The sequence below is a fragment of the Loxodonta africana genome, chromosome X, assembly GCF_030014295.1.
Source record: "Loxodonta africana isolate mLoxAfr1 chromosome X, mLoxAfr1.hap2, whole genome shotgun sequence".
Lineage (NCBI taxonomy): Eukaryota > Metazoa > Chordata > Mammalia > Proboscidea > Elephantidae > Loxodonta > Loxodonta africana.
Genome location: NC_087369.1, coordinates 124,470,438 through 124,542,526, shown reverse-complemented (window position 1 = coordinate 124,542,526; position 72,089 = coordinate 124,470,438). Strand labels below are relative to the sequence as shown.

The 72,089-nt window shown below is 39.0% G+C and overlaps 1 protein-coding gene, 2 non-coding genes and 1 pseudogene across 3 annotated transcripts; 2 read left to right on the top strand and 2 right to left on the bottom strand.

Annotated features, from left to right (window-relative positions):
* Positions 1–1,339: 1,339 nt before the first annotated feature.
* Positions 1,340–1,442, bottom strand: LOC135228983 (U6 spliceosomal RNA). Its single transcript, XR_010319846.1, has one exon. It is a non-coding gene; the product is annotated as a U6 spliceosomal RNA (small nuclear RNA).
* A 9,395-nt stretch (positions 1,443–10,837) lies between these two features.
* LOC100674825 (E3 ubiquitin-protein ligase Mdm2-like) lies at positions 10,838–12,469 on the top strand (annotated as a pseudogene).
* Positions 12,470–28,435: 15,966 nt separating this feature from the next.
* LOC111751891 (U6 spliceosomal RNA) lies at positions 28,436–28,542 on the top strand. Its single transcript, XR_002786964.1, has one exon. It is a non-coding gene; the product is annotated as a U6 spliceosomal RNA (small nuclear RNA).
* Positions 28,543–42,012: 13,470 nt separating this feature from the next.
* FAM199X (family with sequence similarity 199, X-linked) lies at positions 42,013–71,723 on the bottom strand. Its single transcript, XM_003414821.4, has 6 exons — positions 71,285–71,723; positions 60,331–60,550; positions 51,174–51,323; positions 50,764–50,925; positions 48,861–49,127; positions 42,013–47,647 (listed from the first exon to the last, which is right to left on the bottom strand). Exons 1-6 carry the CDS (start codon positions 71,479–71,481, stop codon positions 47,477–47,479), a joined length of 1,167 nt encoding a protein of 388 aa, XP_003414869.1. The 5' UTR covers positions 71,482–71,723; the 3' UTR covers positions 42,013–47,476.
* Positions 71,724–72,089: the final 366 nt, after the last annotated feature.

Here is a 72,089-nt window from a genome sequence, read left to right as displayed (position 1 = left end):
CCTGCCTGTGGTTAATGAGGATGATTAGGTTATGTTAAAGAGGATCAGGGTGGATGCAACATCCTTACTCAGGTCACAGCCCTGATCCAATGTAAGGGGAGTTACAAGAGATAAAAGAAGAGAGAAGTGAGCAGAGAGGTGGGGACCTCATGCCACCAAGAATGAAGCACCAGGAGGGGAGGTCGTCCTTTGGACTCAGGGTCCCTGTGCCAAAAAGCTCCTAGAACAGGGGAAGATTGATGACAAGGACCTTCTTCCACAGCCGACAGAGAGAGAAAGCCTTTCCCTGGAGCTGGCAGCCTGAATTAGGACTTCTAGCCTCCTAGACTGTGAGAGAATACATTTCTGTTTGTTAAAAATCATCCACTTGTGGTATTTCTGTTATAGCAGCACTAGATAACTGAGACATTGTGGAGATATTTCTCTTTTCAATGCTGTTAGAGTTCGTTTTATGTATTTTGGAGCCCTGTCCTTAAGCACGTATACATTTGTTATGGTTATATCCTCCTGGTGTATTGATCCTTTAATCATTATATAGTGTCCTTCTTTTTCCTTTCTGATGGATTTTGCTTTAAAATCTATTTTATCATTTTTATGCTCTTTTTTTGGTTACTGTTTGCTTGATTTTTTTTCCATCCTTTGAGTTTTAGTCTGTTTACGTTTTTGTGTCTAAGGTGTGTCTCTTGTAGACAGGATATAGATGGATCATGTTTTTTTTTTAATCCATTATGCTACTCTCTGTCTCTTTACTGGTGCACTTAAACCATTTACATTCAGTGTAATTATTGATAAGTATGAATTTACTGCTATCATTTTGTTGCATTCTGCGTGTGTGTGTGTGTGTTTGTGTGTGCTTGTGTGGTATTGATGGGTTTCTTTGTTCCACTTAATTTTCTGTGCTGAGTTCTTTTTGTTTATGAATTTTCATTTCTTTTGTTACTGTTGATTTTGTGTTCATTGAGTCTTTATAGTTTTCTTCTTTTTTACTTGATAGGTAGGTTTGTTAGCTTCCTTTGTGGTTTGAAATTTACCTTTATTTTCCTAAGTTTAAACCAGTCTTTTATTTCTTGATATTGCCTTGACTTCCTCTCCAAATGAAAGTTCTGTAACTACACTGTTTATTCCTCTTTTTTGTTTTGACATTGCCATTGTTTACATATTGACATCTCTGGTTTCCTGTTTCCAGTCTTTTTTAGCTTTGGTTTTTTTTTTTTTTTTTTTTTTTTTGAGAATTCCCTATCTGGGTTGGTGTCTGGTTGGTCTGTCCTGTGTCCTCATCTTGAATTGTTCTCTGATGTAGTTAGTTCTCTAACCAGAGGGAAAAAAAAGGTTCTCTTTAAAAAATATGGAATGCTTCATGAATTTGTGTGTCATCTTTATGTGTGGTCACGCTAATCTCTGTATCATTCCAATTTTAGTATAAGTGCTGCCAAAGCAAGCACTGGAGAAAATGTTGACTACTGTAGTAAGTCAACGACTAGGATAGAAGAATCAATGTTTCTCCAGGGCCCTGCCCAGACACTCTCATTGTAAGAAGCTGCTAGAGGAAATTAACCTGGAGGGCAGTGTGGTCTCACCTAGATCTCCACAAACGTAGTACAACATCTCCAGGTTCCTGTTAGCCTTAGACTTCTGGAAAGTCACTTGTGGCCTTCTTTTTTGGCAATTTCTTGTTGGTACTGGCAGATATCCAGCCAACGTGTACCTATTTAGCATCAGATTATTATTTTCACTCGTGTTTATATTGTAGCCTTAATACATGAAGCCCACTAGTCCTTTTCTGTAAATGACTAGCTTGGTCCTGTCCAAAGGAAGGGAGAAAACATTTAGAGCCCCTAAATTCATTTGAGCTGATAGTTCTAATGTGAGATATGAAGAATAAACACACTTCAGCTAAATTAGAACAGATTCTGCCTTTCTCTTTCTAGTAAGGTGATCAAAGCAAAGTTATAAAGCTTAAATGCCTCACAAGTACACTATAATGGGTTCATTATTTTATTTATTCTGCTTATCAAAAGTCAGAACTAACTTGATCTTTGCGTTACTAATAGTACTCTATACACGCATATTGACATTTCAATTGGTTTTGAATGGCCTTAAAATATTCTCTTCCTTGGAATAATATTCATATGTACGCAACATACACACACATATATATAACACACCCACCCACCCCACTGCTGTCGAGTCGATTCCGACTCATAGCGACCCTATCGGACAGAGTAGAACTGCCCCGCAGAGTTTCCAAATATAACACACGCATACATGTAAATAAATGTACATGCATGAACACATATCTACACACAAACACATATGCATGCAACTTATAAATGCGCACACACGCCAATACAGGCACATATATACACATATGTTGGTGTTTCCCGTTGAGTCAGTTCCAACTCATAGCCACCCTATATGACAGAGTGGAACTGCCCCATAGGGTTTCCTAGGCTGTAATCTTTACGAGAGCATATCTCCAGGGCTTTTCTCCAGTGGAGCTGCTGCGGGTTCAAACTGCCCACCTTTTTGGTTAGCAGCTGAGCACTTAACCACTGCACCACCAGGGTTCCTTATGTATAGATATATACATATATAAACATACAGATACATTCACACACATGTACACACAAACATGTACCTAAAACCAATATTGTGAGGAATATTGATTGAATAGAAAGGGAGAATTAACAAATGCATAAACTTTCTTGTTTACATTGAAAAATAAACCTTTTCTATATGACTAAGAACTTGTTACAGGCCATTAGTGATAATCAATAATGAATCTATTTTGGATTTTTAGGTCTTCTTGAACTTCACGAATCAAATTCAGGTCAAAATGTGTTAGTATCTGTGCTCAAATTAGTTAACAAATATTACTCTTTTGGAATTGAAGTATAAGTCAAAGTCTAATTAATACATTTAAAAATATTTTTCTTACAGTGTAGAGAGGAGCAGTGTGCTGTCACATTGTAGGGAGAGCAACTAGGGTCACATAACAATGTGTGTATAAGTTTTTGTATGAGAAACTGACTCTAATTGTAAACTTTCACTTAAAGCACAATTAAAAAAGAGAAAATATGTTTTTCCTATTGTGATATTATCCAACAAAATAATAGAGTTTAATAAAGAAAAGTCTTGCCCATTCAGACACAAATGTATGACCTGATTTAATTTAAAAATTTAATAGTTCCTGAAAGAAAGTGGGTTGCTCTTTAAATACAGGAAAAAAAAAGTATGAATGTACAAGTGTATGAGTGGAACGGTTGTGCTTAGAAGGTGTTTGGGATAGATAGACAGGTTATTTACTGGATCAATTACCTATATGCCATATTTCCCCAAACTGAAACATATGGTGAATGAATTTCTCTAATCTTCATGTCATAATGTAAAAATTGTTGTAGAATAAAGGACAAATTTCACCTGCTCAAGCAAAATAGCCCTGGGGACGCCTAATAAAATATATATGTGCATCGTCTAACCTGTTGTAAGTACTACAAGTTGGAAGTAAGTTTTCCTAAATACAAGTCTTTTCATTGTTCATCATGTTTTGAAATAATGTTGAGTTTGACCAGATAGATTCCAAAAGTGAGTGTTTGTCTCTTTTCTTACCACAGATGATCATGACTTACAGAATGGATTTTTATATAACTTAAAATTATACTTGGCATGCTCGTTGTCAAAAATTAGAAAATACTTGTCAATTCTACCCAAGGCGATCAACAGATATAATGAAATTCCGATCCAAATACCAACAGCATTCTTTAATAAGATGGAAAAACTTTATATGAAAAGGAAAGAGGCCTTGGAAAAGCAAAGCATTACTGAAAAAAAAAAAGAATGAAGTAGGAGGCCTCACACTACCTGATCTCAGAACATACTATACAGCCACGGTGTTCAAAACAGCCTGGTACTGCTACAACAACAGACACATAGACCAATGTAACAGAATTGAGAACCCAAATGTAAATCCATCCACTTATGGTCAGCTGATCTTTGACAAAGGACCAAAGTCAATTAAATGGGGAAGAGAGTCTTTTTAACAAATGGTGCTGGCAAAACTGGATGCCCATCTCTAAAAAAATGAAATAGAACCCATATCTCACACCTTACACAAATACTAACCCAAAATGCATCAAAGATCTAAATATAAAACCTAACATGATAAAGGTCATGGAGGAAAAATAGAAAAAATGCAAGGAGCCCTAATACATGGCATAAATAGAATACAAACCATAACTAACAATGCACAAACACCAGAAGACAAACTATATAACTGGGAACTCCTAAAAATTAAACTCTTATTCATCAAAAGGCTTCATCAAAAAAAAAAGAAAGAAATGCTTCACCAAAAGAGTAAAAACAGAACCTACAGATGGAGAAAAAATATTTGGCTACGACATATCCGACAAGGGTTTAATTTCTAAAATCTATTGAATACTTCAACACTTCAATAACAAAAAGACAAATAATTCAATTAAAAAATGGGCAAAGGATGTGAACAGGCACTTCATCAAAAAAGACATTCATGCAGCTAACAGACACACAAGGAAATGCTTGCAATCATTAGCCATTCAGGAAATGCAAATCAAAACTACAATGAAATGCCACCTCACGCCAACATAACTGGCACTAATCAAAAATACAGAAAATAAATGTTAAAGGGTTTGGAAGGAGATTGGAAGTATTATGCACTGCTGGTGGGAATGTAAAATGGTACAACCACTATGGGAAATGATATGGTGCCTTCTTAAAAAGCTAGAAATAGAAATGTCATATGATCCAGCAATCCCACTCCTAGGAATATATCCTAGAGAAATAATAATCATCAGACGAATAGACACTGAACATCCATGTTCATCACAGCACTGTGCACAATAGAAAAAGATAGAAGCAGCCTACATGCCCATCAACAGATTAATGGATAAACAAATTATGGTACATACACACAATGGAAGACCACACAATGATAAAAAACAATGATGGATCTGTGAAACATCTCACAACATGGATGAATATGGAGGGCATTATGCTGAGTGAAATAAGTCAATCACTAAAGGACAAATATTGTATGAGACTACCATTATAAAAACCCAAGAAAAGGTTTACACACAGAAAAAAACAATCTTTGATGGTTACAAAGGAGGGGAAGGGCAGGGAGGGCAAACTACTAACTAGATAGTAGACAGGTATCAACTTTGGTGAAGAGAAAGACAACACATAGTATAGGGGAAGTCACCACAACTTGACCAAGGCAAAGCCATAGAAGCTTCCTAGACACATCTAAATACCTTGAGGAACCAAGTTACTGGGGCTAAGGGTTCGGGACCATAGTCTCAGGGGACATCTAGGTCAATTGGTATAACATAGATCATAAAGAAAATATCCTACATCCTGTTTTAGTGAGTAGCATCTGGGGTCTTAAAAGCTTACGAGTGCATCTACGATATATCTATTGGTTCCATTCCATCCGGAGCACAGGAGAATGAAGAAAACCAAAGACACAAGGAAAATATTAGTCCAAAGGACTAATGGACCACATAAGCCACAGCCTCCATCAGCCTAAGCCCAGAAGAACTAGGTGGTGCCTGGCTACCATCACCAAAGCTCTGACAGGGATCACAATAGAGGGTACCAGACAGAGTGGGAGAAAAATGTACAACAAAATTCACATTCACAAAAAAACACCAGACTTACTAGTCTGACAGAGACTGGAGGAACCCCTGAGACTACGGCCGTCAAACAGCCTGCAAACTCAGAACTGAAGCCATTCCTGAAGTCCACTTTTGAGACAAAGATTAGATAGGCCTAGAAAATAAACAATAATACATGTGAGGAACGTGCTTCTTAGTTCAATCAAGTAAATGAGAACAAATGAGCAACACCTGGCCAAAAGTAAAGATGAGAAGGCAGGAAAACACAGAAAACTCGGAGAAATGGACGTGGAGAACCCAAAGAAAAGGGAAAAGGGGAGAATGCTGACACATCATGGGGATTGCAACCGATGTTACAAAACAATCTGTGTATAAATTTTTGAATGAGAGACTAATTTGCCCTGTAAACTTTCGCCTAAAACAATAATTTTCTTTTTGAAAATTAGAACAGATAACCCAAATGCAGGCTGTAAAAATCACATGCAACCCTACATCCAAAATATAATGACTGTGAACATTTCGGTGTATATTTGTCCAGACTTTTAATCTAAACACATCCATATATGATTTTTAATAAAAAGCAGATTATTTTGTATGTTCTGTTTTGTAATGTCATTTTTCACTTAATAATAGATCATGAACATCCTCAATCTGGGACAATAAAAATATGTTTCAAAAATTATCATGTTTAATGGCTTCATAAAATTCTAGGCTACAGATTGCCATATTTTATCTAACCAATTCCCTATTGTTGGACATTTGAGTTGTGCCTGGTTATCCACATCATAATTAACACTATGATGAACATCTTTGTGTTATAATGAACCATATATAATTCACATTGTTTTAAGTCAAATACCGGCAATTTCATATTATTCAATTTTGTACACCTCCACGTGTCTGTCTGTTTGTCGTACTGGGGGGGCTTGCATGTTGCTGTGATGCTGGAAGCTTCACCACCGGTATTCAGATACCAGCAGGGTCACCCAAGGCAGACAGGCTTCAGCTGAACTTCCAGACTAAGACAGACTAGGAAGAAGGACCCTGCAGTCTACTTCTGAAAAGCGTTAGCCAGTGAAAACCTTATGAATAGCAGCGGAACATTGTCTGATATAGTGCTGGAAGATGAGCTCCCTAGGTTGGAAGGCACTCAAAGATGACTGAGGAAGAGCTGCCTCCTCAAAGTAGAGTCAACCTTAATGACATGGATGGAGTAAAGCTTTCGGGACCTTCATTCACTGATGTGGCATGACCCAAAATGAGAAGAAACAGCTGCAAACATCCATTAATAATGGGAATATGGAATGTACAAAGTATGAATCTAGGAAAATTGGAAATTGTCAAAAATGAAATGGAATACATAAACATTGATATGCTAGGCATTAGTGAGCTGAAATGGACTGGTATTGGCCATTTTGAATCAGACAATTATATGGCCTACTATGCTGGGAATGACAACTTGAAGAGGAATGGTGTTGCATTCATCATGAAAAAGAACATTTCTGGTCTCAACCCACCTGGATCAAAGGAGAATGAAGAACACCAAGGTCACACAATAACTCTGAGCCCAAGAGACAGAAAGGGCCACAGGAACTAGAGACTTACATCATCCTGAGACCAGAAGAACTAGATGGTGCCCAGCCACAACCGATGACTGCCCTGATAGGGTGCACAATAGAGAACCCCTGAGGGAGCAGAAGAACAGTGGGATGCAGACCCCAAATTCTCATAAAAAGACCAGACTTAATGGTCTGACTGAGACTAAAAGAATCCCGGTGGTCATGGTCCCCAAACCTTCTGTTGGCCCAGGACAGGAACCATTCTCGAAGACAACCCATCAGACATGGAAGGGACTGGACAATGGGTTGGAGAGAGATGCTGATGAAGAGTGAGCTACTTGTATCAGGTGGACACTTGAGACTGTGTTGGCATCTCCTGTCTGGAGGGGAGATGGGAGGGTAGAGAGGGTTAGAAACTGGCAAAACGGTCACAAAAGGAGAGACTGGAAGAAGGGAGTGGGCTGACTCATTAGGGGGAGAGTAATTTTTTTTAAGTGGGAGTATGTAGTAAGGTGTATATAAGCTTATATGTGACAGACTGACTTGATTTGTAAACTTTCACTTAAAGCACAAAAAAAATTATTAAAAAACTGCATATGGGGGTCATCACAGCTCAGCTGCACATAAACCAACTGAGCGGTTGTCATGGACATGCTTTCTGTCTTCAATTTATACATTCTTGTAACCTATTCTATCGTTAAGAAAAATTAAATTTATTGTATAAAAAATTATAAGCATTTGTTTATGCTGCAACATTGTCATCATAATTATCCTTATAATGGCTGCATAATATCCCTTTATGTTGATACTTCAAAATTTACTATAAATTATTCCCCTATTGAAAAAAGAAAAGAACATTTAAAGATCTATCCTGAAGTACAATCCTGTCAGTGATGCTACCTGATCCATAAGCATACAAGGCAGACCAGTTAATACGAACATTATTCAAATTGACGCACCAGCCACTAAAGCCGAAGATGAAGAAATTGAAGATTTTTACCAACTTCTTCAGTCTGAAATTGAGCGACCATACAATCAGGATGCATTGATCGTTACTGGTGATTGGAATGTGAAAGTTGGAAACAAAGACAAAGGGTCAGTAGCTGGAAAATACAGCTTTGGTGATAGAAACGATGCCAGAGATCACATGATGGAATTTTGCAAGACCAACGGCTTTTTCATTGCAAATACCTTTTTTCAACAACATAAATGGCAACTATACACATGGAACTCACCAGATGGAATACACAGGAATCAAATCAACTACATCTGTGGGAAAAAATGATGGAGAAACCCAATATCATTAGTCACAAAAAGGCCAGGGGCTGACTTCAGAACAGACCATCAATTGCTCATATGCGATTTCAAGCTGAAGCTGAAGAAAATTAGAACAAATCCACAAGAGCCAAAGTACGACCTTGAGTATATCCCACCTAAATTTAGAGACCATCTCAGGAATAGACTTGAAGCACTGAATGCTAATGACCGAAGACCAGATGAGTTGTGGAATGACATCAAGGATATCATACAGGAAGGAAGCAAAAGGTCATTAAAAAGACAGAAAAGAAAAAAAAGACCAGAATGGATGTCAGAAGAGACTCTAAAATTTGCTCTTGAATGTAGAATAGCTAAAAAAAAAGGAAGAAATGATGAAGCAAAAGAGCTGACCAGAAGATTTCAAAGGGCAGCTTGAGAAGACAAAGTAAAGTATTATAATGACAAGTGCAAAGACCCGGGGGTAGAAAACCAAAAGGGAAGAACATACTCGGCATTTCTCAAGCTGAAAAAACTGAAGAAAAAATTCAAGCCTGGAGTTACAATACTGAAGGACTCTATGGGGAAAATATTAAATGACATAGGAAGGAATACACAGAATCACTATACCAAAAAGAATTGGTCAGGAAGTAGCATATGATCAAGAAAGGATGGTACTGAAGGAAGAAGTCCAAGCTGTACTGAAGGCACTGGTGAAAAACAAGGCACCAGGAATTGACAGAATACCTACTGAGATGTTCTAACAAACTGATGCCACACTGGAAGTGCTCACTCGTCTATGCCAAGAAATTTGGAAGACAGATACCTGGTCAACCAACTGGAAGAGACCCATATTTATGCCTATTCCCAAGAAAGGCGATCCAACCAAATTTGGAAATTATCAAACAATATCATTAATTTCACACGCAAGTAAAATTTTGCTAAAGATCATTCAAAAGTGGCTGCAGCAGTACATCGACAGGGAACTGCCAGAAATTCAAGCCGGATTCAGAAGAGGATGTGGAACCAGGGATATCATTGCTGATGTCAGATGGATCCAGGCTGAAAGCAGAGAATACCAGAAGGATGTTTACCTGTGTTTTACTGACTATGCAAAGGCATTCGACTGTGTGGATCATAACAAATTATAGATAACATTGCAAAGAATGAGAATCCCAGAACACTTAATTGTGCTCATGAGGAATCTGTACATGGATCAAGAGGCAGTCATTGGAATAGAACAGGGGGATACTGCATAGTTTAAAGTCAGGAGAGGTGTGTATCAGGTTTGTATCCTTTCACCATACATATTTCATCCTTATGCTGAGCAAATAATCTGAGAAGCTGGACTATATGAAGAAGAAAGTGGTATCAGGATTGGAGGAATACTCATTAGCAACCTGCGTTATGCAGATGACACAATTGTGCTTGTGAAGAGGGCTTGAAGCACTTACTGATGAAGATAAAAAAACACAGCTTTTTTTTTTTTTCAGTATGGATTGAACCTGGACATAAAGGAAACAAATATCCTCACAACTGGACCAATAAGCAAAGTCATGATAAACAGAGAAAAGATTGAAGTTGTCAAGGATTTCATTTTACTTGGATCCACAATCAACAGCCATGGAAGCAGCGGTCAAGAAATCAAAAGACGCATTGCATTGGGTAAATCTGCTGCAAAGGACCTCTTAAAAGTGTTGAAGAGCAAAGATGTAACCCTGAAGACTAAAGTGTGCCTGCCCCAAGCCATGGTATTTTCAATCGCATCATATGCATGTGAAAGCTGGATGTCCAATAAGGAAGACCGAAGAAGAATTGACGCCTTTGAATTGTGGTGTTGGCGAAGAATATTAAATATACCATGGAGTGCCAAAAGAATGAACAAATCTGTCTTAGAAGTACAGTGAGAATGCTCCTTAGAAGCAAGGCTGGCGAGACTGCGTCTCACATACTTTGGACATGTTGTCAGGAGGGATCAGCCCTTGGAGAAGGACGTCATGCTTCCTAGAGGATCATCAAAAGAGAAGAAGACACTCAAGGACATGAATTGACACAGTGGCTCCAACAATGGGCTCAAGCATAATAACTGTTGGGAGGATGACACAGGCCCAGGTTGTTCTCTTGTACATAGGGTCACTATGAGTCGGAACCGACTCGGGCACCTAACAACAACTACAACTGTATACATACATTTCTACGCCAAACTGATTATTTTATTAGAATAAATTTGCAGAAGTAAAATGGTTGCATCAGAAGGTATGCACACTTCAGGCTCTAAGAGGCCCGCATGGGGGAACCTCAATAAGCTCGGTTCCACTTGGGGCCTGTATGGCTTTCTGTGACTGGAGGGGGAATGGCGGAAGAAGCCGAGCCTGACCCTCTGAGCGAGATACCGCCGCTTAGGCCCCTGGGAACCTCCTTCTGACCTACAAGCCTGCGAGGCATGGGCCCTGCGAGTGGGATGGTTGCCAAGGCCCAGGACGTCGAGCCACTAAGCACTCGGTGGAGGTAACTGGGGAACCTCGAGGGATCCCTCAGTTCCTGGCGCAAAATACTCTGCGTGGCACATATGCAATACCAACATGTCTGTGCCTACTACCAATGTTGGCTGCTGAAAGCACCTCACAGACTCCAAAGCCATTACTTTTGAAGTCGTTAAAGCCTGTTTGTGCACAAAAAGACACTTACACTATGAAAGGGGTTATATTTTATCTTGGCCTGTATATTATGGGTAAACAGTTATAAGACAAGAAGCAACAACATACGGTATATTGTTCAAATGATCTTCTAGGGAATTTGTTTGGGGAGCCAAGCTCCTCTGTGAAAGACGACAGGAAAATATATACAAAGATCTACAGAAACTTGGTAGTAGCCAATCGGCAGGAACCATCAGATTCCGGCACATCTGTGAGCGAAAATAGGTACCATCTTAAAGACGGGAGTGATCCAAAGGACTCTGTGCAAGAGTTACAGGAAGAGAAACCTTCATCTTCAAATTTGATTTCGAGACCAAATACCTCATCTAGAAGGGGAGCAATCAGTGAGCCAGAAGAAAATTCAGATGAACTAGCCAGTGAAGGACAAAGAAAGCACCACAGATCAGGTAGTGTTTCCCTTCGCTCTGATGAAGCATTGTGCTGTGTGTAATAAGGGAGATACGTTGTGAAAAGCAGTAGCAGTGGGTAAACAGAAACCCCATCAAATCCGGATCTTGATGCTGGTGTAAATGAACATTCTGGTGATTGGTTGGGCCACGATTCAGTTTCAGATCAGTTTGGTGTAAAATTTGAAGCTGAATCTCTTGATTCAGAAGATTCTAACTGTAGCCAAGAAGGACAAGAACTCTCAGATAAAGATGTTGAGATATATCCAGTTACTGTCTATCAGGCAGAGGAGAGTGATACAGATTCATTTGAAGATGACCCTGAAATTTCCTTAGCTAACTATTGGAAGTGTACTTCATGCAATGAAATGAACCCTCCTCTCCCACTGCAACGTAACAGATGTCAGGCACTTCGTGAGAATTGGCTTCCTGAAGATAAAAGGAAAGATGAAGAGAAGATGCCTGAGAGCACGAAACTAGAAAACACAACACAAGTAGAAGAGGGCTTTGATGCTCCTGGTTATAAAAAAGCAACAGTAAATGACTCCAAAGAGTCATGTGTTGAGGGAAATGATGATAAAATAACACAAGCCTCCCAGTCTCAAGAAAGTGAGGACTATTCTCAGCCATCAACTTCCAGTAGCACCACTTATAGCAGCCAAGATGTCAGCGTTTAAGAGAAACACAAGGCAAAGAAGAAAACGTGGAATCTAGATATTGCCCTATTGCCGCTGAACCTTGTGTGATTTGCCGAGATCGACCAAAAAACGGCTGCATTGTCCGCAGCAAAACAGGACCTCTTATGGCATGCTTAACGTGTGCAAAAGAACTAAGAAAGAAAGAAGCCCTGTCCAGTTTGTAGACAACCAATTCAAATGATTGTGTTAACTTTTTTCCTCTAATTGACCTGTCTGTAAAAGTAAAATTACATATTTCTATCTATATAAACCTAAAAATGTATACAGCTATTTTGGCAACATGAAATTTATTTTTATGTTTTTAAATATGTAAAGTGAGAAAGTAGAAAAAAAGAAAGTATGCACATTTCAAAAAGTTGAAACATGTTCCCAAATTCAAGAATTGATCGGTATTACCTTTTATTTCTTAAGTATCTCTTCTTTATTACTAGGGATCGTCATGATAGTATAGAGAGAAATACAGATTAACTAGTGTAAGATGAATATAACTAATGTTTGGACAATTGCTTACTATGCCAAAAGCAAAGACTTTACATTTTTATGGTAAAAATAAGCTCACAAAGATTTCAAGTACCGTAACAGTTATTTCAAGCAAAAATCTACTTTTGAACAAAATCTCCCTGCAACCAAAGAGTTTGGGTTGCACCGGAATCTACTCTTATCTAAAATAGCTTACTGCCCAGCGAAGGTATTTACATTTATTTAATCAGATGCAAAGTCCCAATTTAACTATTACAGTGAGCAATACTGAAGTTTACAAAGTTGTCCTAAGTATTGTGTAGCAGGCAGCTTCCACTTGTTTTCATTTCTTGAAAGCTGATATTGTACTGGAGGGATGTGTCTTGATGACGTGACCCTTTTAAAAAAAAAAATGAAAATTTTAACCAGAGGTTGCAGAGAAAATGTAAGTGTGAAAAACATAACTTCTGATTAAAACATTTTAAAGCAGCATAGTTCTTGATGCAAAATTCAAAAGGAAAGGGGGAAAGACGTAAAGTCCATTAGTGTTGTTCTCAGGTATCTGTATTAAATGTTAAAAACCTTGATGGCGCAGTGGTTAAGAGCTACAACTGCTAACCAAAAGGTCGGCAGTTCAAATTCACCAGGCGCTCCTTAGAAACCCTATGGGGTAGTTCTACTCTATCCGATAGGGTCACTATGAGTCAGGATCGACTTAGGAACAGGTTTTTTTTTTACTTGAATGTCACAATACAGTAACTGTAATTTTGAGTTGTTCTAAGGTGTTTGAATTAGACTGATAATATGAATAGACAGGTAAGGAGGAAAGGTTAAGGGGGCATAGTAGATTAAATTATTGACAGCGATTCTTCATCTCACCTTGTATTCATGTCCTTTACCATGTGACTTTACAGTTCCACCAAGTAAAGGACAAATGTACTTTCCCACTCCTTGACTTTGGGCTAAGCCAGGTGACTTGCTTTAGCCCATGGAATATAGGCAAAAGCGCCTGTGTGCCGGTGTTCCATCGTGCAAGTTGCGGGCCTAGGATTTAAGAGGCAGTGTGTGCTTCCTGTAAAAACATATACATATACAGGCTTTATTGAAATATAGTTCAATAAATTCCCCTACTTAAAGTATACAATTCAATGGTTTTTAGTGTATTCACAGAGTTGTACAGCCATCCCTACAATCAATTTTTGAACATTTTCAATGCCTCAAAAGGAACTCCTATATCCATTAAAAGATCTCTTTAAAGTTTTAAAAAGCAAAGATGTCACTTTGAGGACTAAGGCGTGTGTGACCCAACCCACGGTATTTTCAGTCACCCCATATGCATGTGAAAGCTGGACAATGAATAAGGAAAGACCAAAGAAGAATTGATGCATTTTAATTATGATGTTGGCGAAAAATATCGAATACACCATGGACTGCCAGAAGAATAAACAAGTCTGTCTTGGAAGAAGTACAGCCAGAATGCTCCTTAGAAGCAAGGGAGGCGAGACTTTATCTCACTTACTTTGGACATGTTATCAGGAGGGAACAGTCTCCAAAGTATATCATGCTTGGTAAAGCAGAAGGGAAAATTTTTTTTTTTTTTTTTAGCAAAAAAGAGGAATACCCTCAATGAGGTGGATTGACACAGTGGCTACAACAGTGAGCTCAAACATAGCAACAGGATGGCGCAGGACCAGCCAATGTTTCCTTCTGTTGTACATAGGTTCGCTATGAGTCAGAACCAACTTGAAGGCACCTAACAACAACAATAGCTGTTAAGTAGCCACTCCCCATTTCCCACTCTCTGCAGCCTCTGACATCGCCTAATCTACTTTCTGTCTCTATGAATTTGCCTATCCTGGACGTTTCATATAAATGGAATCAAACAATATGTGGCCATATATGTCTGACTTCTTTCACTTAGCATAACATTTTCAAGGTTCATTCGTGTCATGACATGTATCAGTACTTCATTCTTTTTTATGGCTGAATAATAAAAATATTTCCTTGTATGGACATACCGTATTTTCTTTATCCATTCATCCATTGTTAAACATTTTGGTTATTTCCACTTTTTGTCTATTACAAATAATGATGCAATGAACATTCATGTGCAAGTCTTTTGTGGACGTATGTTTTCAGTTATCTTGGGTGTATATCTAGGAGTGGAATTTCTGGGTCATGCGGTAATTCTATATTTAATGGAACTATTTTCCACATTGGCTACACTATTTTATATCCCCACCAGCAATGTATGAAGTTCCAGTTTTTCCACATCCTCATCAACACTTGTTATTATCTGACTTTTTTATTATCGGCACCCAAAAGGTCAGCAGTTCGAATCTACCAGGTGTTCCTTGGAAACTCTGTGGGCAGGCAGTTCTACTCTGTCCTAGAGGGTCGCTATGAGTCGGAATCGACTCAATGCAACAGGTTTGGTTTTTTTGGTTTTAGTGGCTATGAAGTGGTATCACATTTCCATTTCCTTAATGACTAATGATGTTGAGCATCTAGTCAGTGTTGGCCACTTGTCTGTCTTTGTTGGAGAAATGTCTATTCAGATCCTTTATCCACTTACCTCTTGTACCTACAGCCCGAGCCCCAGGACGAAAACACCTGGAGCAGAACAGAGCCAACCCGCAGCAATAAACCAACTCCAGTCAGACCCACAGCTTGAAGCAGAGCCGCCCAACTAAGCCATCTAGAGTAGACAACCTCTAACTGATGTATAAGAAATAAATGGTTATTCTATGAGCCCAAGGAAGGGCCGCATGAACCAGAGACTTACATCACCCTGAGACCAGCAGAACTAGATGGTGCCTGGCCACAACTGATGACTGCCCTGACAGGGAGCACAACAGAGAACCCCTGAGGGAGCAGGAGATCAATGGGATGCAGACCCCAAATTCTCATAAAAAGACCAGACTTAATGGTCTGACTGAGACTAGAGGAATCCCGATGGTCATGGTCCCCAAACCTTCTGTTGGCCCAGGACAAGAACCATTCCCGAAGACAACTCATCAGACATGGAAGAGACTGGACAATGGGTAGGAGAGAGATGCTGATGAAGAGTGAGCTACTTGTATCAGGTGGACACTTGAGACTGTGTTGGCATCTCCTGTCTGGAGGGGAGATGGGAGGGTAGAGAGAGTTGGAAGCTGGCAAAATTGTCACGAAAGGAGAGACTGGAAGGGCTGAATCATTAGGGGGAGAGTAAGTGGGAGTATGGAGTAAGGTGTATATAAGCATATATGTGACAGACTGACTTGATTTGTAAACGTTCACTTAAAGCTCAATAAAAATTTAAAAAAAAAAAGAAATAAATGGTTATTGTTGTCTTCCACTGCAATTTTATACTTGGTTGTTACTAATACCTGATTGATTTTGGAGGGAAAGGAAATAGGTAACATTACTAATTAAAGATGCCAACATCTATACAGAACTATTGATAGCAGTTCTTTGGTTCTTACCTTTGCTCTGCCACCCAAAGTAAAGCAGGTACACACCCTCCATCCTTAGCGGTACCTCTGACACTTTGGTTTGGATACCTTTGGAATCATCTCATCCCACACTTATTACTACATTGCAAGTGTTTCTTTTTTCTTAGACAGGTTCCTAAAGAATAAAATTTAATTCTATAGTACAGAATTCAAGTCACTTGAATATACAATACTAATCTACTTTTTATAATCCTACATTATTATCATTTAATTATGTCTTTCTTCTACCCATCCACCCTTATGACCTACCACCACTAACCCACCAAAAAGAAGAAAAAAAATCCTGGATGAGAAAAATGTAACACCTCCTCCTTTGCTTTTTACCATTCAGTTTTCATTGATATTATTACCGATCAAGAAAAAACGCAAAGAATTTGACAGTGATTTTCATAGTCAGATAACACTGGGTATTTACTGCAAGTCATTGCCAAATATCCTTCCTTGGGTGCATGCATTGAGTAAAAAAGGAGACTTTAGGAGAGGTATGGAGAACAATAAGACAAGCAAGTCAGGTAATTTTAAAATAAGTTCATCAGCTGTGGGGTAAAGGATTTAGGGTGACCCAAAGTAAAGTGGCCTTTGTCCTTGGTTCCTGAGAAATAACCCTTGGAATAATTGGGGTGCCTTGGTCTGGACTTCCTGGCCACATCTGAGGATTTGCTTTTTTAGCTTATTTAAATGTATATTCCTGGGCCCCAACCCCAAGAGACTCTGATTCAGTAGATCTGGAATACAGCCTAGAACTCAGGGAATCCATGTTTTTAAAAAGCTCCTCCCCCCACCCCCATCCCTGATACTGATGCTGCTGGTTCCCAGACCTCACTCTGAGAAATACTGTAGTAAGACCTATAAAACAGCATCAATATGGCAACCTGATTTTGTTATAAGGGCACTGGAGGACAACACTAAATGTCTCCTGATGCTCAAGCTGCAGGATCATCTATTCGCAACACTGTAGGCCTCAAGACGCACTCTTCCCAGAACGTTCTCTACCTCTGCCTCCCATTAAAATAATAATCATAATAAAAACTGTTGCCAGCTAATCGATTCAAACTCATGGTGAACCTATGAATTTCAGAGTAGAGACATGCTCCGTAGGGTTTTCAATGACTATGATCTTTTGGAAGTAGATCACCAAGACTTTCTTCCAAGATGCCTCTGGGTGGGCTTGAACCTCCAACTTTTCAGTTAGCAGCCAAGCACATTAATTGTTCGTGTCACCCAGGTGGCCTCTTCCTTCCATGACACCACTCGATTCCAGGCCTCTTCCCTTTTCTCTGGTTAACCACTTGACAATTGTAACGAGGACTGGCTCTGTATTGAGACATGTGAAACTCCAGAGGCGTTCCATAGACCCCTCTCTGTTGAAATCATAGTTTCTTCTGCTTCTCCACCTCCTTGGCCTGCTTCTTCTCAGTCTCCGAAGGAGCCTGACAGAGCTATCCCTGCTGCTGGGACCATCTCCCCTTTTTCAGCATGGCAATATATATAGAAAAACATGTATTACATTATATGTGTAATTAATGTAATTTCAGTCAAAAGCAATTGTGTGAGGTGAGAAGACACACTGGTAAACTGGCCTAAATTAAAACTGTTTCTCCCCACATTAATTTGCTTTGTACACGCAAAGTGCAGTTGACAGAGTAGCATGATGTCTGACAGGCCCTGAAAAGCCGCACTTGCTGTGAGTAATTTAAATTGAGCACCATTATCGTTTTCAGATTTATTCTGTTTAGAATCAATAAGAAAAAAAGGCCTGAAAGCTTTAAACTGATGCTAATCACTTTTGGTTCGGTAACTCCTTGTGTTTAAGTTATGTATTTTTTTTTCTTTGTGTCTTAGCCATTCTAGCTTCCTGGGCAGTAAAATATTTTAATGATTTTTTAGATATTTCACACATTCTCCTTTCTCCTCTTTCACCAAATTTGTTGTTGTTGTTGCTGTTAGGTGCCACTGAGGTGGTTCTAACTCATAGTGACTCTGTGTACAACAGAACAACCTGGTCCTGCACCATCCCCACAGTCATTGTTATCCTTGAGCCCATTGTTGCAGCCACTTTGTCAATCCACCTCTTCGGGGGTCTTCCTATTTTTCGCTGACCCTCTACCAAACATGATGTCCTTCTCTAGGGACTGGTCCCTCCTGGTAACTTGCCCAAAGCAAGTGAGACGAAGTCTCGCCATCCTTGCTTCTAAAGAGCATTCTGGCAGTACTTCCTCCAAGACAGATTTGTTTGTTCTTCCGGCAGTCCAAGATATATTCAATATTCTTCGCCCACACCATAATTCAAAGGCATCAATTCTTCTTTGGCCTTCTTTATTCATTGCCCTGCTTTTGCATGCATATGAGGTAGTTGAAAACACCATGGCTTGAGTCAGGTGCACCTTAGTCCTCAAGGTGACATCTTTGTTTTTCAACGCTTTAAAGAGGTCTTTTGCAGCAGATTTGCCCAATGCAATGAGTCATTTGATTTCTTGACTGCTGTTTCCATGGGTGTTGATTGTGGATCCAAGTAAAATGAAATCCTTGACAACTTCAATTTTTTCTCCGTTTATCATGATGTTGCTTATTGGTCCAGTTGTGAGGATTTTTGTTTTCTTTATGTTGAGGTGTAATCCATACTGAAGGCTGTAGTCTTTGATCCTCATCAGTAAGTGCTTCAAGTCCTCTTCACTTTCTGCAAGCAAGGTTGTATCATCTACATAATGCAGGTTGTTAATGAGTCTTCCTCCAGCCCCGATGCCTGTTCTTCTTCACATAGTCCAGCTTCTCTGATTATTTGCTCAGCATACAGATTGAATAAGTACGGAAAAAGGATCCAACCCTGACACACACCTTTCCTGACTTTATACCATGCAGTATCCCCTCGTTCTGTTTGAACAACTGCCTCTTGGTTTATGTAAAGGTTCCTCATGAGCAAAATTAATTGTTCTGGAATTCTTCACAACATTATCCATAGTTTGTTATGATCCACACAGTTGAATGCCTTTGCATAGTCAATAAAACACAGGTAAACATCTTTCCTGTATTCTCTGCTTTCAGCCAGGACCCATCTGACATCAGCAATGATATCCCCGGTTCCACGTCCTCTTTTGAATCTGGCCTGAATTTCTGGCAGTTCCCTGTCGATATACTGCTGTACGCGTTTTTGAATGATCTTCAGCAAAATTTTGCTTGTGTGTGATATTAATGATAAACCAAAACCAAACCCAGCGCCGTCGAGTCGGTTCCGACTTATAGCAACCTTATAGGACAGAGTAGAACTGCCCCATAGAGTTTCCAAGGGGTGCCTGGTGGATTCAAACTGCCGGCCCTTTGGTTAGCAGCTGTAGAACTTAACCACTATGTCACCAGAGTTTCCAATATTAGTGATATTGCTCAATAATTTCTGCATCCAGTTGGATCACCTTTCTTGGGAATAGGCATAAATATGGATCTCTTCCAGTCAGTTGGCCAGGTAGCTGTCTTTCAAATTTCTTGGCATAGATGAGTGGGCATGCTAGCAGTAGAGCCCAGGAACCTACCTTTTAGACACTTGCCTCAGATAATTCTGATGCAGGTGGTATCTGGAGCCCTCTGAGAAACATGGCTCAAGTAAGGTGATCTGGGTCAGTGGTTCTCATCCTTGGCTGCACGTTAGAATCAGCTGGGGAGCTTTAAAAAATAACAATGCTCAGCCCCCATGCAAAACCAATTAAATCAGAATCACTGGGGATGGGACCCAGGCAGCAGTATTTTTATGTAAGGCTTAAGGAATTAGTCAAGATCATACAGCTGTAAGTTATAGACCGATGATTTGAATGCTGGCAGGAAGACTCCAGACCTTCACTATCCAGTGTGGCAGCCATTAGTCACATGGGGCTATAGAGCACTTGAAATATGACTTGTCCAAATTGAGATGTGTTGTAAATGTAAAATAGTCACCTGATTTCAAAGACTTAGTGTGGAAGAAGAGTGTAAAATATCTTAATATTTTTCCATTGATTGCATGTTGAAATGATAATATTTTGGGGAGTTAAATATATGATTAAAATTAATTTTATCTGCGCCTTTAAATTTTCTCTAATGTGGCTACTAGAAAATTTAAAATGACATATGGGGCTTACATTATATTTCCGTTGCACAGCTCTACTCCAGAGCCTGCATGCTAAGGCATGACTCTTGCTTGAATCAGAGATTAAGCAGATGGTTCCTGCTATCAAGAAGCTTATAGTTTGAGTAGGAAGGATATAAGAATCAACTATTTCTCTCTAAAATTGTGTTATAACCAACTGCTATGAAAGAGGAAGGAGGGAAAACTTCTAGTGCATTCTGTGGCACGGGGAACATTTGAGCTGGCCCTTAAAGAGATTAGTAGTGAAAGTGAGGATAAGGGGAAACATGGGGTATATTTGGAAACAGGCTAGTAGTCTAGTTTGGAGCTTATGATACAGCAAGGAAAGTAGAAGTAGATGAGGTTGAATAAATAAGTGAAGACCAATTCTTAGCAGGCCTTGACTACCAGGCCGAGGAGTTAGGACTTTATGCTGTCTGTTATAGGGAGCCACTGACGAGTTTCAAGCAGGGAGTGTCAGAAGGTGACTTGGCTTTAGGAAAGTTACTCTTGAATCTGTCTGGAGGGTAGCAGTGGAGTTGGGGTTGAAGACAGAGAAACTAGCGGCAGGGAAGAGTTAGGAGGCTGTGGAAATGATTCAGGGGAGAAGCAACGAGTACCTGAAATTGAGTGTTGGCCATAGGAAATAGTAGCATGGCATAGGTAAATTTGGAAAAGACTGCAGAAATAGATTCACTGAATTTGGCAGCTAATATTCTAAGGCCTTTTATATTGTTAGTAGGCGATGTCAGTAGGGCATCATAAAGTTAAACCTATTGCTGTCAAGTCGATTCTGATTCACAGTGACCCCATGTGTTGCAGAGTAGAACAGCATTCCATAGGATTTCCAAGGCTATGACCTTTTGGAAGCAGATCACCAGGCCTTTTCTCCAAGGCACCACTAGATGGGTTCGAACCACCAACCTTCCGGTTAGTAGTTGAGCACTTAACCATTTGCACCTCCCAGGGACTTCACATAATAAAGTTACAGTCTGAAATGAGGTACTAGCCCTATTTTGTTCTCAAGATCTGTTTCTTTCTGTTAGTTGCTTTTTTCTCCTTGAGCTTGTGATTGATTCCCTCTATAGAACGTTTTCTATTGCAACAAACTTATAGATGATAAATTTAGGGAATTTGACTATGCAACGACTCGATGGCACTGGGTTTGGTTTTGGGTTTTGACTTTGCAAAAGCATTTGACTGTGTGGATAATAACGAATTATGGATAACATTTCAAAGAATGGGAATTCCAGAATAATTAATTGTGCTCAGGAGGAACTTGTACATAGACCAAGAGGCAGTCATTCAAACAGAATGAGGAGATACTGCATGGTTTACACTCAGGACAGGTGTGCATCAGGGTTGGATCCTTTCACCATACATATTCAATCCGTATGCTCAGCAAATAAGCAGAGAAGCTGGACTATATGAAGAAGAACAGGGCATCAGAATGGGAGGAAGACTCATTAACCCACAGATGACACAACCTTGCTTGCTGAAAGTGAGGAGGACTTGAAGCACTTACTGATGAAGATCAAAGACTACAGCCTTCAGTGTGGATTGCACCTAAACATAAAGAAAACAAAAATCCTCACAACTGGACCAATTAAGCAACGTCACGATAAATGGAGAAAAGATTGAAGTTGCTAAGGATTTCATTTTACTTGGATCCATAATCAATGCCGATGGAAGCAGCAGTCAAGAAATCGAAGGACGCATTGCACTGGGCAAACCTGGTGCAAAAGACCTCTTTAAAGTGTTGGAAAGCAAAGATGTCACCTTGAGGACTAAAGTGCGCCTTACCATGTGCACCATGGTGTTTTCAATCATCTCATATGCATATGGGAGCTGGACAATGAATAAGGAAGACTGAAAAAGAATTGACGCCTTTGACTCGTGGTATTGGAGAAGAATATTGAATATACCTTGGACTGCCAGAAGAACAAACAGATCTGTCTTGGAAGAAGTACAGCCAGAATGCTCCTTAGAAGCAAGGATGGTGAGACTGGGACTCACTTACTTTGGGCATGTTATCAGGAGGGACCAGACCCTGAAGAAGGACATCATACTTGGTAAAGAACAGGGTCAGTGGAAAAGAGGAAGGCCCCCAACGAGGTAGATTGACACAGTGGTTGCAACGATGGGCTCAAGAATATCAATGATTTCGAGGATGGTGCAGGATGGGGCAGTATTTTGTTCTGTTGTACGTAGGGTTGTTACGAGTTGATGGCACCTCAATGGCACCTAACAACAACAACAACTGCTAGTGTTAAGGAGCCCTGGTGGCACAGTGGTTAAAGCACTTGGCCATTAACCCAAAGGTAGGTGGTTCGAACCCACCAGCCTTTCTCCGCGGGAGAAAGATGTGGCAGTCTGCTTCCACGACGATTTACAGCCTTGGAAACCATATGGGAGCAGTTCTACTCTGTCGTATAGGGTCACTATCAGCAACAGGATTTGGTTTTGGTTTATTGCTGGCATTAGTAAAAAATATCTGGGGTGTGAACCAGGAAGTCTACCCTTATGACAAGTTTCTCAGATGATTTTGATTCACAGTAAAATAAAGAACACTGGGATAGATGTAACAAACCTGATCTTTGAAATTGGCCAGACCCAGGGGTTGCTATGAGTTGGAATTGACTCGACAGCAATGGGGTTGGAGGTTCAAATTGCATCTCTGTCACTAGCTCTACCTATGCCCCCACTTTTCTGGCATTCTCGCTACCCCACCCCACCCCCCACAAATCACCATAGCTACTATGCGACTCTCTTCTAACTGTATGTGCTTAGTTGTGGGGGAGGGGTGGCTTATTGTCCTTGGTCTCTGGACAGATAAAGGCCCTTTTCCTCTCAGTGGTTGCTAGCACCCCACTGGATTCCTCTCCTTCGAAAACATGGTTGCTGTGTGACTGAAATTCGAATCCACTGCTGTGACTCATCAGAGGCCTGGTTCCCTCATTTGTCCTTTCTCATAGCAGCAGAAGGGCTCATGTCTCTGAGGAATGGGGAGCATGAAATCAGAGAAGGTTGCATTTGACATGGGCCTTGAGACATTGGGCAGGATTTCCTCAGGCAGAGATGGTGGAAAAGAGGTAACAATTTGAGCCAAGGTGTAATTTACACATTGGTTCAACTTAGGCTTTCGAATTGTAAAGTCATAGGTTCAAACTCTAGTCTTATCCATTTTTAGCTTGATCCATGATCCCAGCACCCATCTAGTCTTTCCAGTTTTACAACACTTTAATAGCTACACACCTGCCCAGTTAGGTGCCTATGCTCCATTATCTCAGGGCAGGAAAACCTCCTCTGGAATTGATAACTATCCCCTCTCCCTGCATATTTCCCCTTCTGCATATGTGCAGTGATCTAGTGGCAGCCATTTTGTTTCACTTTCCTCCCAGTCCCCTGCCCTGGCATGACTTCCAATGCCCCTCCCCAAACATGGTTGCTAAGTTGTTAGAAGAGTCCCAGAGTGGTGCCAACGGCTAACCCTCTCAGTTGCTAACTGAAAGGTTGGTCACATTGAAAGAAAGGACTGGCAATCTAGTTCGGAAAAAGCAGCCATTGAAAACCCTATGGAACACAGTTCCACTTTGGCACACATGGGGTCTCCATGAGTTGTAATAGACTCAACAGCAACTGGTTTTTTTCTTTGTTTTTGTTTTAATAAGCAATAGAGAGCTTGTGGACATTTTTGAGCAGGGACGAGCTCTGAAGAGAGCTGAATCTTGCATATTTTCTCCATTTCCATGCTTTTTTTTGACTGAATGTCATGTAGCCCAACTAGATACTTTGCACATATCAGGCATCTGATAGTGGGAGTCAACTACAGGGCAACTTTTTTTTTTCAGTTGTTAGAAATCATTGCTCTGACCAATGAGAGCTCAGATTGGTGTATTTCATTGTAGATGATTTATCCAGCTTCCAGCCCTTGTAGGAACCTCGATCCAAATGCAGAAACTTCAGTGCAAAACCGCCAGCCCAGCTGCCTGCAGTCATGTATGTGATCTTAAATTAGTGATTCTCAATGTGGTCGAACGAAGATAAGCATCAGGGTCACTTGGAGGATGTGTTAAAATGCAGAGTCCTAGTTCCCACCCTAGACCTGCTGGATCAAAATTCCTAGACATGAAGCCTAGAGATCTGAATTTCTTTCCCTAAGTAATTCTCAAATGCAAATTAACTTTAAGGGGTGAAAGTGTAATGAGAACATGGAGGAGTCTATAAAAAGGGTGGTAGTGCCAGAGGAAAAATGTGTTTACCTCACTTTTTTAAAATTTATTACTGTTCTGTTCCCCTTCAACTATGAAGGACAGAGCCTAGGCAGTGACAGATGTGTTTCTGGTTGTACTGACTCTGCATTCCAAAGCTTAATGGGAAGCCTGGTACAACATCCAGATTGTATAATTTTAGGATAATTCGCCACCACCTACCTGCCAGTTTGTCATACCGTGGTGGCTTGTGTGTTGCTATGATTCTGGAAGCTATGCCGCCAGTGGACAGCTTTCAGCGGAGCTTCCAGACTAAGAAAGACTAGGAAGAAAGGCCTGGTGATCTACTTCCAAAAATCAGCCAACAGAATCACAACAGAATATCGTCAGATATAGTACTGGGAGATGAGCCCCTCAATCAGAAGGCACTCAAAACACACAGTGGCTGCAACAATGGCTCTAGCATACCAAAGATGTGAGAATGATGCAGGACCAGGCAGTGTTTCATTCTGTTGTACATGGGGTCGCCATGAGTCGGAGCTAACTCGTTGGCAGCTAACAACAACAAGGATAATTTGACTAATCATTACTATGTTAACAGGAAGTAGTGGAATGATGTGTCATCCTTCCTAGGGCTTTAAGCTTTTTAACAGGGATGCTAGGAAACAAATCTAAAATGCAAAAATGACCTAGGATACTGGCATTAATCAAAAAAACACAAAATAATAAATGTTGGAGAGGTTGTGGAGAGACTGGAACACTTATACACTCCTGGTGGGAATGTCAAATGGTACAACCACTTCGGAAATCGATTTGGCGCTTCCTTAAAAAGCTAGAAATAGAACTACCATACGATCCAGCAATCCCACTCCTCGGAATATATCCTAGAGAAATAACAGCCTTTACATGAACAGATATATGCACACCCATGTTTATTGCAACACTGTTGACAATAGCAAAAAGATGGAAGCAACCAAGGTGCCCATCAATGCACGAATGGATAAATAAATTATGGTATATTCACACAATGGAATACTACGCATCGATAAAGAACAGTGAGGAATCTGTGAAACATTTCATAACATGGCGGAACCTGGAAGGCATTATGCTGAGTGCAATTAGTCAGTTGCAAAAGGACAAATATTGTATAAGACCACTATTACAAGAACTTGAGAAATAGTTTAAACTGAGAAGAAAACATTCTTTTGTGGTACGAGAGGGGGGAGGAAGGGAGGGTGGGAGAGGGGCATTCACTAATTAGATAGTAGATAAGAACTACTTTAGGTGAAGGGAAAGACAGCACACAATACAGGGGAGGTCAGCACAACTGGACTAAAACAAAAGCAAAGACGTTTCCTGAATAAACTGAATGCTTCGAGGGCCAGTGTAGCAGGGGCAGGGGTTTGGGGACCATAATTTCAGGGGACATCTAAGCCAATTGGCATAATAAAATCTATTAAGAAAACATTCTGCACCCCACTTTGAAGAGTGGCATCAGGGGTCTTAAATGCTAGCAAGCATCTTAGATGGCTAAGATGCATCAATTGGTCTCAACCTACCTGGAGCAAAGGAGAATGAAGAACACCAAGGACATAAGGTGATTACGAGCCCAAGAGACAGAAAGGGCCACATGAACCAGAGACTACATCATCCTGAGACCAGAAGAACTAGATGGTGCCCGGCTGCAACTGATGACTGCCCTGACAGGGAACACAACAGAGAACCCCTGAGGGTGCAGGAGAACAGTGGGATGTAGACCCCAAATTCTCATAAAAAGACCAGACTTAATGGTCTGTCTGAGACTAGGACCCCAGTGGTCATGGCCTCCAGACCTTCTGTTGGCCCAGGACAGGAACTATTCCCGAAGCCAACTCTTCAGACATGGATTGGACCAGACAATGGGTTGGAGAGGGATGCTGGTGAGGAGTGAGCTTCTTGGATCAGGTGGACACTTGAGTCTATGTTGGCATCTCCTGCCTGGAGGGTAGATGAGAGGGTAGAGGGGGTTAGAAGCTGACAAAATGGACACGAAAAGAGAGTGGAGGGAGAGAGCAGGCTGTCTCATTATGGGGAGAGTAATTGAGAGTATGTAGCAAGCTGTATATAAGTTTTTGTGTGAGAGACTGACTTGATTTGTAAACTTTCACTTAAAGCACAATAAAAATTATATTTAAAAAAATGACCTAGGATAGATTTTCAGTCTTGTGGCAGACTGGTGGAAAGAAGGGGGAGCTACTGACATATGGGGACATAGAGGAAATAAAGGATAATCGTAGGAATCGCTCTTAAGACATGCCACTGGTGCTGCTGAGTAGCCTCATTGCTCAGCCTGAAGCCCCTGGCCTAGGATTTGGGTGCCAACGGCACTGGGTTTGGTTTTTGTCAAGTTCTCTTTGGACAAGCTTGTGCCTCCAGGAGTCCCACTGGACCTTGGCAAGGCCACAAGTTTGATTAACAAAACCAATGGAAGTGGCTGGTGGCCAGCCACATCTATTTGGTGGCCTTAGCAGTTCTTCCTCCTCTTGTCTCTGTGGGCATTTAGTTACATCTAGTGTGATCAATTACAGTGTTTGCATGAGAAGGAATTTTTTTTTAATCATGAACTATTTTGCCTAGAGGAAGAGTAATCACATTTTAATTTGAAAAGCAATGGTAATAGGCAGCCATCCTTAGTGTTCAACAGAACTCTGTAAAGCGCCTGTTTTATATGCAGTACTGTGTTTCATGCTGTCTTGCCCTAACAGATCACTTTGCCAGGAATGCATGACTGCTGCCTAATCTTGTCTTTCAAGACAAATCTTAAATTTCTCCTCCTCAGAGAAGTCTTCTCTAGTCTTAAGTGGCCAACTCACCAATCACTCTCCATCACATTATTTCATTTAAAATCACCCTATTTGCCTTTCTCTCTCTCTCTCTCTCTCACTCTTCTTCCTTCTCTCCTAGAATGTAAGCCCCAGGAAAGGAGTCAAGTCTTATCTGCCTTGCTCATTGCTCTATCCCCGGTGAGTAGCCGCTCAGTAAATATTGGTTGAGCAGGGTATTGTTCAGCTTCCAAGTGTCTGTTACCTTACCTTACTCTGAGAGCCTTCTTGCAAGTGGCTAGAGTCCCTGGCAATCTGAGACTATGTTAATTCATTTTCAAGGGCTGAGATTACTGAAAGCTTGCCTTCGATTCCTTCAAGAATCACTCTATTTCTGGTTTCTCATTATTCCTAGGGTGTAGATTTTTGAAGTCCCAATGAAAAGTTTGGGGGTAGTTGTGCAGGCTCTCCTCTTCTCAGTGAGCCCTGCACTGAAGCTTTCATACCACTTATCCCTGGAAGTTTTCAAAAGCATGGGATTTTTTTTCTTGGGTTGGAAATTTAGGGTCGTGATTGCATGGGACATTCCAGTCAATTAGCCTAATATTGCTTTTCAGTACTTCTATTCTACCTTCTAGTTCATTGACTACTGCCTGGGATCTTAAAAGCTTTCAAGCACCAATCCAAGCTACAATTAGTCTCTATTCACCTGGAGCAGCAAAGGAAGAAGCAGAATTAGGAGTCAGAGGACGAAATGGAATGTGTGAATGGCTGCCTTCATGAACAACTGCTTCTTAAGCCATGAGACTGGAAGAATAGTATGGTGGCCAGCTACCATTATTGAACATTTTGATCAAAGATTCTATGGCAGAATCTTGATCAAAAGGGGCGAAAACATGGAACAGATCTTTCAATTCTCAGTGGAATCCACAATTTCTGGAGTCAACAAGGTTAGATGAACCTCCAAAACTATTGCCCTGGGATAATCTTTAACCTTAAACCTCAAACCAAAACTATCCCTGAAATTGTCTTTGAATCAAACAATAGCTTAATTAGTAAAGTATGTCTATCTCGAGCATTATGCTCTTTTAAAGAATTTATCTATTTGGGTGCTTGCTTCAGCAGCACATATACTAAAACCGGAACAATACAGAGAAAATTAGCATGGTGCTTACAGCAGGATGATGTGCAAATTCGTGAAGCATTCCATATTCTTTAGCATCTTCTCTGACCATAAAGCCATAAAAGAAGAAATCAATAACAGAAAAAGTACGGGAAAAAATCAAATACATGGAAACCGAACAACACCTTGCTCAGAAACTACTGAGTTATAGAAGAAATTAAGGACAAAATAAAGAAACTCACAGAATCAAATGAGAAGAAAATACATCCTACCAGAACCTTTGAGACACAGCAAACACACTGCTCAAAGGTCAATTCATACCAATAAATGCACACATCCAAAAGGAACATAGGGCCAAAATCAACACATTAACCCTACAACTCAAACAAATAAAAAGAGAGCAGCGAAAGAAGCCCTTGGGCACCAGAAGAAAGCAAATAATATAAATCAGAGCAGAATTAAATGAAATAGAGAACAGAAAAACAATTGAAAGAGTTAATAAGACCAAAGCTGGTTCCTTGAAAAGATAACAAATCAATAAACCATTGGCCAAACTGACAAAAGAAAAACAAGAGAGGAAGCAAATAACCCAAAGAAGAAATGAGATGGGCGATATCACAACAGACCCAACTAAAACTAAAAGAATCATAACAGAATACTATGAAAAACTGTACTCCAAAAAATTTGAAAACCTAGAGGAAATGGACAAATTTCTAGGAACACTCTACCTACCTAAACTAACACAAACAGAGGTAGAACAACTAAATAAACCTATAACAAAAGAAGAGATTGAAAAGGTAATTTAAAAACTCCCCCCCCCAAAAAAAAAAGCCCTGGCCCTGAGGGCTTCACAGGAGAACTCTACCAAACTTTCAGAGACAAGTTAACACTACTACAACTAAAGGTATTTCAGAGCATAGAAAAGAATGGAATACTCCCAAACTCATACGATGAAGCCAGCATAACCCTGATACCAAAGCCAGGTAAAGGCACCACAAAAAAAAAAAAAAAATTACAGACCTATATCCCTCATGAACATAGACGCAAAAATCCTCAACAAAATTCTAGCCAATAGAATTCAACAACATATCAAAAAAATAATTCACCATGACCAAGTGGGATTCATACCAGGTATGCAGTGATGGTTCAACATTAGAAAAACAATTAATGTAATCCACCACATAAATAAAACAACAGACAAGAATGACATGATCTTATCAATTGATACAGAAGAGGCCTTCAAACAAAGTCCAACACCCATTCACCATAAAAACTCTCAGCAAAATAGAAATAGAAGGGACATGCCTCGACATAATAAAGGACGTTTATACAAAGCCAATAGCCAACATTATCCTAAATGGACAGAGTCTGAAAGCATTTCCTTTGAGAACGGGAACCAGACAAGGATGCTCTTTATCACCACCCTTATTCAACATTGTGCTGGAGGTCCTAGCCAGAGCAATTAGGCTAGATAAGGAAATAAAGGGCGTAAGGAAGAAGTAAAAGTATCCCTATTTGCAGATGACATGCTCTTATACACAGAAAACCCCAAAGAATCCACAAGAAAACCACTGGAACTAATAGAAGATTTCAGCAAGGCATCAAGATACAAGATAAATATACAAAAATCAGTTGGATTCCTCTACATCAACAAAGAGAATTTTGAAGAGGAAATCACCAAATCAATACCATTTAAAATAGCCTCCAAGAAGATAAAGTACTTACCTTGTTCGTGGATAGAAAGACTCAACACTGTGAAAATGTCAATTCTACCCAAAGCAATGTACAGATACAATGTAATCCCAATCCAAATTCAAATGACATTTTTTAATGGGATAGAGAAACAAATCACCAACTTCATATAGAAAGGGAAGAGGCCTCGGGTAAGTAAAGCATTACTGAAAAAGAAGAACAAAATAGGAGGCCTCGCTCTACCTGATTTCAGAACCTATTATACAGCCACAGTAGTCAAAACAGCCTGGTACTGGTACAACAACAGGCACATAGACCACTGGAACAGAATTGAGAACCCAGATATAAATCCATCCACATATGAGCACCTGATATTTGACAAAGGCCCAGTGTCAGTTAATTGGGGAAAAGATAGTCTTTTTAACAAATGGTGCTGGATATCCATCTGCAAAAAAATGAGACAAGACCCATATCTCACACCATGTAGAAAACCTAACTCAAAGGGATCAAAGACATAAATATAAAATCTAAAATGATAAAGATCATGGAAGAAAAAATAGGGACAATGCTAGGGGCTCTAAAACACGGCATGAACAGAATACGAAACATAACTAAAAATGCACAAACACCAGAAGAGAAACTAGATAACTGGGAGCTCCTAAAAGCTTATACTCATCCAAAGACTTCACCAAAAGAGTAAAAAGAGAACCTACAGACTGGGAAAAAATTTTTGGCTACGACATATCTAATAAAGGTCTAATCTCTGAAATCTACAAGATACTGCAAAACTTCAACAACAAAAAGACAAATAACCCAATTAAAAAATGGTTAAGAACTCTTCAGACATGGATTGGACTGGACAATGGGTTGGAGAGGGATGCTGGTGATGAGTGAGCTTCTTGGATCAGGTGGACATTTGAGACTATGTTGGCATCTCCTGCCTGAAGGGGAGATGAGAGGGTGGAGGGGGTTAGAAGCTGGCGAAAAGGACACAAAAAGAGAGAGTGGAGGGAGAGAGCAGGCTGTCTCATTAGGGGGAGACTATTTGGGAGTATGTAGCAAGGTGTATTTGGGGTTTTGTGTGAGAGACTGACTTGATTTGTAAACTTTCACTTAAAGCACAGTAAAAATTATTAAAAAAAATGGTTAAGTATATGAACAGGCACTTCACTAAAGAAGACATTCAGGTGGCTAACAGATACATGAGGAAATGCTTACCATCATTAGCCATTAGTGAAATGCAAATCAAAACAACAATGAGATACCATCTCACTCTAACAAGGCTGGCATTAATCCAAAAAACACAAAATAATAAATGTTGGAGAGGTTGTGGAGAGACGAACACTTACACCCTGCTTGTGGGAATGTAAAATGGTACAACCACTTTGGAAATCGATTTGGCACTTCCTTAAAAAGCTAGAAATAGAAGTACCATAGGATTCTGCAATCCCACTCCTTTGAATATATCCTAAGAGCTGTCATGCGAATAGATATATGCACACCCATGTTCATTACAGCACTGTTCACAAAAGGAAGAGTGTGCTGTCACATTATAGGGATTACAACTAGGGTCACGTAACTATGTGTGCATAAATTTTTGTATGAGAAACTAACCTGAGCTGTAAACTTTCACTTAAAGCACAATAAAAAAATTATCTGAGATTAAATTGACAACAATTTAACAATTTTTTTTCTTTTTTTTATGTGAGATTAAATTGACAACAGCAACTCAAAAGTTTACACGAGAAGCTTAGAGGGCAGTAAGTTTATGTTAATGGTGGTGGGATAATCTGATAAAGGATAGTGAGAATGGCTGCACAACTTGAAAAATGTAATCAATGTCACTGTAATGACATGTATGTAATCAATTTTTCAAGGTGAAAGAGCTGAAGAAAAAATTCAAGCCTTAGTTGCAATATTGAAGATTCTATGGCAAAAATATTAAATGACACAGGAAGCATCAAATGAAGATGGAAGGAATACAGAGTCACTGTACTAAAAAGAATCAGTCAGCATTCAACCATTTCAGGGAGTAGCATATGATCAAGAACCAATGGTACTGAAGGAAGAGGTCCAAGCTGCACTGAAGGCTTTGGCAAAAAACAAGGCTCCAGGAATTGACGGAATACCAGTTGAGCTGTTTCAAAAACAGATGCAGTGCTGGAAGTTCTCAATCATCTATGCCAAGAAGTTTGGAAGACAGCTACCTGGCCAACCGACTGGAAGAGATCCATATTTGTAACATTTCAAAGAAAGGTGATCCAACAGAACATGGAAATGATCAAACAATATCATTAGTATCACACACAAGTAAAATTTTGCTGAAGATCATTCAAAAGCAGTTGCAGCAGTACATCAACAGGGAACCACCAGCAATTCAAGCAAGATTTAGAAGAGGACGTGGAACAAGGGATATCATTGCTGATGTCAGATGGATCCTGGCTGAAAGCAGAGAATACCAGAAAGATGTTTACCTGTGTTTTATTGACTATGCAATGGCATTTGACCATGTGGATCATAACAAATCACGGATTAAATTGTGAAGAATGGGAATTCCAGAACACTTAATTGTGCTCCTGTGGAATCTGTACTTAGACCAAGAGGCAGCCGTTCAAACAGGAAAAGGGGATACTGCGTGGTTTAAAGTCAAGAAAGGTGTGCGTCAGGGTTGTATCCTTTCATCATGTTTATTCAATCTGTATGCTTAGCAAATAATCTGAGAAGCTGGGCTATATGAAAAACAGGGCATCAGGATTGGAGCAAGGCTCATTAACAACCTGAGATATGCAGATGACACAACCTTGCTTGCTGAAAGCAAAGAGGGCGTGAAGCACCTACTGATGATATCAAGGACTACAGCCTTCAGTATGGATGGAACCTCAACATAAAGAAAACCCAAATCCTCACAGCTGGACCAGTAAGAAACATCATGATAAATGGAGAAAAGACTAAAGTTGTCAAGGATTTCATTTTACTTGGATCCACAATCAACAGCCATGGAAGCAGCAGTCAAGAAATCAAAAGATGCATTGCAGTGGGTAAATCTGCTGTAAAAGACTTCTGTCAAGTGTTGAAAGCAAAGACGTCACTTTGGGGACTAAGATGTGCCTGACCCAAGCCATGATGTTTTCAATCACCTCATATGCGTGTGAAAGGTGGACAATGAATAAGCGAGACTAAATAAGAATTGATGCCTTTGAATTATGGTGTTGATGAAGAATATTGAATATATCATGGACTATCAGAAGAAAGAACAAATCTGTCTTGGAAGATGTACAGCCAGAATGCTCCTTAGAATTGAGGATGGCAAGACTTCGTCTCATGTACTCTGGACGTTGTCAGGAGGGACCAGTTCCTAGAGAAAGACATCATGCATGATAAAGTAGAGGGTTAGTGAAAAAGAGGAATACCCTCAATGAGATGGATTGACACAGTGGCTTCAACAATGGGCTCAACCAGAGCAACAATTGTGAGAATGGTACAGGACCAGGCAGTGTTTCATTCTGTTGTACATAGGGTTGCTGAGTCGGAGTTGACTTGACGGCATCTAGCAAGAATTTAAACTGTAATGCAGAATGGCACACAAGCTAAATAAAGGTACAATAAACATGCTAGTAGTACTAAGAAGTAATACTCTAAGTGGGAACAATTATGGTCGCCTTTTTTCAAATGCACTACAACCAGGAGCTCTGGAAGGCCTGTGTGCTGCTTATGCCAGTCCATGATGAAGTTTTCACCAGTGTGTAGCAAAACGAGAAAATGACAATGTGGAAAAATTTTTATAAAGCTTCATCTTTAGATTATTTCCTTCCTACTTTCTTGGTGTTAAAAAGTTTTCCTTTATTGCATGGGTAATTGCCTCCATGAGCAATTGCTTCCTTTGCCATGACACCGAAAGAACTGGATGGTGCCCAGCTACTATTACTGAACATTTTTATCAAAAGGGGAGAAAATGTAGAACAGAATTTCAAATTCTAATGGAACCCAGATTTTCTGTATCCATTGAGCCCCAAAACAATTGCTGAGATAATCTTTAAACCTTAAACCAAAAATAACCCTGGAAGTCTTCTATAAACCAAACAATACCAAAAAACCAAATCCATTGCTGTCGAGTTGATTCCAACTCATAATGACCCTATAGGACTGAGGAGAACTGCCCCCACAGGGTTTCCAAGGAGCATCTGGTAGATTTGAACTGCCGACCTTTTGGTGAGCAGCTGAGCTCTTAACCACTGCATTTAGCTTAATTAATAATGTCTGCCTTGAGCATTGTGCTCTTTCAAAGATCTATATGGGGTCAAACAGACAATAGCAACTTGAAAGGTTAGATAGGAAGGTTGGGGGGCAGTGAGTTTATGTTAATGGGGGAGTAATAACTCAGAAAGGAGGGTGAGACTGGTTGCACAATTCAAAGAATGTAATCAATGCCACTGAATTATACAGGTAGAAATTGTTAAATTAGTGTACATTTTCAACAACAATTAAAAAAAACCCTTCCTTTTAGGAAATACATCTCAGTTCCCCCTTTTGTGAAACTCTGAAAACCACAGCAGAGTAATGTCAGTTGCGTGAGGGTAGAACCTGTGCCTGTTTTTATTTACCACTGTGCTTAACACAATACCTAGCGTATAGGAGGAATTCAACAAATATTGCTGAACAAATGAATGAGGAAGCAGCATCTGAGTTTTGCTTTGCATGATGAGAATGCCACAGGAAATTCGGGGAGTCATTTTACTGTATATTTAGCAAATGATATGTTAGTTATCTACTGCTGCACAACAAATTACCCAAAATTTAGCAGCTTAAAACAACACACATTTATTATCTCACACTTTCTGTGGACCAGGAATCTTCCAGCTTAGAGTATCTCACAAGGCTGCAGTCATCTCAAGGCTCTGTTAGGAAGGATCCTAGCTTACTCGCCTGATTGTTGGCAGGATTCAGTTCCTCGAGGGCTGTTGTACCAAGGCTTCAGTTCCTCACGAGCTGCTGGCCAGAAGCCTCCCTCGGGTCCTTGCCATGTGGGCCTCTTCACAGAGCATCTAAGAACACAGCAGCTCATTTCTCAGAGTAAGCAATAGAGAGGACAAGAAGAGCATGCCGGCAAGAGAAGACAGTACATGCAAGTTCAGAACAGTATTGTGTAACCTAAACATGGAAGTGACATTCCATCACTTTTGCTGTATTCTAATTGTTAGAAGCAAGTCACCAGGTCTGGTCCACACTGAAGGGGAGGTGATTGCACAAAGGTATGAATACCAGGAAGTGGGAATCCTTAAGGGCCATGTCAGAAGCTGCCTACAACAAATGGTAAGTAGACTGGTTAGTTTGAGTGTAGGATAAATGACAGAACGTATGAAAGATGAAGCTGGAAAAATAGGCTGGGCTCAGGCAGACTAGGGTGGCTCTTGAAATAACCTAAAATTGTCTGGACTTTGTTATGACCCTTGCTATTCAAGATGTGGTTCATAGATCAAAAACATTCATATCACGTGGATACTTGCTAGAAATACAGAATCTTGGGCCCTATCCCAGACCTACTGAATCAGAATTTGCATGTTAACAAGATCTCCAGGTGATTCCTATGCACATTAAAGTTCAAGAAGGGCTCCTCTAGACACTGAGGTGGAGAAAATAGCCTTGGTGAGAAGATTGAACATGAAAGGTAAAGGAGGAGGAGGAATGAATCAAAGATGACAAATTTTGTTGAGGATGCAATAAAAGATTTGGTCTGATCATGGCATTCGGAGATTTACAGAGTATGGTTCACCCTCAGTATCAGTGCAAACCCTGGTGGCGTAGTGGTTAAGAGCTATGGCTGCTAACCAAAAGGTTGGCAGTTTGAATCCACCAGGCACTCCTTGGAAACTCCATGGGGCAGTTCTAGTCTGTCCTATAGAGTCACTATGAGTTGGAATCGACTCCATTGCAGTGGGTTTGGTTTTTTTGGTGTTCAGTATCAGTGGTTCCCACAATTATTCTGCGTTAGAATGACCCGAGGAGCTTTCAAAAGGAGCACCCAGCTCCTTGGAGAAATGCTGACTCTACGGCTGGGTCATCTTGTAGTGCCGGAAAGTAAGGAAGTGCTCAGAATACAAAAAGATGGGGTCAGGTCAAAGGGACATTGGAGCCGACTTTTAAGAGTTCTTGATGCCCAAAGCTGGAAATTTTTAAGCAAAAAAATAAATAACATACCATTAGATTTTTTTTCTAAAATATAAATATTCATGAACCCATACTGATATAAATGATTGAATAAATAAATAAATGGCGGAGAAGAGACAAATCTCTTGTATAGAAGAATTCCAAATAATATATGCAGACACTCCACCGTCCAGGTGGTGGAGCTAAATGTCTCCCCTCTCTCAAGGATTGGACTGAGTGGGCTGGACTAACTTACTTCCAAAGAACAGAGTATGGAAAGGGAAAAAACTAGCAAACACTACCTTAGCCAGATGATTAAAGTTAGCATTGCTAATGATAAGTCATGTATGTACCCTTCTATATAACGTGATGAGAACGGCAAGTCACCTTTGTAGCAATCCTATACAACACCCATAACTGCAGCCTAACCATGATAAAAAATACCAGATGAACTCAAATTGAGGGGCATTCACAAAGTATCTGTCAATATCTGTCCTCATATCACTCAAGACCATGAAAAACAAGGAAAAGCTGAGAAACTGTCCCCAAAGGAGGCTAAGGAGATATGACAATCGAACGCAATATGTGATTGTAGATTGGATCCTGGAATAGAAAAAGGACATTAGTGGAAAAAACCAGTGAAATCTAAAATAAGTCTCTAATCAAAAAACCCAGTGCTGTCGAGTCGATTCCGACTCATAGTGATGAAATTAAGTCTCTAGTCAATAGTAATGAACCAATGTTAATTCCTTAGTTTTGATAAACGTACCATAGTTGTTTAAGGTATTAACATTACAGGAAACTGGGTGAGGGATATACCAGAATTCTCTGAACTATCTTTGCAACTTTTCTTCTGTTAGTCTATAGTTAATACAAAATAAAATGTTTATTACAAAACATTGAATGTCCAGGTCCCACCTGTGAGATTCTAACTGAATTGGTCAGGATGGGTTAGTGAGCGAGGAGAGCAGGTCCCAGTATTTTCTAAACGTTTCCCCAGGTGATTCTGATGTGCAGAGTACAGAATCGTTTTATACAATGGTTCTCAAATTTGAGAGGGCATCAGGGTCACCAGGAGGGCTTGTTAAAACACAGATTGCTGAGCTCCACCTCAGTTTCTCATTCAGTAGGTCTAGGGTGAGGCCTGAGGATTGGCACTCCTTGCAAATTCCCAGGTAAGGCCAATGCTTTTGGTCCTGGGACCGCACTTTGAGAGCCAGTGCTCTACATCAAAATCTTAAATTAAGGCTGTTCCTTCCAATCTCTTGGTGTGAGTTGGACAAGCATACAAACCACTGTGAAGAGTAGCAGCATCATAAAAAGCAGTGTGATACAGTGCACTAGAACTAGAGCTGGGAAGACTTGGGTTCTAGTCCTTAGTTTGTCACTATCCAACTATTATGACCTGGTTGAAGCACTCAACCTCTCTTGGCCTCAAGCTTCTCATGTGCAAAATAAAGAGACTGGTTTAATGATCATTAAATCAAAAAGTATCTCTTTTGAATTTTCAGATTGCCATCTAGTTTTTTTAATATCAGATTTGATGCACAATTCTGTGAAATCTGACATTTTTAAAAAATTTTGTGGAAGATTTTTCCCTAGAGTATGATTATAAAGTATTGAAGACTCTTTTAAATCTGTTAACCAGACCTAATACACCCAAACTAATATCATCCCCATTCCATGTCACCATATACCTAGTCCAATGATGCTGTCATTGCCCAAAATATTTCTGTAACTCTTTTAATATACATCAAAGCCAGTTTTTAGACAACACAAGAAAACTAGTCTCATTACTTTTAAAACTACACTTTATTGACCTAATGCAGCAACCTCTAGCTTTATTACTCACCTTAAGTAGCCCTGATGACACAGCAGTTAAAGTGCTTGGTTGCTAACCCGGCAGGTAGGCAGTTCAAACCCACCAGCTGCTCTGCAGGAGAAAGATGTGGTAATCTGCTTCCCTAGAGATTATGGCCTTGGAAACCCTATGAGGCAGTTCTACCCTGTCCTATAGGGTCACTATGAGTCAGGATCAACTCGATGGAAATTATTCACCTTAACCACCAGACAACCTCCAAATGACACTTGGTTTGTCCAAAAACTAAAACTGCTGTAACAGGACAGTCTTAGCCGTTAGTGCGGAGGAAACCCATATGAGAACTGGGTAAAAAGATATGAAACACTACCTAGAAAAACACATCAGCACACATACAAAAAAATTGCCAACAATTTTAATCCCTAGACTCCATGTTAGGAACTCCAGATCTAGGGAAACGAAGATTTGCCACTACTAAGAAAATCCAAAAATGTAGCTACTCCAAAGGAAACTTTTGGAGAAAACCACTCTGAAGGAAACTAATGCACAACATAACCAGAAAAGCACTGGACTTGGGTATGGTGAATAAGGCACTTCAAAATTTAGATTTGGCTATGTCACTAACTAGTTTTCGGCAAAGAATTCACTCACTTTACACTCAGTGTAAATTTCCTCATTTGCAAAATGGAGGCAGGGAGAAAACGGGATTGAACTAGATCAGGGGTTCCCAGAGTGTATTCGTGGACTGGCAGCATCAGCATCCTCAGGGAACATGTTAGAAATGAAAAAAAAAAAAAAAAAAAACAGTTGCCGTCAAGTTGATTCCAACTCCTAGCGACCCCATGTGTGCGGAGTAGAACTGTACTGTAGGGTTTTCAATGGCTATTTCAGAAGTAGATCATCAGGCCTTTCTTCCAAGATGTCCCTGGGGTGAACTCAAACCTCCAACCTTTTGGTCAGCAGTTGAGTACAATAACTGTTCCATCACCCAGGGATACCTCAGACCTCCTGCATCAGAAACACTGTGGGTCAGGCCCAGCTATCTGTGTTTTAACAAGCCCTACAAGTGATTCTGATGTGTGCTAAAATTGAAGAATCACTGAGCCTAAGCGATCTCTATCTAAAGTCCCTTTCAGTTCCCAAATTCTCCAGTTTATTTGGAAAGTATAAACTTTGCTAAGTTAAAATACAAAACAAAATCCAACCACCTGTCTCATCTGTTAAAAATATTTCTTAAAACTCATTTCTAAGGAATAAAATAAGAATCCCTATTTTTCCTTATATCCCCCCCGTCGCCTTGCAGAATTCTTTATAAATACTGCTCAAATCTTTACCACATGGGCCAATTTGGACTAAAAAAAGAAAATTCTTGGACTCAGAGGTAAGGAGGACAAATACCTGGTTTACTTTACCTTGAACAGTTACTTCCCCCCTCCTGCCTGCCACCCAAATTATTCTATTTTAACAACAAAGTAGTAAGAAAAACAATTGGAATTTTTTTATTTAAAAGCAATACATATCTCACTTTCAATGAAAATGTGCTCAAGAGATACCATCAGGATTTATGCAATAGTAGAAATGATTATTCTACCTTGGTGCTAACAAAATGCAGAGTAACTTTGAAATTAATAAGACTAATGATTATGATTTTGATTCTAAATAAGCAGGCAGGATATTTGATATTAAAGAAGTATTTTTATTTATGGGGGTATGATGAGGGTATCATAATTATTTATTGAAAAGGAGCATCCTTTTAAAAATAACATACTGAAATATTTAAAAATGAAATATGTCATCTGGGGTTAGCTTCATTATCATTAGAGATGGGGGTGAGTGGGTGGGTGGTAGACAAAACAAAACTGGCCGTGAGATAAAATTTGCATTGGATACAGGCACATCAGGACTCATTTTACTGTTATCTCTACTTGAAATTTTTCACAATACCAAGCTGAAAGTACATAAATCCCATTATCTCCTGTTTTTAAGAGGAAAAAAAAAAGCATATAATGGGATCCTGGTGACCAAATGAATAGAATGTTAAAAACAGTATTTACCCATTAAGATAAAAAATAACTTTGTACCTAAATCTAGTATTTACCAACCTAATACTAAGAAACATGGACAATATAACACAAACGTCCCATTTACCATGAAATCCAAATTGATGGCAACCGGGTAAATTATCAGGCTCAAGTAACAGTAACTATTAAGGCTCTCATATCACACGAATAAACAAACACTGAGCAATGATTCTGAAATTCACATTTCTACTTATTTGTAAGCATAGTTTTTAGAATGGAGCCTTTAAAACTGTATACATGTAGTTCTGTACCCTAGCATTGTCACTTACAGTTGTTTTTGCATCAAAGAGGAAGGACAAACACAAAAAGCTGAATGGCAGCATTCCGTACCAATAAACTGAGAAACTAGCACCAAATTGTCAACATTATTCAAACAGTAAACCTTATTCATAAAACCAAAACCAAAAGCCATTGCCATCAAGTCGATTCCGACTCATAGAGACCCCTATAGGACAGAGTACATCTGCCCCACAGGGTTTCCAAGGAGCGGCTGGTGGACTCAAACTGCTGACGTTTTGGTTAACCGAGGTCTTAAGCAATGAGCCACCAGGGCTCCTAAAACTTATTCATAGTCAAATGAAATTTCCTAGGCTGTAATCTTTAGGGGAGCAGATGGCCAGTCTTTGTCCCGCAGAGCTCCCGGGTGGGTTCAAACCACCAACCTTTTGATTTAAGCAGTCAAGCACTGAACTGCTGTGCCACCAGGGGTCCTTTTCCCCACTTTGGTACTGGCTTTAGGGAAGCAGGAAATGAAATACAGCTTGTTCTTTCTTTAACGCCAGTCACCAACAGTTGGGCAGCAGTTCTTAGCTACTGTTTGCTGTTCAACAGTAAGATAATAATGGTCACTACATAAACTATCAAATCGCTAGAACAGCACTATCCTGTAGAATTTGTTGGGATGACAGAAATGTCCTATATCCTGTACTTTCCAATACAGTAGCCTCTAGCCACATGGGGCTATTGAGCACTTGAGGGATTGCAAATGCGACTAAGGAATTAAACTATAAATTTTATTTCATTTTAATTAACTTAAATAGCCACGTGTGGCTAGTGGCTACCATCCTGGACAGCACAGCTTTAGAGTAAAAGCTAAGAGAAAAAAACACACACAACTCACATGTTTCACTTAATATCTAACTCACATTTATTAAAAACTGAAGAATACAGAAAAGCATGACTAAGACTGGCTTTATTAAACAAGCTGAATGAACTTACCTTTCACTAATAAATGAAAGCATTTAATACCACAAAAGGAATTTTGAGAATGAGGTCTATTTCAACCTCTGAAATAAAAAAACAAAGCAAAAGCAGCAACAAAATCTCCCCAAAAAAAGAGCAACCACAGACCCCCCTCTAGTGGCAAGAGATAAAAGTACTGCTGAAAAGCTAATTGCTCCTGTATATATACAGCTATGAGTAAAACTGCTCACAGATGTTTCTTTTATAAAATTATAACTTAAAAATTCTAGATCCATATGTAAGAAAAACAAATCTGATTTTTCTATCAATGAAAATTAGACCTAATTTTCACTTACTATGAATGCTAACCTCTCTAGGAATCTGATCTCTCCAGAAAAAAAGGTAGCATTGCCAATGACATTTAGGAAACTGGGGGCTTTCACAAAACAAAAGTTGATGGAGCCGTAAGGAAACTGTGAGCAAAGAAAAAAAAAAAGAAAGCAATTCTTCTCTGTTGATAAATGATCTGGGATGCACCATCAACAAGTAGCTAACTTCAAAATATAAGGTAAGCAGCAGTCGGGTTTGTTAAAACTCAAGATACATCAAAATAAACAATAAAAATGATATTACAAGAGCTCCGAATAACCAAAACAACACTTTTCATTCTGATATTCAGTTTCAAAACACAGCTCTGCCACATTGCCAGTTTTAATTACAACCATACATACTCATTTAGATTTAACTACTAAACTACTTTCAAGTACAGAAGGAACTCAAGATACAAACTACTGTGTGACAGCTATTGTTATTCCCTCACAGCTTCAAGAAAAACAGCTTTTATATACATGGCAGTAAGTACAGAATGTACAGAAGACAGTTATATATACAAAGTGCATTAATATAGTAATACATTTAGCAGAAATACAGGAAAAAAATCCTGGTTAACAATCTGATACATTACAGTATTTAAGACTACTTGAAGATTCTCCAAACCAGTCAGCTTCCTACTTGCTTTGGTTATGATATTGATGCTACATAACTAACATTTGTAACCAAAAAAAAAAATTGAAATTTTTAACCATCTGTGAAATGTTTTACATATACTTGTGTTTATCTTTAATAGCTTTTTACGACAGTCCTATTAAATCTCCAACCTGAAGATACAGAATGGATAATACTTATACCTAAAATAGAAGAGCCAAATAAGAAATTAAATTGATCCACTAAAGGAATAGACATTGTCTTCTCTGTTCCTAAAAGCCTCAGCTACATAATCTAACCCAAGTTTCAACTTAAATCCAGGAGATCAGCTACTATTAAGGAGCAAGCAGCTCCGCCAAACAAGTCATGGCTTCAGGCCACTGTTCCTTAGAACAATTCAGAATAGTAAGTGTTAACTTGGCATTTCTACACATTAATTCTACAACTACCTTTAAATAGTCAAAACGTATATGCACAAGTAGACCAATTTTCCCCTTTCCCACCCCATCCCTCACCACAAAAAAGAACACAGATTTCCACAGGTTCCATTGACCACAAAGATATAATAAATCAATTTGACAATAAAAAGTACCACACGTTGAATTCAGGAAAAAAACAAAAAAAAAACAGTTTTTCTGAGTATGAATGTCAAATAAAAATAAAATGTATCATCATGTGATCTAGGTTAAAAGATTAAGAACCTTAATTTGAAATATAATTGGGGGAGGGGCTAAGAACAAATAGTTTTAATATTAGGAAAAAAAAGGAGAACATTTTAATGAATTAACAGATCTTTAGCTATACCATGCGACTTTCTTACTCTTAACAGCTAGTTAGAAGAACTTCCAGCATTCCTGCTAAGCCTTTTGTAATAAGTAAATTACTTTCCAAAGGAATAAAAACTAAGCATTCTAAGGAGTTATGTTCTGCTGACAGAGATGCCTACGTCCAAATAGCTCACAGACGGTGCTCACCCACTTGGCATAATTTTATTTTAAAGATAAAATTAGAAGCCAGGCTTAAAATGAATCCAAAATTACTACAGTGCCTGTGCACGCAAATACTGAATTTCTAACTAATAGTTCCTTTAAGGATTAAATTTACCTCTAAATTTAGACACGCTGAATGTCAGTGTGCTCAACGCGAACACTATTATTTGAATACTACTGTTCCAAACTATAAACTAACTTTAAGTAACCCCCTCCCGATTCCAGACAGACATTTTTCTTGAGGATAGAAGTATTAAAAGGTAATTTGTTAAAGGGAAAGTGGGGAGGGAATTGTTCCAGCTATGACACAAATCAATGCAGAGAACCCCTCAAGTTGGCAAGAGAACCAACTTGCTAGATAATCTCTGTTCTCGGAGAAGCTTTTGCCCACACCTTGAAAATTATTCTTCCAGGTACTAAAAGTTATCTGGTTTAAAAAAGTTTCTTGCCTATGACTTTTTTTGGGGGGGGTGGGGAATACATTAAAGCATACTTTAGCTCACTTTCAATGTGCAATGACCTAGCGGGGCCAAAAGTAAAATTATGCAAATGAAATTGTAAGATCTGAAGGTTTTTGTTTAGTTTTATATTCTATAACCATTGATTGGCTCAATTTAAAGGCTTTGCTCACTGGTATCCAAGACCATGGGTGTTTTATAAAACAAATTACATTTAGATTGTTTTTGAGTTTAGAAAAGCCTGATATTGACAGAAAGTACAGAGTTCACCTTTAAGGCACATGAGGCTATACAGAGAAAGCCACGAACAAAAGTCTCTGCTAGAGAACCGGGAGACAAACTAGACTTCTTTACTGGTCGTGGACTAACTTTTTTGGCTTAAATGCAAAGACATTTGATACAGTTCACAATTTTTAAAGCTCATCAGAATCAGGATACCTTTCTTTATACAGTAGTTTCCTGCAATTTTTTCTTTATAAGGGGACTCAGCACTTTTAAAAGTTGAGTAAAATGAGATGTCCACCCAATCTATAAAGAGTCATTTAATTAGAAGTCTGGGATGAATTCAGCAATGTCTGTTTTACCCAAAGGACTGAGGAACTTGACAAAACTTTCATAGCCTAACCAAAAATGAGACAAGTCTCATTAAAAAAAAAAGTGTTCTTTTCCTCTGAGTTTCTGTTAAGACAGAGTGAACTGACCCTTTACACCCCACTACACATTATAGTGCGTTGCCATACTTTTACTTGCAAAACTACAGAAAACTACAGGCCATTTTGTTTAACTCAAGGTTCATAATTTTAAAAGCTGTGGGGAGTACTGAACAGAATACTACAAAATCTCTAATAAAACGCTTCTGGATAAATCTGTGAGGACTTTATCAGGCCCTCAGTTAACAAGGTTTATTTTTAAAGGCGAGACTTATTTGTTCCAGTGTCAATTCTCCAGAGATGAAAATTGACACTGGATCAAATAAGTCTTGCTTTTTATTTTTACTTTGGAATGGTTAGTTAGGATTTATATTTTAAAAGAAAAACAGTGAGTTGGATTTGTTTTAAATTGAACTCAGAGGTATTATTTATTCCAACAAAGAGATAATTCAAAGCTACTACATGAGCAAGAAAACCAAAAAAAGTATAACACAAGAGCAAAGAACAAAAGAGTTTTTTGTTTATGTATTTTTCTGCATTGGGGAGGGGGAGTGGAGAAAGACTTTTCTATCTCCCTCTTGGATCATAAGCAAACCCAAGTCATTTAATTTTTTTCTTTTAATCGAAGGAAGTATGTTTAATCTCCTCCAAATCAAATTTATGGGCTGTCTCTAATTTATAGTACCATAAAGACAGAGTGCATAGAGATTTACACAAAATCTCATGGCACATGTCTACAAACACTCAAACCTCTATAAACTTAACATGGGTTTTGTGGCGCTTTGGTAAGCTTGTTTAACAGTGACTGAAATTAAATCTAAGGTAGTAAGACTACATGATTGTTGTGAGAGAGTAGAAGAACTGGTCTTATTACATCACAAGCCTGTACAGAATATTCTTCTACTGGTCACGCAAGTAAGTTGCTTCCAAGTATTCAACAGACAAATGCTACTCTATGGTGTTCCAAGGAGCCCTGGTGGCTCAATGGTTAAGAGCTACTACTGCTAACCAAAAGGTCGCAGTTCAAATCCATCAGCCAGCCACTCCTTGGAAACCCTATGGGACAGTTCCACTCTGTCCTATAGGGTCGCTACAGGGTTGGAATTGACTGGGCGGCAACAGGGGATGGTATTCAAAACTGGCCTATTTTCCTTAAAGAGTAGGTAAAGAGACTAACCAATCATTCTCTGAGATTTTGCTTTTGCTAAGAGCAGGTAGGTAATTTACTCTTCTCTCCATTTACTCTTTCTGTATTTGGAAGGGAAAACATGATCCTTCCTCAGGGTATTGTGGAGTCTAGCTCCAAACTTTCTTTGGGCCCTCTAAGCTGGTTAGGAGCACCAAACAGGGCAGGAGGCAAAGTCAGAAGAACTACTCAAACTGAAAGCTATACACACATATATGCTTTTACCTTAGTAATACTTTAAAATATGCATTTAGTAGTCTTCAAAATGTTACAACCATACCACAGACCTCAGCAAAGCTGTAACATTAATTTTTATCCTCAGTTTCCATTATTTGGCTTTCAAAGAACCAAGATGAAATCAAAATTTCAAAAACATGATTGTAAGTGAAGTTTTTCTATCAACTGAGAATTGAGAATTTAGCTTTTAATCTTCTTCTTAACGAGCTACTTGACAGAACAAAAAGTAAAGAAAAAGCTGAAATCCTATTAACCTCTGTGCTCTAGAGTTAAAAAAAAAAATACTGATTACAACTCCTCCTACTACAGAATCATTATCACCCCCCAAAAGGTTATCCACAATAAAAACAAAAAATTAGGAAAATCAGAAAGCAGCTTGATTGTCAGTAGTATCAGTTTCCGTCTTTAACCCAAGTGAACATTCAAAGATGTTAGTAGAAGAAAAGGATACACGCTATTTCTAATACTCATTATAACAAACTCCCTAGGAAAACATTTAAAGAAATGCCATGATTTTTACACTTAAAATTAGAGTTCTATTAATAACCAACAAGTGTTTTCTATATCTTACTGCTTGGTCTATTTCCAGCAATTTATAGAGAAGTTTAACAGAATTTTAAGGGTTTTTATCAGTTACTTTTGAATATGAACTTGTTCACATGCCAGAGCTGTTATTACACCAAATATTTTAAAATTAGAGCTGTGCTGAACAACAACAAAAAAAAAGGCCAACTAGGAGAACTTAAGAGAAAATTCTGCCTGAGACAGTTTTACAGCCTAAAATTTCAGAAAGCCATGGAAAAACAGAATGGGTTGTTTTGCCTGATTGCTTTCTCCACCGAATATTAATCACATAGCATCAAATCTAAAATGCGGCTACTAATAACATTATTTCCTCAGTAGTCATCACTTAAGAAAGAATTCTGAATTTACATAAAATGTAACACAAAAACAAATCTAACAGGAGAAAACACTAGGGCCTGTTCTGATACCTTTGAGTTAATACTACATGAAAATAGAACTAAACCAACGAAGGCACTATTGTAAACAGCAACCCATATTACCCACTTCGAAAAAAGGTTTCCACTAGGAACTGAGAATCATGCTATGGCCCTTTGGAAAAAGTAAACTAATACTACCAAAAGGAAATTGTAACATTAAGAAGGGAACTGAATTACGTAGGATCTCTACACATGTATGTATACTGACATAAATTACTTGTCAGCAGTACCTTGAAATGTTCTAAATTGTAAAAGTACTAGTCTTTGAAAAAAGCCCACTAAACTACTACACAGTTTCAACAGCCAAAATATTTACCTAATAGTGGTTCTTAAATTAGAATGTGTATCAGAATCACCTGGAACACTTGTTAAACCACCACGCTGGGCCCATTCCCCACAAGGTTTGGGGTGGAGCTAAGAATCTGCATTTCTTACCAGTACCCAGGTGATCCTGGTGCTGCTGACCTGGAGACCACACGCTGAGAACCACCGACCTAAATTATTAATGGTACATCAGCACAGCCCTAATCAAAAATTTGGTCAAGATGCATGTAAACAAATAAGGATAGAATAATGCTTAAGAACACTGATAAATTCACCCTTATTACATCAAAACATCTACATCTGCTTCGTGGTCTTCCTCAGTCACTTTCAAGGACAGCACTTCTTCATTAAGGAAGAGCCCGCTGAGCCTCTCCTTCCGAGCCTGCCTCTGCTCTTTCAGCTGCCTCTTGCGTAAGGCCTTCTGCTGTAACTTTCGCTGCTTGGAACGCTTCTGTCAAAATAAAAAAATTTCTAAATCAGTAAGGTTCAGTTCTGGAAAATCTACCACACAGGGTTTTATGGATCAGAGTCTACATTTTCAGGATTTTAAGAGATGTTCAAATTTCTCTGCAGCACAATCCCCTGTTCCAATAAGTGAACCACTGACTAGACATGAAGATGACTCTTCAAGATTATTTTTATGGTGTTTAACCAGTAAATCTTCTGATCGGGAAGGATTGAAACATTCTGGCCAGTTAGGAGTAGCCCGTCATTTCAAAGACTTTTTATCAAATTAAGGTACATTTTTTTTTTTTAGTGTCCATGCATAGCAAATACACAATTAATACTAGGGAACAATATTGAATACAAATGTAGATAAAGCTTGCCGTTTTCATATTTGGCAAAGCTTAATACCATTTAAAAGCCCACTAGGAACCCAGTGGGTACTCTAATCTCTGTCACTGGTGAAGTGATGTCAAAAAGGAATGACCACATATCCAGAGAAATCCCTTGGCAACCAACAAAGTTGGCTATGTTTCTGCTGCTTCAGTAAGAGCCAGGGAAGGAATCATTGTGTATCTTGAAGTCACCACTGGGATCCCAAAGAGTTACAGAGATCACTTTTATCTTCTCTAACTTGGCTCCGAACTCTGTTGACACTGCGAGAACTGAACCCTCCTGCTAAGCATCACAGATCCATTCTATATGCATTTATACCTTTCTTTTTTTCTTAAGTGCCCAACAATATTATACAGAATATTTCCAACTGTGAAAAGAGTAGACAGAAATGACAGAAAGCATTATTATATTTTTAAATTAGCTAAGAAGAAACATTCAAGATTAATTAACACGTTAAGAAAACATTTAATACAGAAGACATACAGAACACTCATAGGAGCTAATAGACAGCAACATAGTGAGATTCGCTCAGTAGTGAGTTGCAGTCAATATTGCAATCTTGAGAATCACTCATTATTTTCATCAATTTATCACACTTAAAACAGACAGAGAAATCAGATAAAATTGAATGCAATATTCTTGTGGGTCAAAACAGCATTTCAAGAATGCTTTGTTCCACAGCAGAGCATCCTGCTTGTTCAATTAAAACCAAAACCCACAGGCATCTAGATAGTAGGATCATTTTAACTCCTCAAGAAATTGATATGAAGAAGTACTAATGTTAATATCGAAAGGGAAAACTTTGTATTGATTAGACGTTTTACTTTTGAATCCCGAATCCGCTCTGCTGCACTTGCAGACAGGTTGCTGTCACTGTGTGCTCGACTCATGTTGGCACTGGAGTTTGAAGCAGAGTTTCCAACACTGGACCCACTGCTGCTTGCAGAACTGACCATGCTGGCACTGCTGCTGCTGGCACTGGCACTGGCACCGCTCACTCCACTGGTGCTTGCACAACTAAAGTTGCTTCTCTTCCAGGCCTCTCTTGCAGGCCGTTGGCGAGGGCTATGCTCCTTGATATAGTTTCTGACCTTTGAACACACAGGCAAAAAGCGGTTAGTATTCTACCTTGATGTTCCACCCTCAAAATGCTAGAGAAAAAAGGAATATTGCACTTAATTTTAGAAATTGTCAAAGTTGCGGCAGCAGAATCCTGATCAAAAGGGGGAAAATGTAGAACAGAATGTAAACTCTTGATAGTATGTAGACTTCCTGAAGCTATAGAGGCTGGATGAACCGCTGAAACTACTACCCTGAGATAATCTTCAAACCTTAAACCAAAAATGTCCCCTGGAGTCTTCTTAAAACCAAAGAGGAGTTTAGCTTAACTAGTAAAGAATGTCTGCCTTGAGCATTAAGCTCCTTTAAGAACTATCTATACGGAATCCAACCGACAACAGCAATTTGAAAGGTTATATAGGAAACTTAGGGGGCACTGAGTGTATGTTAATGGGGAGGAACAAAGTGGAGAAGGAAGCTGAGAACGGTTGCACAACTCAAGGAATGTAATCAGTGCCACTGAATTGTATGTGTAGAAATTGCTGAATTGGTGTAAAGCCTGTTGTGTATATTCCCAACCACAAGAAAAATAAATTACATTTTCAAAAGAGCACTGCAGATGTATATAGGCAGACTGTAAGGGCAAAAGAAATCTCTAAATTTAGAAATGAGTGCCAGAAAAACTGACAATGTCCAAAATTCTAGAAAATCTGATAGAGAACTAGATTTTTAAAGTATATAAAATATAATATGTAAATAGAAGGCTGTTAGCCTCCAGAATTTATGGTTATAAGAAAATAACACTCTGAAATAGAAGCTATCAATAAAATAAAATGAATAAGATAAGCCGTTTTTTGAAGTCTCCACTTAAGATGATTTGAGTAAGCTGCTGATTAAATCAGAGACAAGAGTGTTTCCTAAATCTCTGCTTTGGGCCAAGGGCACCTGTCTTCAAGTGCAAGGCATCAACTTAATCAGACTAATGGAAAATTGCCGGGAATGTAGAAAATTATAGTATGTCTATTGGGAGGAATTGCTGAAATGATACAAATTTTTCGCAATAATGATAAACGCAAAAACAAACTATGAAAGTAGAACATAAGAACATAAATATTTATCCAACCATCTACCAGAGGAAAAGAAAGGAGGAAATTTTACATTTAGAAGATACCAGAAATGCATATTTCAGATGGCACAGGAGAAATTCATTCAGTTTTCACTCTATCCAAACTCAATTATTCCTTAAGGCTATTCAAGTTCCTCTGCTCAGATGTTAGTATAGCTAAACCAAAGTATACCTCTCATTGACCAGTATCTTGATTCTATCAATCAGTCTCTTGTAAGCTGAGTTAGAATAAATCTATACCCTAGCCTGTCCACACCCTAAAATGATAAAAATCAGTTTCAAAGACTATACAATTGAAGAACAGGTTCTATCTAGATCCACACTGACCCCTGATGACAAGTCCTGCCAGGTGTGATGTACATAGAACCTTTTAAAACCACAATGTGTTCTGTAATAGTACCATTATTTTTTTTCTAACAATACATTTCACAGTGGTAAATTCTATCTTAATTATCTATGTATTTACATATTATTATTCAATTCTACATTTTATAAGATAGTATTTTCAATAGCTGTACAATCTGTTGTTTTTCTTTACATACCTGCTTCAGTTTTTCATCTGTGAGACAGTTAAGTTCAATAATAAACTCACTGTCTGTAGGGGAGATTTGAGCAGAAGGATCAATGATTTTAATAATATCAAGTTGCTCCCGAAGACCCATCTCAGTACTGACTTTACGACTCAGATACTCAATATATTCCACCTATGTGATGAAAAATTACAAGAAACAAAATCAATGCTAAAATCTCTGATCCTTTAGTATGTCATTTATGTGTTTACTTATCAGAAGCATTTAATATTGTATTTGTTCACTGCAAAACATTTAGTTAAAGTTCAAATTCAGATTTACTAAGCAATTCACATTTACCCAATGGCTTTAAATGGGCAATAAAGTGAGCATCACCTATTCTCCACACATAGGTTTTTAATTAAGAATGACAAGGTCTCTACCTGCTCATCATTTGTCATTGCACTCCAAGGAAGTTCATCTAAATTCCGGTGTTTGTTTTTCTTTTTTGGAAGCAGGCAAGGTGAACTTGGAATACTGGGTATGACATCAGAAAGCACATCACTCCCACTGGCAATGTCACTGCCTGGTAACTTTGTAAAAATAAGGTGGTGGGGATGAGTAGGGAAGGCAAAATTTTTTTAAAAATACATTTTAAATACCACAGTATATTTCACATTGATTAAAAGCTACTTTAACATCAGACTAATGGCAAATACAGACTAAGAAGCCATTAAGTCTTATCCATGCCTATTTCAAAGGAGCAACATCAGTATACTCTTTGTATGTATTCACTCATTCAATTAAAGATATTTTCCAAAAGCATAAAATCATATTCAAGACTTGTTAACTATGCTAACTTAAGAGTCAATCATCAAGGTTTTTAATTTGTGAATTAGGAGCCCTGATCTATATCACAGGAGATCTCAGAGATCTGCACTAACCGGTGTATTGCCAGATACTAGGCTCCATACTGCCAATATAAAGCTAACTAAGTCATGATCTTTGTCCTCAAGTCTGTATCAACAAGCGCAAGACAATTAAAATAGTCACCTTTTAGCTAAAATAACAGACTAGCTCACAAAATAGAGAATATCACCTGTGAGTACTGTGCTCCTTTAAAAATTCATCAATATGATACCAAAAGGTCAAAAATTACTCTAAAGCAAAGAAGAGAAGATAAGGGCGCAGGGAAACTAGATCAATGGAAAGGGAACAACCAGAATGGAAATGAGAATGTTCACACATTGTGAGGAATGCAAATATCACTGAACAATCTGTGTAGAAATTGTTCAATGAGAACCTAAACTACTATATAAACCGTCACTGAAAACATACTAGTGTTTTTTAAAAGTTTAAAGATGCCGTTAATATAAAGCAAAACACTTTACAGACCAAAAGCATTATAAATTAAAAGTTAGAAAAAAATAAGAGATAAAGTGTAAACAAAGGAGAAATACAAGAAACCTTAACAGGAAATCAAATCAGTTTAAAATGAAATGGATAACAACATGTTCTAATTTTACATTGCCTATTAAAAACCAATACATATTACCAATTAGAGTAGATTTAATTTTAAATAAATGTTTTTAAGTCGTTCAACAAAAAGATGAATTATTTTCTTTTACAAGGACTATGTAACAATTTTCAAAGAGACTGGTTTCATTTTTACAAGGTACAAAACAGCGCCTTTTTGTTGTTGTCTTTTGGTTTTTCCGATTCTGTAATTATATCTGAACTCTGGACGATTACCAGATTTTTGAAGTTACCAAAACAGAAGAGCTACGTTAGGCATGAAGACTATTGGAATCACATGTATTTGGACTCCTAGTGTACACCCGGCATTATAAATGGTACAGAGGATATAAAGGACTATAAGTCGTGGCCCTGACACAGACGTTTATACTCCACTTGGGAAGGCAATACAATACCACAAATATTCAATTATACAACATAGCACATAACGAACGCTAGGTTTGAGATAGCAGGTCTTCGATGGAAATATCTAGCAACAGGCTGAAGCTACAGGGCTAAAGCAGAGAGCTACAAGGGACTGCAGGCAGGCAGAATGGGGAGTCAATCAAACTCAAGTGCGAAGTGAAGCCACGACAATGGGACTGATCACTATGCAAGGTGAACCATGACATTTTGAGTGAAACTAAGTTAGGAAGAAAATCTTTCTACACCTCCATACGTAGCTACTACTCTTAAAGGTCACATTTTCATTTTGACAGTCATTGATAAATCCAAGTGCATAAGTGACTTCCAACAATTTGTACAACTTCCTTTAAAATGCCATTAACTAACACTGCTTGAATTGTTTACCCTTTAGCCCTGGTGGCACTGTGGTTAAGAGCTCAGCTGCTAACCAAAATGGTCGGCAGTTTGAATCCACCAGCTACTCCTTGGAAACTCTATGGGGGGCAGTTCTACTCTGTCCTGTAGGATCACTATGAGTTGGAATCGACTCGATGGCAACAGGTTTGGTTTTGGGTTTTTTGTATCCCTTTTAACATAGGAGCCCTGGTGGCGAAGTGGTTAAAGATCTTGGCCATTAACTGAAAGGTCAGCAGTTTGAAAATTCCAGCTGTTCTGTGGGAGAAAGATGCGACAGTCTGCTTTCTTAAAGATTTACAGCCTTGGAAACCCTGTAGGGCAGTTCTACTCTCGTCCTATAGGGTCGCTATGAGTCGGAATTGACTCAACGGCAACCGGTTTGCATTTATTCCTAACATTACCTAGTTGGTGCTTTTAAAGGAGTTTTGCTGAATGCACACGTGAAAGCCATCTCTTTTTCAGGCTTTAATGACAAAAAAGAAAATGCTATTTTCCCTTTGAAAGCCTTCAAACCACAACATTACTGGCTTAAAGATTTCTCTGAAGTCCCTAAAACAAGATGAAATATCCCTTAATAGATGAAAGGTCTCCTCTACTTCAAGCTCCTTTGATAAATGAAATAAAGGAACTCACAAAATACCTATACTTGCAAAACTTAAAGAAAAATTTTCATCTAAGTCTTTAGTAGAGTACCTGTCAGTCGCCAAGCTATACAAATACGCTAAGCACTTAAATTTGTGCCTTGAATTCTGTTTGTTTGTGGGGATAGGGTTGTAAAAAGGGCAATGGTTCTTTGCCCACTTTTTCACACAGAAGTAAAAAGAGCCCTGACAGAGTTCCAATCCCAGCTCCCTGGCTCAGTAGCTGCGTGATCTTGTGCTGGTTAACTGGCTTCTTTGAATGTTAAGTGTCTCCAGTAAAATGTGGCTAATGCCATCATCTCAAAGGATTACTGACAGCTTTAAATGAGATAACATGCCTGGCACGTAGGTGACACTCAATAAATTGATGTATTTTTCTTTTTCCATCTCTTGCAGTGCTTTTTGACCCTAAAAAAGAGGAAGCATAAATTCTCAAACAATCCCACATGTGGCTGCGGTGACTGGGTTGTTCCACAAAGCAGTCTTTCAGAATGGCAAAAGGGGAAAAAGGAAAAAGGCATTTAGGTAAGGAGAATAATTTAATAAAATCATACACATTAAAAAAGGGGGGTAAGGTTAAGGAGACTAATATGATTAAAATAGAAAATCTGTGCCAGGGGTTTGCAAGCTCACAAAAAGAACCAGAAGCTATTATATGGTTTGCAGAAATAGGCCGATAACGTTTTCTAAGTAGAAGTAGTAACTTGATGAAATTGGTCGTGAGTGAAGACTAGTTAAAAAGCAGTATAGGGGCAAGATAGAGTGTGGAAAGATTGGAATTAGACAGGAAGCTCTTGTAATCTAGGCCTGGAGTAAGATAAACAAAGGAGTCTCTAAATGGTGCAAAGGGTTAATGCACTCAGCTGCTAACCAAAAGGTTGGGGGTTTGAGCCTGCCCAGAAGCACCTCGGAAGAAAGGCCTGGCAATCTACTTCCAAAAAATCAGCCACTGAAAATCCTGTGGAGCACAGTTCTACTCTGACACACGTGAGGTCACCATGAGTCAGAATCTACTGAATGACACCTGGTTAAGATAAGGAAAGATGGAAAGAAAAAGAGGAGTGGATGTGAAATTTTTCTAATGAAATTTACAAAGCTGCTTGATAACTGAATGGGTAAGGGTAATGATAATCAGACACACCTAGATCAGAAGAAAACTGGTGGCATTTCAGTCATACAACCCACCCACACAGCAAGAAAACCGAAGCAATGTTACAGATCTTATTTTACAAATAAGGGAAATGACATCCAGGCAGAATTCAGAGTAGGACACAAGCCCAGTGCTCTCACCTATGCCATGCAGTCTTGTCATGGAGGTAGTGTGGATTGAGAGAACGATATTTGCAACAGAGCTTGTGGTGATAACGGGAGAAACATGCACAAGCGTCCTTTGAACAGCCAATCATTATTTTCACTACCCTAAAACATGTCATAAAGCAGTGCCTATTTCTCCCCATGGTAACACTGTAATTGGAAACCACATTGCTGACCAGCAACTCAGCAGCAGATGATAGCTTGGCATTAGATAATAAGGTCATCCAAGTGGAAAGGTCAAGTAGTCGATTGAAGATATGAGATTAGAGCAATAGATGTAGAGCAGAATTAATTATATTGGCTCCTGTATATTTGTCAGGCCAGCCATTATCCATTTTATAACTGACAATAAATTTCAGAATAAAAATGCTTAATAATTCCTATCCCACATTTTTAGGACAACACTATTTAGCATGTTTATATTATCATCAGTAATTGTGACAAGTAGGGGGAATTAAATCAAACCTCTGCCATATTTTCTGCAGGATGCAGCAGAATTTTACGAGTAAGCTCATTTCTATAACAGCTGATGTATAATTTCAGATTGCACCTCTAGGTTTCAAGTGTGACAGCTGAATTACTCACTCTCTAAATTTTCTACGCTTTCTTGCTCAACAATAGAAATAATTTCTTAAGCTCTAAGACTAATCAAATATACCTTAATAATAAAAGGACGACAGGTACAGAATACTATCAGCAAAACAAAAACTAAGATGCTACTTCATTCTAAAGTTAAAACCCAACCTTATAAGTAATGTTTCTCTTCCCACAGAATCTATGAATCATTTATATTTACTTTTGTAGTAACTGAAACACCAGTTTTTTAAAAAAAGATTTAAACAGATGCAGTTTTATCACAACAGAGGTAATAAGAATCTTCCAACTACAGTAAACAATTTTTAGTCTATATTAATTCTAACATATAATTAGTAATTATCCTCTTGGATAATTTATTGCTCATCATTGTGAGGTCCCTCAATGACAAGAGAGAGCATTTTAAACCTTTCAGCATATTTAACTAGCAAATATCCATGGTAACAGAGTACCCATATTTCAATTTCAGAAGTGGGAAAACACATTACTACAGCAGGCTCGATTTTTGTTGTTATGTTGTAGTCACTCATGTACATTAACAGTAAGTGGTTGGAGGTAGTTTTTCACTCTAACTACTCATGAAATGGGTGAAAAACAGAGCGATTAAAAAAAACGCTTTCACCTTGCAACATTATGGATGATGGGCGCTCCAGATAAATCACTTGAAATATGTATAAAAATATTTTTAGAATTACCAGGGCTCCATGTGATTATTATGCTCTACTAAGAATCCTTATAGTCTGATTTTAAATATAAAGTGACCTCTTTAGGAAAAAAAAAAAGCTGAAGAATAAAAAGAGACCCTCACTGCTGTACTATATACAATAACAAAAAAAAAAAAAACCTGAAACATATGTAAATAGGGGAATGGTTTCACAAGTTCTGGTACATCTAGTAGCAGGAATATTATGCAGCCATTAAAAAAATTATTATGAAGATGACGAAAAGGTTTATATATTAAATGAGAAAAACTTATTACAAACCCCACAGCTAACATCACACTAAATGGTGAAAGACTGAAAGCTTTCACACTGAGATCAGGAACAAGACAAGGATGCCTGCTCTCACCACTGCTAGTTTTAGCCAGAGCAATTAGGCAAGAAAAATAAATAAAAGGCATCCAAATCAGAAAGGAAGAGACTAAACTATTTCTATTCATAGATGACATGATCCTATATATAGAAAACCTCACAGAATCTACAAGAAAGCTACTGGAGCTAATAAATGAATTCAGCAAAGCTGAAGGGCACAAGATCAACACACGAAAAATCAGCTGTTATTTTTCTGTACACCAGCGATGAACAATCTGAAAAGGAAATTAAAAAAAAATTCCATTTATATTAGCATCTCAAAGAATAAAATACCAAGGAATAAATTTAACCAGGGATGTGAAAGATTTGTACACAGAAAACTACAAAACATTGTCATTGCAGAAAGAAATTAAAGAAAATCCAAATAAATGGAAAGACATCCTGTGTTTAATGAACTGGGAAACTTAATATTCTTAAGATGACAATACCACCCAAAGTGATATGAAGATTCAAGACAATTCCCATCCAAACTCCAAATGCCTAATTTGCAGAAACAGACAAACTAATCATAAAGTTCATATGGAACTGCAAGGGATCCTGAATAGCCAAACCAACCCTGATAAAGAACAAAGTGGAAGGTCTCACACTTCCCAATTTCAAAACTTACTACAAAGCTACATTAAGCAAAACAGGTGGTACTGACATAGGATAGAAATACAGACTAATGGAATAGAATTCGGAGTCCAGATATAAGCCCATACATCTGTGCTTATCTGATTTTTGACAAGGGTACCCAAGACCGTTCAATAAGGAAAGAATTTCTTCAACAAATGGTGCTGGGGCCACTGGATATCCACAGGCAAAGACTGAAGTTGGACCCCTAGCCCACGCAATGAACAAAAATAAGTCAAAATGGATCAAAGACCTAAATGTAAGAGCTGAAACTATAAACTCTTAGATGAAACCAACCCAAACCAAACACATTGCTGTCATGTCAATTCCGACTCACAGCAACTCTATAGGACAGAGCAGAACTGCCCCACAGGGTTTTCAAGGTGGATTCAAACTGCCGACCTTTTGGTTAGCAACCAAGCTCTTAACCACTGTGCCACCAGGGCTCCCGTGGAAGAAAACATAGGCATAAATCTTCATGAGTCTGGATTAGGTAACGGTTTTTTAGATATGACACTCAAAGCACAAGCAGTCAAAGAAAAATAGATAAATTGGGCTTCATCAAAATTAAAAAACTTCTGTGTGTCAAAGGACACTATCAAGAAAGTGAAAAAGACAGCTCACAGAATGGGAGAAAATATTTGCAAATCATTTATCTGATAAGGGTTTAGTGTCCAGAATATGTTATAAACTCTTCTACCTCAACAATAAAAACACAAATAACCCAATTAAAAATGGGCAAAGGATTTGAATTAACGTTTCTCCAAAGAAGATAAACAAATGGCCAACAAGTACATGAAAAGATACTCAACATCATTAGTCATTAAGGAAATGCAGTTCAAAACCACAATGAGATATCATTTTATACCCAAGAGGATGATTATAATGAAAAAGACAGATAATGACAAGTGTTGTTGAGGATGTAGAGAAACTGGAACCCTCATACACTGCTGGTGGGAATGTAAAATGGTGTGGCCCCTTTGAAAAGTTTGGCAGTTCTTCAAAAAGTTAAAAATAGAATTACCATAAAAACCAGTTGCCTTTGAGTCAACTGTGACTTATGGCAAACTCAAGTGTGTCAGAGTAGAGAACCGTGTTCCACAAGGTTTTCAGTGGTTGATTTTTCAGAAGTAGATCACCAGGCCTTTCTTCTGAGGTTGGACTCAAACCTCTAACCCTTTGGTTAGCTGCCAACACATTAACTGTTTATACCACCCAGGGATTCACACATGGGGTCACCATGAGTCGGAATCGACTCTACAGCAACTGGTTTTTCAGCATTACTGTATGACCCAGCAATTCCACTCCTCGATGTAAACTTAATAGAAATGAAAACTACATCCACACAAAAACTTTTATGTGAATATTCACAGCAGCATTATTCATAATGGCAAAAATACAGGAACAACTCAAGTGTCCATCAACCGATGAATGGGTAAGTGAAATGTGGTATATGGTACTAGAGTATTATTTAGCCATAAAAAGGAATGAAGTACTGAATGCTACAACATGGCTGAATCTTGAAAACATTATGGTAAGTGAAAGAAGCCAGACACAAAAGGTCACAAATCGTATGAGTCCATTTATATGAAATATCTAGAACAGGCAAATCCATAAAGACAGCAGTTTCAGTGTTTGCTAGGCTATACCGGTAGGGGGAAATTGGGACTAACTGTTAATAAGTTTTTTTTTTTTTCTTTTTTGAGGTGATACGAATGTTCTGGAATTAGATAGTGGTGATGCTTACATACCACTGTGGATATAATAATTAATAATGGTCATTCAATTGTACACTTTAAGAGGATTAAAATAGTGAATTTTATGATACGTAAATTTTATCTAAAAAAGTTAAACATTTTTTTAAATTTTTATCTGAATCATGTTCTAGACTCATATAACATAAACACATTTGAAATAATATAAAATATAAAAACAGAGGGGTTGTAGATTATTTTTTCCTCTTTAAAAACTTCTCTTAACTTTCAGTACAACAAACTGAGACAATCTAAATATCATTAGGGAAATGATTAAATAAATTATGAGGCAGCTATCAAAAAGAATGATATATATTAACTGAAAAAAGGAACGGTCTGAACAGACTGAAGTACAATCCCTTCTATTTGTGTTTTTAATGATATGCAAACATACCTGTATCTGCATAAGCTCTTAATAGTGGTAACCTCAGCAAGGTGGAACTGGGAGACTTCTGTGTTTTTGGTTTTTTATAATAAGAAAATGTTTGAAATAAAATCAAATTTGATTCCTCTTTTGGAATACAACTTAGACTATCTAGATGGCTTTTGAACATAGTAGGCATTCATGTGTCTGTTGAAGAAAACATTGCTGTATGCTAGAAAAGCTTCAAAATGCTATTGTCTTTCACAACCAGAAAATGCATGTTGCAACAACACAATCTACATTTTTTCAAAGATTAGTCATTATAAAGCAGTGCTTTCAATTTGCCATAAAGCCATTTCACATGGTTGAAAGTACCACGAGAAGGAAAACCACTGACAAAAAACACTTCCTCATACAAAGAGAATACATAATGAAAAATTATACTGCATTTCTGATAACAGAATAAAAAAGTATGTATTTATGGTAATAATGGTTTCTGATCTTAAGACATATGACGTGACCCTGATAGGAGGATATTGTGCCTATGAGGACACAAAGGCTATTTATTATAATGTAGGAAGAGTAAATTTGCTTAGATTCAGGCATAGAAAGGCACTGATGATATATAATAATGATAACATTATACAAGTATTAAATTACATGAAAATCTACAAAAGGACACCTGCAGCATCAGAAGCCTAAAAGGTATATTAACAAAAATAAAGGATACATAATCCATCTAACTCTTTGCCATCAAACGTGTTGGCAGAAAATCACCAGGACTAGATAAACTCTACAGAAATCTACTTTCAGGGAGAGGTGAAAACATCAAAACACAAATGCATACTTCTATGTATTTATCAATGATGCCAATAAGAGAAAAAAATATCTACCTGCCATTCAAACTCACTATCTGACCAGTCCCAATAAGTGCTAATAGATGAGGAGACATCGCTGCAGACACTCCCTTCAGGGAATAAATCAAAAGAAGTGAAGTCTTGATCATCTAACAGGGAATAGCAATCGTCTTGATCTCCAACAGAAACTGATGAAAACAGCTCCTCACTGCATTCTGAGCTGGCAACGCTTGTTCCACAAGAAGTCAAGTTCCACCTTCAAAAACACAACACAAAAGAAATCACAACAGGAACTATAGGATGTACACAATTTTAAGTCATTAATGGGAAATATGGCTATATTTTAAGTATGACAATGATATTGTGATCATTTTCTAAAAGAGCCTATCTTTTAAGAACATATACTAAAATATTTATGAATGAAATACATTTGGGATTTGCCTCAAAATAATAAGGGGGCTGGGGAATGGGTAGAAGCAAACATGAAGCATGTTGCCATATGTGAGTAAGTGTTGAAGCTGGGTGATGGGTACATGGGTTCACTACGCTCTTCTCTCTATTCTTGTACCTACCTGAAACTTTTTATGATAAAAATTCAAATAAAGAAAAAGACATCTAAACAAGGAATAAAGCAAAACCATCATCCATTAAAAAAAAAAATACAACATGGTGGTTATGAGTAAGCTCTGGAGACAGACTGAGTTCAAATTCCTGCTCTGTCACTCCTTAGCGGTTTGATCTTCAGCAAGTCACAACGTCTCCAAGCCTGGGTCCTCGTCTTTAACACTGGGTTATTGTGAGGATTACACGGGAATACACGCAGAGCATTTAGCACAGTGAAACACATAAAAGTGCTCAATATACGATTATTAAATTAAAAGGAAGAGGGAGGTCATTGCCGGGTAGAGAAAACCACCAACAAAGTACACAGAAGTTCAAACAGTGTTTCTTGTATTTAAATAACTTATATTAAAGTTATACAGACTCATTGAAAAGATTTTAGAGTAAGAGTGAATGAAATTAAAATGATCAATAATTTCATTACCCAGCAATAATCAATTCTTAGTATTTTAGTACTTTTTTTCCTACATGCATATATATTTATGCACAGAATTAGCAATCATTCCGCACACATATGTATTTTAGTTTTCTGCTTTTGTTTTCACTTAACATTACAGGCTGAACATTGCCCCAAGTATATTACTTGAAACATGTGAATGACTATATATTTATTATTTCATTTATTGAATGTTTCATAATTTATTTAACTTTATTCCTGCAAGAATGTTTAGGTCATTTCCAATGTTTTGTTCGCTATTACAAATAATACTGAGATGAGCCTTCTTGTTTATAATTATTTGTCCAAATGTATATTCTCTCAGGATAGATTGCCTGAACGTGAAGGTACTGGGTCAAAGATTATTAACACTTCTGAGTTTCTTGGCACATCTAGTCAAACGTTGTTAGATGCTGTAGAGTCGGTTCTGACTCATAGAAACCATATATAAAACAGCACAAAACAGTGCCCGGTCCTGCACCACCCTCACAATTGTTGCTATGTTTGAGCCCATTGTTGCAGCCACTGTGTCAATCTACCTCATTAAGGGTCTTCCTCTTTTTCGCTGAACCTCTACCTTGCCAAGCATCATGTCCTCCAGGGGCTGGTCCCTCCTGATAACATGTCACATTCACTGTCAAAAAGAACATTTCAAGATCTATCCTGAAGTACAATGTTGACAGTGATAACATCCATATGCCTAAAAGGAAGACCAGTTAATATGACTATTATTCGAATTTACGCACCAACCACTAAGGCCAAAGATAAAGACACAGAAGGTTTTTACCAACTTCTGCAGTCTGAAATTGCTCAAACATGCAATCAAGATGCACTGATAATTACTGGAGATTGGAATGCAAAAGCTGGAAACAAAGAAGAATCACGAAGAAGAATAGGTGGTTGGGAAACATGGCCTTCGTGATAAAAACACCACCAGCATGGTAGAATTTTGCAAGACCAACGTTGCAAAGCTAGTCAAATACCTTTTTGAAAGGCTGCAAACCAATTTACACTCCCCAGAGCAGAATTTAAAAGTGCTCATTGCACCACACCCTTAACAGTATGGGGATTTTTCTTTTTAACTTTTACCTATCTGGAGAGAAACGTTTTTATATCAACATTTCTTTCTTTAAAGAGCTGATTTAGAATCATTATTCCCTGCCGTTAAGCATAGAGAATGTGACTCAGCTGGAGCTGGGCCCACAAGGACTCACAAGGACACATCGACTGGGCCCTGAGATAAAGACAATAGAGGGGACAATCTTGGAAATTATCTTTTAGGAAAGAAAAATATCTTTTAGGGAACTTTTCACATAAAGCCAATCAAACAGAACACAAAAGACTTTCCACTTTCCATTTTTTTTTTTATTATCATTTAGGGAATAAAAAATTTCTTGGACCAATGAAGACCCTCCTGACTGTCATTTACTGAAACTTGTACCAACGATTGTTAAGAAAGGCAGTTCAAAACAAAACGTCTGATCAATTTCTAGCCAATCTGTGAAAAGGTTTTGCCCATCTGTAATGTTAACACATACTGATGATTCTGTAACTTTTCTGGAACTCAGACAGACATGGCTGTGGCAGCAGGCTTGTCCGTTTTCCCACCTTTGTTCTGTAATATTTCCTTGGATTTGGGCAGACATTAGCTCTGGCAGCGTACTTGTCCACTTCCCACCTTTGCCTTTTTGAACGTATGCCAAATAAAACTTTCCTTTTGATCAAAATTAAAAATTTTTATCAGCCATAAAATTATATTAAAAAATATTTATTAGCCATTTTGCTCTGGGGCTTTTCTATGTGTTAACGTTTTCCTTACTGATTTTGTGAGAATTCTGTATGCATTAAGGATAATAACCCTTTATAGTATTTGTTGAAGGTTTTTTTTTTAGTCTTGAAATCTATTAATATTTTCCTCTGTAAATTTCCACTAGTTTTACACTATTAACTAGATAATCATCACTGCATTGGCAGCAGCATAGGGAATTAACCCTTAAGCTAATGATTCAGTATTTCCGATATTAATAAGCTACTGAAATATAATGACTTCCTGAAGAAAAGCTTCTTATTTGCCTATTATTCGATTGTTTCTTATCCTTCATTTAAATCCAGTTTTTCCCGATGCATGTATCGCATTTTTTAACTTGCCCATCTTATTTTGTGTGACTAGTCTCAATTCAGGTTCTTGATTTACAGTATTTGGGCAGCCTGAAAAATTTTATGGAACTTTTTACTTTGAGCTACCTTTCCTTCAGAAAGGAAAAGCCTTGACACACACACACACAAACACACACGGACACACACAGAAAAACTATTATAGTTCGGTAAATAGAAAAGCACGTATCAATAGAAATTTTATAAATAGGCAAAAAAAAAAAAAAACTTTTTATCCAAGGATCCTAGAATACCTTGTAAGATTACTTAGTTTTTATCACATGCTTACCGGGTAGCCGGCGTCCTCATTTTAAAAAACCAACAAACCTAGCATAATTAACCAAATTGCCTAGGTCTTGCAATACAGCAACATAAAAGCTGTGAATTGCGATCACACGTTCTGTCCTTGAGATAGTTGACTGTATCTCCATTGAGTCCTGAACAAACTATTTTTTCTCTTTTGTCTTCAAAATGCATGTGCCTTTTTTACCTTTATTCATTCATCCATTCGACAAACATTTAGCCAGTATCTTCTATGTCCCAAGTACTGTGTTAGTTGCTAGGAAAAACTGTTAGATAGGTAATTGTTTTCAATGGGAATTTCTTTTCAGCTTGCAAAATTTCTGTAGAAATGTGTTTCCTTCCAAGTTCCTTGGTTTTGTGCTCTGACCTTAAGGCAAAATCAGTATGTTCCTCAGCTTTCCAGACTCACAACTACATACCGGGATTCTGGATATTCTCAGAAGCCTTTTTTGTTTTTTTTTTGGGGGGGGGTTAATGTTGTTTTTGTTTGTCTTTTAATTAACAGAGGCAAGGAAATTGTGCTCATGGCTGAAACAAATCCCCTCAAACAGAAAAACGGTATTTTTTACTATTAAAGATGTTTCTTACTTCTGTACCTTCTGATTTGCAAAGATTATTTTTAGTACTTTTTTAAGGTAATGTGGAGGAAAGCACAGTAGGAATTACTTTAAGTCACGGCTGGTGGGAGTATAAATTAGCATAACCTTTCTGGAAAGCAATTTGGCTGTGTATCTATATCAAGAGCTTTAAAAAGGTTCATTCCTTTGGACGTAGTAATTCCTCTTCTAGGAACCTATCCCCTTCCCCACTAGAAATTTGGAAAAAAGATGTGTGTACAAACATGTCCATCACAATATTATTTAAAATAGCCAAAAAGGGGAAACAAATGCCCCCCAAAACATGGGGAATTAAATGACACGTCTGAGTCAGTCTGTGTTTCGTAAGCATTAAAAATCATATTTTCAGACTAAGTATAACACAATGTAACTGCAAATGAGCTGGTCACGAATTGTGTATAGAACACCAAAAAGGGCAACATCAAAATATTAACAGTTGTTATCTTTGGGCAAAGGGATCATGGGTGGTTATTTGTGTCTTCACTGGTTTTTTACATGCCCACAATTTTCTATAATGAGCTTTCCTAATAAAAATTTAAGTATGATTCTTTTTTATTATTGTCAGTCTCAACCTTGTAATTAACGTCCATCGTGTGATCAGCACTAAGCTATTCAAATTTACGAAGCCCTTACTTCTGTGAAGAGAAAGCCACCAAACAGTAAAATCTTAGCTATAGCCATAAAACTACACTCAAAGGAGACTTTCTCCAAAATCTTAAAAGAAAAACGTGGAGAAATAATTCCAATAAAATGGTGTTTAACTCTGTAACTAGACTTGCTGTCCAAAGTTTAAAAACAAAAAAAGTAAAGCCAAGAACGTTTATCCACAAGGCTTTTCAGCAAGAATATACAGACTAAGGACTTTTCACAGCACTTTGGTAAATAGCCATTTAAATGTCAAAATGAATAAAAGCATATGTTCCCTGTATATATCCCTCTGCAGCCCCCTCCTCTCTCAGATGGACCTAACCATCACCTCTCAGAATGAGAGCCCCTAATTCAGTCGCCGAGCACTGCTGCATAAAGTCATATAGTGTCAAGCTGATGAAAGTCATTCCAAATCCATGCTATGTATTCATACTCAGGGGCTAGTCCCCCAGTCATCGCTGGTAATTATCACTGATTCCCTGCAGAATCCCTGCAACAGCCACTCAGACCTCTGCTATTCCTCTGGAGCCCAATGGGCCACCAGGCTCCACCAACTTAGAGCAGGTGACACACAACCACCTACTCTACTTATTTAAGTTCCCTACTCTCCTATCACCTACCTTAATTGTCTGGGGATCATTACCCATCCTTCCTACTCCCTTTATTGTCTTGAAAAGAAAAAAAAAATCCGTCTCATTTCAAAGATTAACCCTCTCATTTGGGGTTCTGAGTTCATCCTCTCTATCTCCTCTCATCCCACTCTTTCTTGTATTTTTCAACTTCTCCCTTTCCTGTGGGCTGCTTTTAAGGAGCTAAAATCTCCACTTCTGGAAAGGAAAAACTAAACAAAGCAAAAAGCAAATGCAGAAACCTTCACTTCCCTCTCAAATTATCACCTAAACCCCTCTCCTTCCTTTCCTTCGTAAATTTATTTAAAAGTATCTTCTCAACCCTTTGTAACCTGTGGTTCCATTCCTATTTAGAAAACCCAAATCAAACCGGTTGCTGTCGAGTCCGTTCCAACTCACGGCAACCCCATGTGTTTCAGAATACAAGTGTGCTCCATAGGGTGTTCAATGGCTATGCTCTTTCGGAAGGAGCCCTGATGGTGCAGTGCTTAAGTGCTTGGTCAACCAAAAGGTCGGTGGTTCAAACCTACCAGCCACTCTGCAGGAGAAAGCTGTGATGTCTGCTTCTGTAAAGATTACCAACCAACCAACCCATTGCTACTGAGTCAATTCCAACTCATAGCGACCCTACAGGACAGAACAGAACTGCCCCATAGGGTTTCCAAGGAGCAGCTGGTGGATTCGAGCTGACACCCTTTTGGTTAGCAGCCTGAGCTTTTAACCACTGCGCCAGCAGAGCTCCTCTGTAAAGATTACTGCCCTGGAAACCCTATGGGTTCTACTCTGTCATATAAACTTCTTTGAGTCAGAATTGACTGGATCGCAAAGGTGCTCTTTCAGAAGTAGATCGTCATGTCATGCCTTTCTTCTGAGGCACTTCCAGGTGGACTCAACCACCAATCTTTCAGTCCGTAGCAGAGGGCTTAACCATTTGGACCACCCAGGGAACCCATTATTAGCCTACTGGAACTCTTGTTCTGATTACTCCTAAATCCATGTTTCTAGCCTGGATATTTCTCCAAAGATTGACCCCATTCTCAACTTGACTCAGCAAGTCCCCAAATTCCTCCTGCCTCTCATCCTTCCTCATGGAACAAGATTCTCCCACCTGCAACCCACAGCTCTTCAGCACCTCCAATTTCTATATCTAGATGGGAAAACTGTGGGTGGTACAAAAGGCACACAGTAGTCTTGGGGATTTTCTAGTTAATGGTGATAGAAAACGGGGATCTAAAGTCACATAACTGAGTAACTGATTTATACAATAGTACATTTCGTATCTTGCCAATAGGGTGTACAAAAGAGACTGTCCTCCTACACACTTTTCAGGATCGTTTAATGTCAAGGTACTGATGCCAAGGTACTGATGCACTCCTGAAAGATGATGAGAATAACACATCTAATAGTTAATGCTAACCTTCTTCATCTTGTAATTTTAATCACAGGATCCACCAATATAAATTTTTTCAATTTGCTGAGTGGCATTCTTTTTTTGTGGTGGTGGGGCTGTAGTGATTAACATGGTTAGTGTACAAAACAAGCGGAACTGATGGAAGTGCTGAGAGAACCCTCATTCACATCAGAAAAATCCTGTCTCCAAAACCAAAGAAAGTGTCTTATACATTATGTATTTCATATTGACATTACAAATATTTTAAAAAATGTATTAACATTTTTTGGCTTACTGAAATTTCTTTGTATTTATTTTTATTTTCCCACAATTCTAGATAGACAAACCCAACTCTGTCATAAAATCCTAAAAGACACTCCTCAGAAAGTATGAATTCTTACAAAACTGGCTGTGTCAATGTAATTTATTTTCTATTGAACCTAGACTAATGACAAAAAAACCTAAGTCTTCGGTGACTCTAATTTGAACACTACATGCATTAAACTGTCAAGCCCCACTTTTTCCAATTCAAGCATTATTTTTTCCTAGTGACTATCAGCTTTTTTTTTTTTTAACCTTCCTCTCTCCTATCTTACTTTTCTCAAGGCACTTGGGCCAGAATAGTGCCGAGACTCTTTTCATTAATGGAGATCACAAATGTGGCCCAGAGTCAGCTAAATAAGCAAACACAAAATTGTCATCATCAGAAGGCCCTCAATGAGGGCACTGTTCAACAATCTCTGAAGTTTTTGTATCAGGTATCAAAAAGGAAGCAAAATAAGGGAAACTGAATGTAAAGTCAATCTGGTAAATAACATCTACCCACTGACAAGCTCTTCCTTTCAATGAAATTTGTTTTGAATGACTAAACTCAAAGCAGAATTTCAATATCCAACTATTGAGATTTGATGTTTGAATTGCTGCTTCAAATGGTGAATGTGATGTGAAGAAAAAAAATGACACATACAACTCCAAAATAACAGAAGTCCCTCAACTCAGCTTGGCCTACATACATGTTTGCTTCTCCCTGAAAAGAAAATGCCTGGAAGTATATGGTCCTCTCAAATACCATCATGAGGAGGGGTAGGAAGGTAGAACACTCCACAAAGGGCAAAAGCTATTTTAAAAAAGAAAAAAAGCAAGCTAGCCTAGGGCAGAAACATCTGCTGTAAGTACAGTCTTCCCTCAGGATCCAGAGGGATTGGTTTCAGGACCTCAACTGATTCCAAAATCCTTGGATGAACAAGTCCCTTAAATAAAATGGTGCAGTGTTTACATATAACCTAAAACATCCTCCCCCTCCGGTATACTTCTAAATCATCTCTGCAGTCCTTATAATGCCTTATACAATGTAAACACTATGTAAACCGTTGTTAATACTAACACTTAATGCTCAGTCTTTGCAAGCACTTTATGAAGAGCCTGAACGACCATTTTTTGCCTTTGTAGAGGCAGCGTTAACACTTCCTGAGTTTCAGCTTCTTTGTGCTTTATTGTGTGAATGGCTGAAATCGTTCTTATGGACCTTATGGACCACTTCCATCCACTTCGGCAAGCGACATGCCACTTTGCAAAAAATTTATGATTTTTATTTTCTTGTTGACAGGGCACACTTTACACTCTTCTCTTAGCCTTTGAGGAATTGCTTTGACCACTTAATTGCTTTTTAGGAGTCATTTTTTCATAGAAACAAAGTGTGCACACAACACAAGTAGCGAACAAGACACCAGGTGAACAATGCTCAAACTATTGAGTGCTGGAGAGAGACTGAGGAGCTGTCAAATGGCGGGGGGCGGGGGGGGTGACAGCAGGGTATGCCTACACATCATTTCATTTGCGTGGATTCAGCATAGTGCTAGGCCCATGGCAAAGTCAAATTTTGCTTTCAGGAACTTTCTGTTATTTCTTTCCGAATGTTTTCGATCCACAGTTGGTTGAATCCACGGATTCAGAACCCTCGGATATTGACAGCCAGCTGTATTGCGAATTGTGCATCCCTTGAGCTCTGCTGCAAAAGGTACAGACTAAGACACATTAGACCTTTAGACCCTCTACTGCCATTCCAAGCCTTGTGAAAAATAGGGTAGGAGAGAGAAGTTAAAAAAAAGAAGAAGAAAAGCAGATAGCAATTAGGAAAGCATAATGTTTGAGTTGGAAAACCGGGGGTTTGATGGGAACCTTCCCCCACACCACCCTCACTGCCCTGCTTTGAAAAACAACCTTGACCTGACTGTGATCTCTAAGAAAGGAGCCTAGAAAAACACAAGGAATGGGGAGGAAGAACAGAACAAACTGTAAGAAACGTGTTATACCTTTACTCCTCATCACCCCACTGGTTTTGGCAGTTCTTATCCTCAACTTCTGTCCCCACTCCCTTGCCCTAATCATCACAGTGTGGGCGAAATCATTTAACTTACCTGTGTATGTGATTTGCTCTGCTGCAAAAGTATTATTTTTTAATGCAAGCACCCCTTAGCACACTTGCATTCATGAATATACTTCAGTTATATTATGGGTTAAATAGGCTTTTGTGAGTTAATCTGAGAAACTCTAACAACCATTTGTAACACTGGAGCCATTACTTCTGTTCCAAGTTTCATCGCTGACTCCAAAGGAGCAGTCTTGGTCTGCATGACTAAGCTTTATGACCTTCAACTCAGCCTTTTATCCCCAGGCCTCAGTTTCCTCATTTTTACAATGAGAATTTGGAACAAAAAAAAAAAAACCCTGTTGCCGTCAAGTTGATTCTGACTCATAGCGACCCTATAGGGCAGAGTAGAACTGCCCCCACAGAGTTTCCAAGGAGCACCTGGTGGATCTGAACTGTGGACCTTTTGGTTAGCAGCTGTAGCACTTAACCACTATGCCACCAGGGTTTCCAGGATTTGGAATAAAAAGAATAGTCAGTAACAAATGTACTCTCTTCTGAAATGTGTTATACTTACGTTCTGCGTGATTAAAAAAGAAAAAAAATTTTTTTTTATATTCATAGACTATAAGTTTCTTTTACGTAAGGGTCATGTTTTACACGCTCCTTGTACCTAGTAGGAGCTCAGTAAATCTGTAGCTTGATTTAGGTGGTGGAAAGGAGGAAAACATGCAAAAGGCCTTCATGCTCACATCATAAATGTGGATCAGAAATCAGAACTAGAATCCTGAATTGATCTCCAATATTGTCCATAGCTGAACTCCTGTCCTTGTCCTCTGCACATCATTATTTTTCCAAACCCTCCCAGCTTTTTGTGTACATATCTCAAATCTCCACCTATACTAACAGGTTGGGGTTGTGTCTAAAACATCTTCAAATCCCCCACAACCTTTAGCATTAACACTTCAATGGTGACATAAGAGAATTCTCTAGAACACTCTACCTTCCAATAACAGCAGTCAGGAGGAGAGATGCACCTCTGAATAAATTTGTATAACCAAGTCCATCCCAGCCTCGCTCTCACCCTCCACTGGGGGAACAAACCAAGGGATACGCTACACGAAGGAATTTTCCAGATTTATGCTTATACATTTTGGTAGGGCCTAACCCGCTATGAGTCAGAATTGACTCGACGGCAATGGGTTTTTTTTGTTTGTTTGTTTTTAACCCGCTAAATTCATAAAGAAAAAAAAAAAGAGAATCGCCGGGTTTCCTAGAGCTCCCCTACAAAAACGGGGATGGGTGGGTGAGGAGAAAACACGGCTGTGTGACAGGTTAAAAATTGGAAAAAGGAAGGTTCTAGCTTTAAAAGTCACCTTTCAAAACATTCATGGATTGATTTCGATCCATCCGAAATCTACTATACAGCGTACCAGAAATGGAAGGGGTTAAACTTTTGAGAACGGATGGAAACAGGACTGCATTTAAAAATCAGGGGTGGGGGTTTGGGATTTGCAGGGTACAGAAAGGGGGCGAGAGAAAAGGAAGGAAGTAGGGAAGGGAGGAGTCGCTGTAGCCAGAAGATGAAAAAAGAAAAAGCCGAGGGTAAAATGCCGCTCAAAGGAAAATCGGAGGGCAAGGGTGAAAAGAGGGAGGGGGAGCAGGCCGGGGCCAGTAAAGGAGCCCGGGAAAATACCGCAGGTCGAAGAAAGGGGGGAGGGGAGTGAACGGAAGGCGATGACTGGGATCAGGGGCCACTCGGAGTTCTCAGGCTTGAGGCAGAGATGTGGGAAAACCACCCCTGTCCTCAGCGGCGGTTCGTACCTGTTGGTGTGGAAGCGGTGGAGTGGGTCGGTGCGATGGCAGGAGGACAGCTGGCAACCGAAGTCGCTGATGTCCAGGCAGCCCGGCTCCTCGCTCAGGCAGGTGCCCACCCCGCGAGGGGGTCCCAGGAGCGGGAAGGGCTCCTCGGGGGTTAGAAACTTCTCATACGAAGTGGTGGCCGACGCCTCGTCGGACATGACTGGAGATGGCCTGGCTCAGGCTCTCTCTTTGGCCCCGGGCTGCTACCGCGCTCGTCCCTGCCCCCACTCTAACCTGTCCGCTGTCGCCGCCGCTGCACCGGGGTGTGCTGGCCGCAGTTCACTGGCCGGCTGAGCGGGGCGACCCGCCGCTGACCGGGGACTGCGGGGCCACGCGAAGAGGCTGCTCAAGGCCAACGCGGCCCACAGGCCACCCAGCCAGCGCCTCAGTGGCCTCTGCAGCCGCCTCGATCGTCGCCGCCGCCGCCTGTGCCGCCTCAGCCTCTGCAGCCGCCTGGCCCGCCCCGCCCACTGCGCTCACGGCTCCCGATTGCTGCAGTCCACCCGGCACCAGCCGGGAGGGGAAGGGCGGCGGGAAGCCGCGCCCCGTGCCCCCTGCCGGAGCGGAGGAGGAACTGAACCCTCCGCCTGCTGCGGCCCAGAGCGAGCGTTCCCGCCCTTCCCCGCCCTCCCCGCCTCAAATCTGTGATTCTGGGCGCTGGAACGGCTCGGCGGCTCAGGCTAACCTCCTCCTCCGCTCTTCCATCAGCGCCTAATTATTAAGCAGAAAGCCGAAGCCCTGAGAAAAGGGACTTGGCCAAGGTCAC

Coding starts and splice junctions, on each gene's coding strand:
- FAM199X (XM_003414821.4), bottom strand. CDS start 71,481: ATGTCCGACGAGGCGTCGGCCACCACTTCGTATGAGAAGTTTCTAACC. Junction 49,128..50,763: donor CAGATGAAAAACTGAAGCAG/GTATGTAAAGAA, acceptor GTGTGTTCAAAG/GTCAGAAACTATATCAAGGA. Junction 47,648..48,860: donor AGCGGATTCGGGATTCAAAA/GTAAAACGTCTA, acceptor TTATTTTGACAG/AAGCGTTCCAAGCAGCGAAA.